The sequence below is a fragment of the Leuresthes tenuis genome, unplaced genomic scaffold (genome assembly GCF_036924035.1).
Source record: "Leuresthes tenuis unplaced genomic scaffold, fLeuTen1.0.hap1 SCAF_18, whole genome shotgun sequence".
Taxonomy (NCBI): domain Eukaryota; kingdom Metazoa; phylum Chordata; class Actinopteri; order Atheriniformes; family Atherinopsidae; genus Leuresthes; species Leuresthes tenuis.
The window spans coordinates 33,154,890-33,215,837 of NW_027325372.1; the positions used below are offsets into that span (position 1 = coordinate 33,154,890).

Sequence of the window (60,948 nt, forward strand, 5' to 3'; positions counted from 1 at the left end):
TCACGAGTCAACTCCTCGGGTTACGGCTCCTCGCACAGGAAACAGTTTTGATTCGTTCACGAGTCAACTCCTCGGGTTATGGCTCCTCGCACAGGAAACTGTTTTGATTCGTTCACGAGTCAACTCCTCGGGTTACGGCTCCTCGCACAGGAAACTGTTTTGATTCGTTCACGAGTCAACTCCTCGGGTGATGGATCCTTGCACAGGAAACAGTTTTGATTCGTTCACAACTCAACTGCTGGCGGCTGGCGGCTAAAAACACTGTGAGATCGGTATGTAGCCTATCGACAGGATGTCAATAAATGATGTGGAAAGGAAGCTCAAAGAAGGTCTTTACAGCACAAAGACAAAGCAAGGCAAGTGTGATATTTGGAGAAGTTTCTCAATTGTCCGTGAATCTCTTTATTAGTAGCCTATAAAATGACGTGTTTTCTCCTGCGGGACGGGAGAAGACACAAAATCAATGCATTTCTATTATTGTGCGGGCATAAATTCTCAAAGTTTTGCGGCTGCGGCCGGGAGTGTAACACACACATTGCGGGCGGTAATGGTCAGAAATTCAGCGGGAGCGGGGTAAAGAAAACAGTCCCGCACAGGACTCTACTGTGGACTGAGAAACGAAGGAGGAAATGAATGATGTATGATGTTCATTCATTTACCATGAAATCATAATTAATAAGTGGTCTTCGGTTATTGTAGATATGTATAGTGTTGTGTGTAAATAGATAAAAGATAATGTAATAATGTGAATAGATACTTTTGAAAATGATATCAACATATTGATTTTGTGTTATACTCTACCATAAAATAATATGATATAATAATAATAATAATAATAATAATAATAATAAGACACAATAAATGCACTATTTAACATACTTTTTTTCTCACTTAATTGTGTTACCAATTGTCAAAATGAATGTGAGTTTTACATTCACTTGTTCTCTACTAGCTGTCACGTGACAGGGCTGAACGGATCGTTCTCGTTCGTTAATTTGTCACGTGACAGCTACTGAGTCAGTGTCGGGCTTTAAACAACAATGGCAGGGAGGATACAGACACAAGTCACCTTATTGTGTATTTGCTTTCCCAGGTTTTCACATGGTTTGAATTGTTTGTGGCATTTTGTGTATTGTATTTTGTTAGCTCAGCTGAAGAAAACTATGTTTCCTTCAGTGTTAAGTGTTTAGAACCGTGGCCATTTTGTGCAACGCCCACAGTAGGGCTACAGCGCCACCTGCTGGAAAAATGAACGAAATGACTCGTTCAAAGATTCGTTCAATTTACTGTTCGAGAGTAAATGATCCGATTCAGCCAAAAGAGTCAAAGTTCCCAACACTATTGATGATACATCAGTTATAATAATTGGAAGGATTCCATTAATCTTCTCTCTGATAGAAACAATTTAATTGATAAAGAATCTCATGAAATCATCACTGCTGAGAGTTAAAGGAATACATGGCTCAACAGAGCTCGGACTCTTTGTCAGCCTGGCAACAGCGCTGAAAAGAAACCTGGGATTATTCTTATTCTCTTCTATCAATGATGAATAATAAGCAGTTCTAGCTTTATGAAGGGCTTTCTTATATGTTATTAAACTATCTTTCCAGACTAATTGAGACTCTTCTAAATTAGAGGAACGCCACTGTCTCTCCAGCTTTCTTGCAGCCTGCTTTAAAGCAGCTGTGAATTATACCAAGGAGCCAACCTCTTCTGACTGATTACCTTCCTTTTCAGAGGTCCAGTGTTGTAGCTCAGGAGGAAGAGCAGTCGCCCACCAATTGGAAGGTCGGTGGTTCGATTCTGGGTGAGTGGGGTGAACGTAGTGAATCGCTTTGAGTGGTCAGTTAGACTAGAAAAGCTTTATACAAGTACAAGTCCATTTACGCATTGAAGCAATAGTGCTGTCAACAAGAGAGTCAAGTTCTACTGGAGTAGAATTTAGTTAGCCGTCCTCTGTCATATCTGCACATGGCAGTGAAGAAAAGGATGATGAAATCAACTCTTTAAATCTGGTTACAGCATTCTCTGATAGACACCTTCTATATGTAAAAATCTTCTCAGAAGCTGTATAGTCAAGTAATGTAAATTCAAAAGTTATTAAAAAATGGTCAGACATGACAGAGTTATGAGGGAACACTGTTAACTGTTCACTCTCAATGCCATAAGTCAGCACAAGGTCAAGGGTATGATTAAGGCAGTGAGTAGGTCTGTGAACACTTTGAGAAAATCCATCCATCCATCCATCTTCTATACCGACAGTCCGTTAATCGGGTAGCGGGTGGGCTGGAGCCTATCCCAGCAGTCATCGGGCGAAAGGCGGGGTACACCCTGGACAGGTCGCCAGTCCATCACAGTGAGAAAACATCTGACACACGGAGCAGGTGAAAGCAGGAGATAGAGGAAGAGAACTGGTAGCCATGCTAAGCTAGAGAACCCGACACACTGCTAAAAAGTGAAAAATAAAGACTAAAGATCTGTAAGAGTGAGCGTTAGAATATAACAAGTATGGGATAGAGTTAACTATGCAAGATGTGTAAATTATAGGGCGAAATAAGGTGATTATTAGTAGTTCAAGAAGAGCGAGAACTGTCACAGTATACACACAAAGCAACAGGAAGTGATGCAATACGTCTTACCGCAAAGCCGCAAAGGTTTAGCTTATTGCTAGCTGACATGCATGCTTTAACGTATTTGCGACTTTTAATGTAAACTAGACTGTTTGTGGTCAACTAAGATCATGCCAGTGGTCATTTCTTATTGCAGCCTACCATTTATTCCGCTGGTCTACATCCTTTGGGATGGAATAAAACTGCATTTCTGGGTTTCTTTGTCGACTGCTATCACAGCCAACAGCACATCATATCCCTGGGGTGGCAACACCCATTCCGAAATCCCGCCATTCCGACATCCCACCATTCCGACATTCAAACGTCCCACCATTCCGACAAGGCTTTCCGTATAAGGAAATGTGAGTTACTCAACAGGTGAGTCCCTTCTTTCTGTTCATGCAATTTATATGTTTAACACATGTTTACAGATGAGCCTTATTAAAGACACAAAGTCTCGGCAACTGGAGGAGGAGAAGCAGACCGCGGTGGTTTTCAATCACATACTCCAATGCCACTTGTTTCAACTTCCGAAAATTTAATCCAGGAAAAAAACAAAAACGAAACGGCTCCATAACACGCACAAGAATCCAAAAGAAACGAAAGTTAACTAAAAGAAAGCAAATAAACAGCATGAAGTTGTTAAAATTGGTTTTACGCATGCCTATGTGCTTCTGGCACATGCGTCTTCGGGCTCTCCCACGTTGGTTTGTGGATGAAAGCTATATGTTCAGCTGTAATGTCATGTAAAAACAATCTCTACATGACATTTACTCCCAGGTGCGACCAGTTAGGTCCTTAAGATATCAACAGGCTGTATAAAGCCTTGCGCAACGGCTGTGTGTTTGTGCCAAATGCGCAAAGCCCATCCGCGCTTCCCATAATTGGAGCGAGTACTCATAAATCACGTGAATAATATGAATAAACGTTTTTACTGCATTTTGTTGTGTTTTATACGTTCTATGCTGTCATTTCTCTCCTCTCCTATTGGCAAGGCAAGGCAGAGTGCTCGCAACTGTGTCCTGTGCAGTAGCCGTGATATCTGTAATTGCAATTATTACTTTTGCATATGATGACAGCGTGCAAAAGACGCATGGGCTCTGTGGAGAGCTCCGCTCCAGCTGGCTGCTGTGACAGCTCACTGACACTGTATTTCTGCTTGATCAGTTTCAGTCTCGCCAGAGTTACATTAATATCTGTATTTTTATATTTAAAATTTCAGGGGTTTTTGATAATAGATTATTAAAGTTTGTTTGAGGGGCTGTGGCCCTGTATGTGCAGAGTTTGTGCGCCAAACTTTAGGGCGTATTTGCGCCGGCATATCATTAGTGCAAAATGTTTTGGGTAAAAAATAGGCTATTAAAAGGAACTGTTGGAATGGCGGTATGTTAAAAAAAAAAAAACATACCGCCATTCCGACCATAGGAGGAAAAAAGTGTCGGAATGACGGGACGTTTGATAGAAAATTAAGTGTTGTCGTTCCGACAATTGGAGACCCATGTCGGAATGGCGAGATGTCGGAATGGCAGCATGTAACCATATCCCTGGCATCTTTCAAATAACGTAAATGTTTGGTTTCTCGCTGATTTTCCTCCTACTCCACTTGTTCTGGTAACGTGACAACACTGTAACCTGTGACCTGAGTGCTGCAGACATACACAAATATGGCAGTGCGAAAATACAGTGACGTCATGTGGTCCTGATCATAGATATATACATGTAGATGCCGCATGCGGGCTTGTTAGGCCCATCAACACGGTCACCATCTTGGAACGGGGTTTCTGACAGCAGTTAGTGATAGTTCTAGATTCACAGCACTAACATTAACAGCTAAAATAGCTAAAAGAATAGCAATGGAAATAATGTCAGTATACACTTACCTGATATACTTGCCTGGTATAGCTGAGAAACGTCATATATGTGTTTGAAAAACAAACAAACACACGAGTAAGTTCTATCTCTTGTATGAATTTCAGATGGATGGAACAACAATCCAAGTGTGGTTCACTTCAAGAGTGTTTTTCGTCGGCTGATTCTCCAGGAAAAACGGGCAACGTCCGAGCACAGGACGACACTGTGTCTCTGGCAGCTGTAGACATGTCGTCTGTGGTACCAGCTGAGGACTCCGGCATTGCATCCTTTCCATATGAGAATGTCGCTAGTGTGATTTTGGACCATAGCTACCTGCCAATTATCTTTGGGCAACTAACCGAGAATGCGTTGGTTTACATTGCAGGTTTTGTTGTCAGGAAGGTCATGAGGCAGCTTTGTTGTGATGTATGTCTTAACAATTTGGTATGTGAGGCTGTGTAGCCAAAATGATATATAGCCGGCACATGAGGCACCAAATATATGTGTATATATATATATATATATATGTATATGTGTGTGTGTTTGTTACTACTTGAGTTTAAAGGCTAACAGCTTGGATTAGTTTATCATTTTAACCGTGAATTCTCTCGACGCCCACCGCATATCGTCTGAAATGTAAGAACAGGGCAGATCTTACGGTTAGGTCAGCTCCGAACCACAGGTAAAGCCAGCAGATCCAACCGGGTTTCTCTTGGTTCCACGTCTCGCGGCCTTCGTTGTGAGTGACTTTCGGGGACTTTAATTAAAGTGGCCTGGACCGGTCGCTCTCCTGCACCGGAGGGGCTTCTGGTGGCTCAGAAGACAAACGGGTGGTGTGTTGGAATTCACCGCAAATAATGATAAAACTGTCCAAGGGTGGAGTTGGTTTTGGTTGCTGACCAACTCTGATGAGGTGAACTTAAATTCACCAAAGATTGACAAAAAGGTTGACAAGCTGAACGCTGGCTCCTTTTGGTGATCAAAAATAGGTGAGGAGGCTGCAGCAGAGTTTAAAACGTGCTATAGAGAGGAGACAGGATGACGGACGAACAAAAACGCAAAATGTATCTTTCTACTACATTCTTCTCTTTCTGTCTTTGTTCGGACCTTCTTCTTCCATCTCATCTTCCCCTCCTGCCATTTTCAAAGACTCTCCGCCAGACTCTCATTCCATAAATCCTAAAACTCTCTGCTCTTCATCTTCTTCTTCTCCGACTTTCTTCTGACTTCCCCTCGTGGTTTCCGGAGTTTGATTAACGGAGGCGGGGCATGACGTACACTGTCAGCCTGAAACTTGTGACGTCTGCCTGGGCGTATTTTGTAAAACGACCCATTCTGGCTTACAAGCCTGCAACGAGGGTGCAACAAAGGAACTTGTTTCTTCATTTCTCCAGCTCATAAACATTTGTGCAGAAGATTCTAAAAACACCACAACTTGGAACTATATAAAGGTTAAAGATAGGAAGAGGAAGACAGAAGGAGGAGAAGGACAAGGAGGAAAGGAGAAGGAGGTGGAAGAAAAGAAGAAGAGGAGGAGAAGGACAAGGAGAGGAGGAAAAGAGAAGAAGAGAAGGATGAGGAGAGAAGGAGGAACAGAGATGTTTTTAACAGCACTTTATTTACAATTGGTATTAAACAAAACACACAATTCAATTAAAAAAAGAATCAATCAATTTAAAAAGGGTGCAAATTGCAGTTCTCCACCAGCCACTTGGCACAAAAGCCCCTCATGAGCCCATTGATGTGCAAAAACATCTATGTGGAAGCAAAACTGCAGCCTCAGTCTGGCTTTAACGCTGTACTTCCACAGTCACAACATCAGGAGGAAAAGAGAAGAAGTTAAGTACAGATTTTCGTGCATTATCCTACGAATATCCGATGACACGATCGACCAGTGAATGCACAGTTCCGTGCAGGGAAAAATGGCTTCCATTCATTTCAGATATTGAACACGGCCCTTTCCGTCGGTGAAACAGAGTGGCAGGAATCGTGTAAAACGTACATGTTAGGGTTACACCTTTTCAGTTGAAGAATGTGCAGATATGTGCTTTTAAACCCTAATTTCGGAAGCACGATATAAAACTACAATTTGTACTAAACTGCCGTACACAGTGGCAGGCAGCGCCATATGTTTTGTATTTCGAATGTGTTTCCTCCAGTACGTGAAACTGTGACCAGGAAACTTTCAGACTTATTACAGGTTTTGTGGTTTCGAACCACATCTGTTTGGTAAGATTTGATCTTGCTTATAGTTAAAGGGGTGAAATCACATTTTTTCTGGGTTTTGACCCTACTTAGTGGCGCCCCCTACAGGGGTCCCACAGGTGATGGTAGTATAGGTCCAGAGCTCCAAAACTGTTTACAACTGGTCTGTTGCCCATTGTGTTGCTGCTCTGTAAATCTTCAAAAGTGTCTCAGGTTCAAGGTTCAAAGGTCACCTCTGAGGAGCAGGAGCTGCCCACAATTTTCATACCGACATATGTTACTTCCTGGGTCAAGACCTTTCCAATGATGTCTTCCCTTCTGTCCTACACCAAACATTAATTTTCATCTTGCTCCAAGGCCCTTTGAGGTGTGCTTTCTCAGATCCTTATTAAGACCAAGCTGGATGAAATAATTCAAACATGTTTTAAGGGGTAGTTAGTGGCCACATGTGTTCAAAATACTGACGTCTGCTTAATACACTGTCAGACTTTTAAATTTGGACCAGTTTAGACCCAGTTTTCCCTATAATTTACAGTGAGTTTCATATTATATTTCTAATGACCTAATATGGCCAATTATACCTACCGTATCCCTTTCCCCAGGCTGACAGGATGGTCCTAGATGACCTTAATGAATAATTAGAATTTCCTGGTATTTGTTATATTATTTCTTATAAGTTTTCAAAATTTCTTCAAAAAGTTATTATTTTATGTCATCTTGTTTGACAATTCTATACATAAAAAGTTCAGTTTACAGTTAAATTAAGCCTTCTAACATTTGCTACATGAAGATGCAGCAGTTTCCTCCTATAATCCAGAAACGTGCTCTTTTGATTAGTGTTCCCAAATTGAGGTAGATGTGAGGAGTGTGCATGTTTCTTGGTTTTCTTGGTTTCCAGGATGTTCCCAGGATGTTCCCAACTGGTGTCCAGTGACAGCTGGGAGAGGCTCCTTTGACGAGCTCCAACTTTGGTGCCACTTTCAGTTTGTTAAGACACGGATGCTGCTCCTGTAGTGCTACGGTCTGTTTTACTGGACCGTTAACGATGGAAAGAGGACGCGAAACACTTCACATAAACAAGAAAAAAGGCAGAGAGACTTGGACCAGCGCTGGACACGAGCTACATTTAATACGGAATAAACTACTTACATTGCTTATAACAAATGAGAGAAGTTCTAGAATTAGTGGGGAGCTAAAGAAAACCAGAGTAAGGAGGATTTGAGCTCGGTGTGGTCGTGACAGGTGCAGTCTGAATGACGGGGGGGTGCCGTTAGCCTCACCGTATTGGTTGTAATATAATTACAGGGTTTCATTTTGAAAGTTGAAGCAATGAAACGGTCTTTTCCATTTTTTTAGTGACAGAAACACTAACAACTTAGAAACGTATCGATATTAAATGGATACTAAGCGACAGGCCGCAAATGGAGCCCGACACCTCGCGTGAAATTCAAGCTTTTGCGGGATGCTCTCAGCTGCGCTGTCGACGGGAGAAAAGCCCGGGTGAGGAGGCAGAAGGCGGGGAGGGGAGCAGCGGGATGTTGAAGCCCATAGTTGGGAGGGTGGACACCGCGGAGGACATAAAAACGCAGCGTGGGGATGATGGAGAGGCTGACAAACACAGCAACATCGGAGAAAATGAAGAAATAAGTAAATACGAGGATGAATTAGACCCAAGAATTCAGGTATGTCAGCAAACTGCATTTATTTCTCAAATTGTCAAACAGTTGATGTCGCATATTGTCGCGTGATCTTATTGAGCGAATGAGCCTTGACTAAACGCAGCTTCCACGCCGGTCCATCCCAGCCCGGTGCAGCCTGCATGTCCCCTGCTGAACACTGCTCTGTTTTACTGCCAGCCTCTTTGTTCTGCTTTGCACATATCCCATCTGTCCGGTGTGTTTGCAGGAGGAGCTGGAGCAGCTTAACCAGGCCAGCAACGACATCAACAAGCTGGAGCTGCAACTTAATGTGAGAAACTTGTTTGTGTTGTTTCAGGGTAACGTGGTGCCCCCGAGATTATATTTGACCATCATTATATATTACTGAATTATATACATTAAATGTATGTAAAGTGTCAACTGTTTAAATAGACTTGAAGTTTATTCAGCTGAGTGAGAAGCCGGTCAGAACCTTTACATATTCACCTTTCATCCTAGATGTTAACTGATCACATCATAGTTTGAATCTCACACTCTGGGTTCTCATTAAACCTAGTAAATGATAGAAACAAATAGTCTTTGTTTCTCCTTTTCTGCCTCTGACAAAATGAGTTATTTACAGTCATATAATTTGACAGAAAAATATTGACCATGTTTTATGATTTCTGGTGGATTTAATTTCTTTTTGGGAGAGTAAATCTGTGTTAAAACCAGATGGTTCACAGCTCTGCTTCATTTTCAGATACATTTTTTGTCCTACAGTATTTTCTGCCCATGAGCAACAGTTATTTTCTTTATCATCATAATGATTTACATTTTGTCCAAGAGGAGGACCTATAACTATGAACTATAAACTCAAAATGAGGACAACCAAACTCAGTACTAGAAACAAAAAAACCCTAAATGCACTCCTGAAAATTGGAAGCTCTACAAACTCTATGAAACGTGATCTAAAACAAAAAAAAATCACTCACAAGGAGGCAAAAGAATTCTGACTTAAGAACTTTGAACAAGCAAGGCAAGGACAACTATGGCTGTGGTGGCAGGTTTGGGTGATCGACAGAACGAAACACTCAGGCGCAAGACAACGAGACGCAGACTATAAGACACATGAGGGCAAAGGGTGGACCCATTCAGGAATCAGGGAAGACCATTCCACTGCTGACACATGAGGAAGGGCAAGTCACCTGAAACGAGAGGAGAGTTAATCTTTCAAAATAAAACAGGAAATGAGAAGAGAAGACATGGAGACAGGACAAAAACCCAGCTTGACTTCACTGCGGTGTGACAGCTTATTCCATCCATCCATTTTCTATACCGTCAATCCGTTAATCGGGTAGCGGGGGGGCTGGAGCCTATCCCAGCAGCCATCGGGCGAAAGGCGGGGTACACCCTGGACAGGTCCCAGTCCATCACAGGGCCACATAGAGACAAACGGGACAAACAACCATGCACGCTCACACTCACTCCTAAGGACAATTTAGAGTCACCAATTAACCTGACATGCATGTTTTTGGATGGTGGGAGGAAGCCAGAGTACCTGGAGAGAACCCACGCATACACAGGGAGAACATGCAAACTCCACACAGAAAGGCCCAGGCAGGGATCGAAACTGGAACCCTCTGCTGTGAGGTGACAAAAAGTTTGAAGCAACTACCATTTTTATTACATTACATTGCGTGTCAGATGCTGTTAATTTGTGTCTTGGGTGGTTTCGGTGCAATCTGTTAGTTTCCTTAGCTAGGCAACTTTTTAAAAAATTGTCTCTATGAATTGGACTCATTTGGAATTTTAATGAATTGGATTGTAATTGACTTGAATTGGACTGTATCTTTGAAGTGCCTTGAGGTGACATTTATTGTGATTTGGCGCTATATAAATAGAATTTAACTGAACTGAATTCAGCTTCACTGTAACATAGAATGGTGTTGCCAGCGACTATTTCAATTTGTTTAATATAATCTCAGTTACTCACTCTGTATGCAAACAATCATGTGGCCTGCATTACACAGTCAGCTGACAGCTGAATAAAAAACAGGTCCTCTGCAGGTGCACTGATGTCGCTGTAAGTTACGTTCTCCCTAAACCACCCAAACTATTCAATCTCTCAGACATTAACATGTTATATTAAGTTGTATTTATTGTGGAATTGTTTACAAAACATTCAGTAACTTCTGATATGTAACAGAGACAATGTGAAAGAAGTAAAGGAGCATGATTAAATGATTAATCATCTTTTAGAGCTCTGTCAGCGTACTCTTACTAACCCCTGACCTTCTGTGTGCTCACCAGCGGACCAGCAGCTATTTTCAACAAAACATTGCTGTGTATAAGTGGGTCCACATGTGACACACTGTTTGAAAACTGAGATTCATGTGATTTCATTGATGCACTTATTATTACAATACATTGACTGTAGTTGGTACAATAAACACCAATGAAAATCATAAAACATACAGGCTACTTACCCATAAAGCCTCCAGATAAACCACTTCCTTTTCTGAACAATCATTCAGTATTTTCATTGAGAGGTTCTAACAATCCTACTTCGGTAAAACCTTTTTTTATAATGGAAATACATGTTAGAACTGCTATATGTTCCCACAGATTTCTGTGCCTAATTTTCAACATAGGCTATTCTCTTGTAAGCCCAGTTTACATGTGAACATTGATCCATGGATTTTAAACTATGTCTAATGCTTTTGATTGACACGTCACTTAAGACAACAAGAGCTTGAATAGCCAGCAAGAGTTTGTGTCTCTACTATACAGTAAGCAGAACTTGTTCAGTTTGAGGCCCATTAAAAGGTGACTCCCAGAAACTGCACTCATTCACTGTCATTGAATGAGCAGGGTTTTCTATGAACAATTCACCCTTTAGGCATTGATTTGATATTGTAATGTTATATTAAACGATTAATGAGGAAATATTATGTATTTTTTAACTTTTATGACATTTTTTGTTATCTTTTTCAATGGTAATACCACAGGATATTTTCCGTTTCCTGTCTGTCTCATCTATGCTATCTAATAAATATCTTATGTATATATATATATATATACATATATATACATATACTGAGCTAATCTTTATGTTTTTTTAATAAAGTTTTAGTATAGCTTTTGATGTTTGAGGGTCAGTTTTGTCCTTGCAGATGCCACTGTCTAATAAAGAAAGGCAGAGACTTTTCAGGGCCAGGAAGAATGCTGACCCACAAGCTAGGGCTGAGTATCTTGAGAAAAAGAGAGAAAGGTATTGTGATTTAGTAATGAAGAGATTATGCAGATCAGTTAAAAATGATAATACGTTAGTTAAGCAATGTGATGTGATGTTTATGGTAGGGCATATTTCTTCTGGAGCATCGGCATCTTGGTAATTAATCAAACCTGTACACCATGTAATTTGTTTTATTTCTAGGTACTACAAAGATAAATCCAAATCTCAGCCCAAAACACCTATTCAGCTGATGACTCCTGCTGCTGCAAAAAAGAAAAGAGAACAATGGAGGAGTAATAAGAAGAGGGTTAGGGTTAGACTGAGACAGTCAAATAATTCAACCCAAATTTCATATTGTATTACAGTATTGTGTTTTTTGAGTTGAGGATACAATAACAACCCTTTTACTTACACTGTAAAAAAATAAGACATTTTCCATCTTTTTTTCTCTTTTTGGCACTAAATATTGTGTGACAAACAGGAACGAATGAAGCCATTTCACTATAAATGTCCAAATATATTACATAATTCTGATAAAAATGGGGTTTTCTGAGAAGTAATTATTTGTTGAGCTGTAAGAGTTGAACTGTAATTATACAAAAACCTTTGAATACCAACAATGATAGAAATTTTAATTAATTTTGAAAACCATTTACGTTACCCAGGAAGGACATTTTCCATGGGAGAAATCATATAATTCACTGAAAAATGTTTATTGCACTCTTAAAACAAATTCCTGTTGTTGAGTGATATACAAAACACCCTAATAATGATAGAAAGTGACTTAATGGGTATTTTTAGCCAATTTAATTTTTTTCCATTTGTAAAATCCTTATTCGTCTTTGACCCTAAAACATGCGCCAGAAACAAGCCATGGCTGACAGGCAACGTCCTTTCACTCCTGAAGACCCTGGCAATGCAGTAGGATACAGGGGGCAGGGAGGAACAACCTGAAAAGGGAGATCAGAGAAGCTAAGAAACAGTTTGGGAGGAATTTGGAGAAGAATTTTGAAGACATCAGAGACACAAGGCGCCTGTGGCAGGGATTTCAGACAGTAATGGGTTACAGACATCCAACCAAAACAGCTCTGTGCAACAATCCATTGCTCCCAGATGATCTGAACAGGTTTTATTCCCGGCTTGAGGTCACTAACACCAGGAATGCACAAAGACCGACACCACCATCCACTGACCAGGTTCTGCAGCTGTCTGCTGAGAATGTTAGGAGGACCTTTGCGAAGATAAATCCTTGAAAGGCCTCCGAACCAGACAATGTACCATAAACAATGTGTTCTAAACAGTTGTGCAGATGCATTAAACTGTCTCTCTAAGATTTAATCCTGGTTCACCTCGACAGTGATAAAGCTGAACTCCTTCTTGTTGGCACCAAATCCACCCTATCCAAAGTTGACAGTTTCTCCCTCACCATAGACAGCTCCACAGTGTCGTTCCCCCCCACTCCTCACACCACTGATATCCTGGTCCACAGCCTCGTCACCTCCCGCATCGATTATTGTAACGCACTCCTTTTTGGTGCCCCTCACAAATCCCTTCATAAGCTTCAACTGGTCCAAAACTCTGCAGCCTGCATCATCACCAGAACACCCTATTTTCACCATATCACCCCTGTCCTCCAGCAGCTTCACTTACTCCCAGTCAAATTTAGAATTACTTTTAAAACCCTTCTCTACACATTCAAGGCTATCCACAACCTCACCCCCCCAATCTCTATTCGGCGCCTGCTGTCTGAGGACGCTACTACATCTTCGTCATTATCTAGACAGGGTTCATTCTGACCTCAACAACATCTGATTTGAGCAGTGTCAGCACACAATATGTTGTTGAGCTGTGTCAAGGCACAATATGTGGAGCAGTGTCAAGGCTCTGCTCCCCCACATAATTCCCCCTGAAATAATTTATTAGTGATTTAAGAAAAAAAGAAGTCTCACAAAATTATTCTAATAATCAAAACTGATCAATTGAAACATATCTACCATAATAGAATAAATTAAAGTATTGTAAAAGGAAATATATGTGATATATATATATAAAACAAGGAAATCACAATAATTATGAATGAATAATAAAATGAGTCCTCTAAAAATTTAACTGAAAATGTATATAGTGTGAGTTTTACACTCTGGACCAACAAATTAAACATTGTAAAAATTCATCATCTTGTACAAATAATATTGAATCCACCACTCATCATTTAAATATTTAACATTACCATTAAAATTGTCCACTGTTCACAGTGCATAAGAGCAAAAGACCTGTCGGCTGCCACTTTTGTAACTCGTGTTCTTATTCACGAGAAAATTCTCCTATGGCCCCATCCCTACTTGATGACCGACCACTTAATTACTCACTCAGTATCAAAGGTTGTGCTCCGAACAGTTGACTGACACGAATGGCGATGGACATATATGATTAGTTATGACTAATAATAAACATAAAATGAATACACAAACAATATCCAATTAATAAATTACAGTTTTGTACCATGTACAACAGAAAATCAGAAATACTCAGCCAGTCCACTCCGGTCACCAGCACTCTGGAGTCGACTGCTTCTGGCTGAACATCAGTCCGGCTGGGTCTGGAACTGTTAAGCTATCTTGGAAGGAGAGGTTACTTTGGATCACGTTTACTCCAACCTAGCTGGAGCATACAAAGCAACACCTCTCCCCCACATAGGACAATCGGACCACCTCTCCCTTTTGTGTTTATGTTTTTGTTAATGCATTTAGCAGATGCTTTTATCCAAAGTGACTTTTCCTCACACCTCGGTACTCACCACTCATCCAGACGCTGTCCCCCTCTGATCACACTTTTATTGACACTCCAGGACCGGTTCAAAAACACTGACTGGAATATGTTCATTCACACAGACTTGGAACACTACGCTTCATCTGTATTGGACCACATCTTCACCACTATAGACAATGTCACCACCCAGAAATAGATCACCATGTACCCCAACCAGAAGTCTTGGATGAACCGTGATGTCCTTCTCTTGCTGAAGGGCCACAACATCGCCTTCAGGTCAGGGGATGCACAGGCCTGCAGTACAGCCAGGGCAGAGAGGAGCATCAAAAAGGCCAAACACTACAAGGGAAGGTAGAAGAACACTTTTTGAACTCCAACCCTTGACGTATGTGGCAAGGACTCCAGATCATCACAGATTACAGGACCATCAACCCCTCCCCCGCCTCTTCTGATGTCTCCTTCCTCAATGAGCTCAACAACTTCTATGCTCGTTTTGAGAGACTGCAACCAAGGCCACCAGTCACTGACTCTCCCCCACCGATGTAGGAGCGGTGCTGAGCAGGATTAAAATCCAAAAGGCCGCGGGTCCTATTGGCATCCCTGGACGTATTGTCAGAGCGTGCTCTGGGGAGCTGGCAGGAGTGCTGACGGACATTTTCAACCTGTCACTGGCCCGTGCTATGGTACCAACCTGCTTCAAAACCACCTCCATCGTCCAGATACCCAAAAACTCCAACCCATCAAGACTCAATGACTACCGCCCGGTAGCCCTCACTCCCATCATCACAAAGTCCATCATCACTTCCTGATCAGCCGACCCCATGTCCGGCTGGATAACCACTGCTCATCCACCATCACCATAAACACCGGTGTACCACAAGGTTGTGTGATGAGTCCCTTCCTCTACTCCCTCCTCAACACCATCATTAAGTTTGCAGACGGCACCACGGTGATCGGCCTCATCAAAGACAAAGATGAGACCGCCTACAGGGAGGAGGTGGATTGTCTGGCTGAGTGGTGTGACACCAACAACCTGCTGCTCAATGCTGAGAAGACCAAGGAGCTCATCGTGGGCTTCAGGAGGAATGCTGACCCACACCCACCCATCCACATCAAGGGGACGGCAGTGGAGCGTGTGAACAGCTTCAAGTTCCGGGGTGTCCACCTCTCCGAGGATCTCACCTGGACGACCGGCTGCTCCAAGCTGGTCAAGAAGGCTCACCAGTGCCTCTTCTTTCTGAGGACTCTGAGGAAGAACCACCTGTCCCCAGACATCCTGGTGAAATTTTACCGCTGCACCATTGAGAGCATCCTGACCAACTGCATCACAGTCTGGTACGGGAGCTGCTCTGCCTCGGACTGGAAGGCGCTGCAGAGGGTGGTGAAAGCTGCTCAGTGCATGAATCACTTCCTGCCATAGAGGACATTTATAGGAAGTGGTGTCTGAAACGGGCTGGGAAAATCATCAAAGACTCCAAGCACCCAGCACACAGACTCTTCACCCTCCTGCCCTCTGGGAGGCGCTACAGGAGCCTCCGGACCAAGACAACCAAGTACCGGAGCAGCTTCTGCTCCACAGCTGTCACGCTCCTGAACTCTGCCTCCTGACACATGAACAATAATGATGGACTGTATCCCTATATACACACCAATAACACATGGACTACTGTATATACTGTATAGATAATCTATTCCTGTTCATAAATACTCATAAATACTCTCCCATACTTATATTCTTTTTTTTATAGTCTGTTTATACCCCTTCATATTTATAACCTGTTTATAGTCTGTACATTCATAGCCTGTATATACTTTTACTTATAGTTCATATTCACAACAACTTTACTGTACATATATATATTTATATTTTTGCTAAAGCACTTCTGGATGAATGCAAACTGTATTTCGTTGCATGTGCAATGACAATTAAGTTGAATTCTATTCTGTTTTATTCAATTCTAATTCAGTGCTAGGCTAATTTTGCTTGTTGCTATTGTGATTTCTAGTTTGGAGTTAGGTTGATGATAGCTTTATTGCGAATGCTAATACTTGCTGACCTATTGTAAATTTACACTAGATTAATAGTAGCTTTATTGCTATTGCTAATAAATGCTAACTTTACTGCTAATTTAGAGCTAGGTTAATGCTCAACCTACTTTTACATGACTCAAGCTAAGGGCGTTGCCCTAACTTTTGCCCTACCCAGATCCTTCCAATGGGAACACTACACAATGACCTTTCACCAGTCCAAACGAGTCAAGAATGCACGTCACAGCTCTGTAAATTCAAATCCAATGAAACATGAACACACCTCTAAGCCTACCTCCCAGGATTTTGGTAACTCCCCTCATACTCTAATCTAATAACCAAAAGAAAACAACTGAACCGCACCCTATTCTTCAGCTCAAAATGGCGTTTGTAACACTCTTGTAACAAATTAAGAAAAAGGGCCCAAAATAAAAACTCACAAGCTGTAAACAGGGAGAAATACAGTTAAATCACAGCTTAATTATTGTACTCTAGAAACTGAAATACTACGACCATATGATAAAAGAAAGTGTGATTTTAACAAGAACATACAGCTGTATTGTTCACGGAATAAAAATGTCAAAGCATTCAAGGACATCCATGCAATGCAACTCAAACCAGCGACCTGAACCAGAAACAAGTCTAGCTAGACTGTTAAAAACAAAATTTAGATACACAATTCAAATCACAACAGCCCTGCAAAGATACAATTGTGATAGAACATACTCAATAGAACTTAACAGATGTTCAAAGAAATACGGCAAGCAATATGCAACAATTAAAACTCACAGATCAATACTGTAACCTATTCCAACAATTTATTCAAACTCTCTCACAAATCTCAAACCAATCTCTGTCTATGCAAACTCTTCTCTCTCCTCTCGCGCACAATACCCCAAACACACGTAGCCTAAACAACCTCTCCCTCTGACCTTTATTCAGTTACAACAGCTTTACTCTCAACATTCACTTCTCTTTCATTCAATTCAAGACTATATATGTAGAAGTTGTATGTTAACACTGTAATTACAAAATTTATGTGTGTGTTTTAATCAAATAATAGATATAAAAAATGAAGAGAGTCGGGGATGGGATGAGTTGGAACCTTGATTTTCACACAAAAGATCTTTTTTAGATTCACATAAAACAGCAGGATTTCACACACAGCAGCACAAATGAGCACAAACAAACCGGTTTACACACACACCAAGTCAGTGAGTTTGTCAGTCACCAGTCAATCCTTCACAATTTTAATTGTTTAGTTTCTTTTATTTAGACTTTTATTTTCAGGAGATATTGACATAGACAATATATGAGATTTAAAATATTTCTTCTTTATAAGCCTTGTGGTTTATTCATGAATCTGAAGAAGCTGACGTGTAGTTTATCAGCCTCACTTGTGACCTCTTATAATATCTCCTGTGGCCAATTCATGATCAAATTTGAATTTTCTTCTCAAAATGTTTTCTATAATGAGGTCAAAGATAACTCCAAAGAGTTTTAAAGATATATTAAATTATATAAACACATATATTATAACATGCCCCTATAGAACTGGAATGACTTTTTCAGAGTTTTCTTGAACCAGGAAGAAACCTCTGGCAGAACCAGAACCAGGAAGAAACCTCTGACATAACCAGGAAGAAACCATCTGTTTGCCTTGGGTGACCCTACCAGGGGCTTGAAGCCCCGGGCAACATAGCTCCCAGACTCATTGGGGCACGCAAACTCCCCCACCACGATAAGGTGACAGCTAAATAATTTTAGCAGCCCCCCTGCACAGAGGAAAAATAAGAAACTTACGAGGGCCAGCCCACCACTCTCTCCTGTGTTCCTTAATTTAAGGAAAACCCTGAGGGCTGTCACCCTGTACACCAACCAGCAAACATCTGCTGCCTTTAATGGTTAGGAAAAAGATATCCCACCTGCCGGCTTTGACGACTGATCTCGGCTGCCGGGGCACAGAGGACTCGCTCAGCGGGGCTCCAGACGCCTAATTCACGAAGTCGGGGTCACCATTATGTTGTGGAGAAAAGAGTAGTCGGACTCGCAGAGTCTCACTCTTGACCCAATGACCTCAGTTTGTGACATCCTCTTAATACCTTTCTATATCATTCAGTGTGTGAGTGGCCCAAACACAATCTCTATTCGGCGCCTGCTGTCTGAGGACGCTACTGCATCTTTGTCATTATCTGGACAGGGTTCATCCTGACCTCAACAACATCTGATTCGAGCAGTGTCAAGACATAATATGTGGCTCTGCTCTCCCACATAATGTTTTCTTTTTATTCACTTCCAGCAAAGGGATATCTTGGGATTACCTTCATTCTAGTTTTTTGCCTGGATGGACTGGGAATAAACAACCAGACTTGCATAAGTAGCATTCATCGTGTCTCATGCCACTTACCTGTTTAAAAGGCACTCTTCACTGCCGCCGCATCTACCTCAGGAGCAAAGCCATTCTAAGCCTGCAAAGATAACTGAACCCAGGAAAAGTCGCATGTGCCTCTCCTCTCTTCAGACTGAACTCTCCCTCCCATTTGAACCTGCTTACCTTTTTGGGGCATTCTTCAGTACAATTCCATTTTGTAAATAAATCCCTTTTAATCAATCTTGGCTTTGAAGTTTTGTCTCTGTATTTTGGGTTCTGCTATATTGGTATTTATAACGTGATCCTTATCTCCTTGCTTGTGAAGTCTTGGGGATGACATCCTGGACGGGGATGATTTGTGGCCCAACTTAAAATGTGAGAAGCAAATCACTAAGAGAGAAAAGTGTGGTCCTGCTTGTGTTTGTTCTGCATTTTGGTACCAGTGGCTGTCTTAGAAAAAAACATGTTGACATGGCTATATTATATTTGCATTCCAGTTACAGCAAAGAATGTAATTCACTTTCTTCGGATGTAAACATGAACCATTTGTAAAGGAACACACATCTTGCTTGTACTCTCCTGGCTTAAGTCACAACCTTACTATGTCTGTTCCATAGCATTCACTGCATACTTTTTACAGTTTTTTCCAGAAGCTGGTATATGTGCTGCTTGTGTGAAGTACATGGTCCATGTGTCCATGGACACATTCCATTTAAAAAATGTGCAAAACTGCCCCCTGTTATCATTTTTTTAAGTGAATTAAATCACATTTTTAAAAACACCCTAAATTTTCCCAGAGTGAATCGAGAAAGTATTCATATCTATCCTAAAGGAAAATTTTATTGTTGCAGTATACATTTTTCATTTTGCATTATTGCGATTGGCAGTGATGACCTATTGTTTTACGTTGCAGCAGAGCTGAAGAAGTCTGTTACTGAACACACTCCTTTATTTCAATGGAATTGCAGCATGCTGAGAGAATATATGCCATTCTGTTGTCCAACATATTTTATTGTAATTTAAACCCGGCCATGTGTTGAAATGCATAAGTTTGAATTTTACTTGATGAGCCAGTGGACCTAGGACTTCCATTATGTCAGAGCAAATGGTCTGTAGTCATCGAGGGCAGATGCATTAGGATTTTTTAAGAACTGGAACAACGCAGGATCTCTTCCACAGCTCTGGAACTTTCTCCTGACTCAGGCTAAAGTTAAAGAGGTGCTGTAGAATCCCACATAGCTGTTCCGCACAGGTCTTTGTGTGTCTGACACCATCTAGACCTGCAACGTTGTTTTTGGCTCAGCCTCTTAAGCTGCCTCTTCAACTTACTTTGAGGGAGATGCATTAGAGGTATCAGTTTGTATTGATGAAGGGTAATACTGTAGAGTTGTGACAACTGTGGGTCCAAGGAGAGTTTGAAAGTATGTGTTGCTGGGGGCAGGGGATGAATGTTGAGTATCATCCTGAGTAAAGCTTTTTAAAAAACATGTCCAATTCATTGATTTTCTCTAGACTTCCATTTGTCTGACACACCTTCTGATCTTTTGTATCATTGACCACATGTCTCTCATATTGTTCTGCTGGAGCTTGTTTCCCAGCTTTTTCTCTGATCACATCTTTACTCTCTTTTAGCTTCTTTTTCAGCTGTTTCTGAAAACGTCAGTCAGTAACTCCCTGCCCTCCTCTTTGAAGGTTATCTTTTTCATCTTCAACGGGTTTTTCAGCTCACTGGTGAACCCAGGCTTGTTATTGGGATAGCCCCTCATCCAGTGGGGATGATAGTCTCTGCACAGAAGTTGTCTGAACTCGACCAGGCTTTACACAGGAGTCAACTCAGTTCAACTTAGTCCTTTCTTGTATTTGACTTTTGTCACTTTTTTTGTTGAATCATAAGCAGGTTGATAACTTTAAAGAGAAAACAAACAGAAATTAGTTTCACCATGAATCCTAGTCATACATGCAATCATATGTTTAGTTCTCTATCTTAGCCTTAGTCCGAGCAAATTAAGCAGATTCAGATCTTTCATCAAACTCATAGTGTCATGCTTAAAGAGAACATAAGTGGAGAAGTGAAGTGAGATACATAACAATGCTGTGCTCCACTTACTCAAACCGCTCCCAGGGTTGACCAATTCAATTCAATTCAATACACTTCAATTCAGTTTTATTTATATAGCGCCAGATTACAACAATTGTCATCTCAAGGCACTTAAATAATATAGTCCAATTCAAGCCAATTGGAATTCAATTCATTGTAATCATAATACAATTAATTCATATAGAGCCAATTCAAAAAATAATATCCTAGCTAAGGAAACCAACAGATTGCACCGAAACTTGTCTTCAGTCCAATCTCCCGTCCTGAGCCTGAGGGACTGTGGAAAGGAACGACTCCCTTTAACAGGAAGAAACCTCTGGCAGAACCAGAACCAGGAAGAAACCTCTGGCAGAACCAGAACCAGGAAGAAACCTCTGGCAGAACCAGAACCAGGAAGGGTGGCCATCCGCCTCGACCAGCTGGGGTTTGAGAAGACAGAAAAGAGGGAAAAGAGGGGGGAAAAACACCATAACGCCATTCAAAGGATATCTGTTGGAACAGGGAAACATAGGTTAATAATCACAATAATGTCACATGTACATAAAATCAATTGTGAAATTAAACAGGGGGAAAAAGAGAGCAAAGTGAGGAAAGGTGTGACAGATGAGGTCCCTCAGCAGTCTAAGCCTATAGCAGCTTAACTATGGGATGTTTCAGGATTACCTGAGCCATCCCTAACTATTTTAAGCCGAATCTTAAAAATGGAAAGGGTGTCTGCTTCCTGGACATTTACTGGGAGCTTATTCCACAATAGAGGGGCCTGATAACTGAAGGCTCTGCCTCCCATTCTACTTTTAGAAACTCTGGGAACAACAAGTAAACCTGCAGTTTGGGAGCAAAGTGCTCTGTTAGGAAAATATCTTACAATGAGATCTTTAAGATATGATGGAGCTCGGTCATTAAGAGCTTTATATGTGAGGAGAAGAATCTTAAATTCTATTCTGAATTTAACAGGGAGCCAATGAGAAGAAGCTAAAACTGGAGAAACATGATCTCTCCTGTTAGTTCTCATCAGAACTCTGGCTGCAGCATTTTGGATCAGCTGGAGGCTTTTCAGAGAGTTTGTGGGGCAGCCGAATAATAAGGAATTACAGTAGTCCAATCTTGAAGTAACAAATGCATGAACTAGTTTCTCTGCATCACCCTGAGACAGGATGTTCCTGATTTTAACAATATTATCAGAATCAGAATCAGAATCAGAAGCATTTATTGTCAATCAAGCATTACAGCATTACATTGCACGCAGATTGAAATGGCGTTTATCCAACTCCAGTGTGTGAAGAAAAGGAGAGGAGAGGGGAAAAAAACACAGCCACAGACTATACTCCATGGAGAGTACACTGTGGGGCCGGGAAAAAAACCTCAAGAACAGTAACATAGGTCACCATCCAACATAAAAACTCAAAACATGAACAAACATTTGCTCGTTTCACACATAAAAAACGGGGGGAAAAGAAAGAAGGGAGGGGGAGAAGTAGTTCAGAGCGTCTCACAGTAGTGATTTCAGGAGAGTTGTTTCAGCAGCGGCCTTGGCCGAGGCCGTTGCAAGGAGAGCAGGAATGCAGATTAGATTATGATAGTTGGTTAGGGCGAGTAGTCGTATTTCAGTGGACACGACTCACTCTGTTTGTCCATTCTGGTCACAAAAACGATCCATACGACTTTGCAAAGCCACCAGCTTCACCAAGATGTTTTCCATATTGCGGTTAATGACCACAGTCTGAGCACCAATAGCTCTGCCCACCAATTCAAACATGCCGGACAGCTTGGGGCCTGTGACTGCTGTCTCCGAATTTTGCGATACACCAGGGCAATGCCTAATCCAATTAGCAGAAAGCCCGTTGTCATGGTTCCGAATATGTATAGATCCTCCACGTCTTCAATGGAGAGACTCGACAGGCACACGACTCTCCACGTCTCCCAGGAGTCCCTCGTATACCCAGTGGCAAACGTTCCGTCGGGACAGGCGGGTTCCCCTGGACCCGAGCTTCTTGTAGCAATGATTTTGTCAATTGCATTTAGAGACCAGCCGATCAATTCCATGATTTAGTTTGAAAGCAATGCATAGAGAGGCTGAAGTTGAGACAGGACCGGACAAGACAAGAGAAGCAGGAGAGATATGGGAGAGGGCAGAATCAGGAGAGAGTAGAAATTCGACCGCCTTTGTTGAGAGCCGGAAGTAGAAATACGAAGGTGAAAGAAGTTGAAACCTGTTTTTTATGTGCATCAAATTATAAATTCTGGTCAAAAATAACTCCAAGGTTCCTCACTGTAGAACTAGAAGCCAAGGAAATACCATCTAGAGTAACTATATAGCCAGACAATTTCTCCCTGAAGCACTTAGGTCCAAACAGAACAACTTCAGTTTTGTCTGAATTTAAAAGCAGACAGTTCTGAGTCATCCAGGTCTTTATGTCTTTAAGACAGGCATGTAGTCTGACCAACCTATTGGTTTCATCTGGTTTCATAGATAAGTACAGCTGAGTATCATCAGCATAACAATGGAAATTTATGCCATGCTGTCTGATAATGTTACCTAATGGAAGCATGTATAAAGTAAAAAGAATTGGTCCAAGCACAGAACCCTGAGGAACTCCATGACTTACTCCGATGTGTGAGGAATATTCTTCATTTACAAGAACAAATTGGAATCTATCAGATAAATATGACTTAAACCAGCCTAATGCAGTTCATTTAATCCCAATAACATGTTCAAGAAATTGCTTTTAAATTCAGACAAAACTGAAGTTGTTCTCTTTGGACCTGAGTGCTTCAGGGAGAAATTGTCTAGTTATATAGTTACTCTAGATGGTATTTCCTTGGCTTCTAGTTCTACAGTGAGGAACCTTGGAGTTATTTTTGACCAGAATTTATCATTTGACGCACATATAAAACTGGTTTCTAGGACTGCCTTCTTTCACCTTCGTAATATTGCTAAAATCAGGAACATCCTGTCTCAGGGTGATGCAGAGAAACTAGTTCATGCATTTGTTACTTCAAGATTGGACTACTGTAATTCCTTATTATTGGGCTGTTCCACATATTCTCTGAAAAGCCTCCAGCTGATCCAAAATGCTGCAGCCAGAGTTCTGATGAGAACTAACAGGAGAGATCATGTTTCTCCAGTTTTAGCTTCTCTTCATTGGCTTCCTGTTAAATTCAGAATAGAATTTAAGATTCTTCTCCTCACATATAAAGCTCTTAATGACCGAGCTCCATCATATCTTAGAGATCTCATTGTTAGATATTTTCCTAACAGAGCACTTCGCTCCCAAACTGCAGGTTTACTTGTTGTTCCCAGAGTTTCTAAAAGTAGAATGGGAGGTAGAGCCTTCAGTTATCAGGCCCCTCTCTTGTGGAATAAGCTGCCAGTAAATGTCCGGGAAGCAGACACCCTTTCCACTTTAAAGATTAGGCTTAAAACTTTCCTTTTTGATAAAGCTTATAGTTAGGGATGGCTCAGGTGATCCTGAAACATCCCATAGTTAAGCTGCTATAGGCTTAGACTGCTGGGGGACCTCATCTGTCACACCTTTCCTCACTTTGCTCTCTTTTTCCCCCTGTTTAATTTCTCAAATGATAATATGTACATGTGACATTATTGTGGTTATTAACTTGTGTTTCCCTGTTCCAACAGGTATCCTTTTAATGGTGTTATGGTGTTTTTCCCCCCTCTTTTCTGTCTTCTCAAACCCCAGCTGGTCAAGGCGGATGGCCACCCTCCCTGGTTCTGGTTCTGCCAGAGGTTTCTTCCTGGTTCTGGTTCTGTCAGAGGTTTCTTCCTGGTTCTGGTTCTGCCAGAGGTTTCTTCCTGGTTGTGGTTCTGCCAGAGGTTTCTTCCTGGTCCTGGTTCTGCCAGAGGTTTCTTCCTGTTAAAGGGAGTGGTTCCTTTCCACAGTCCCTCAGGCTCAGGACGGGAGATTGGACTGAAGACAAGTTTCGGTGCAATCTGTTGGTTTCCTTAGCTAGGATATTAATTTTTTAATTGGCTCAATATGAATTAATTGGATTATGATTACAATGAATTGAATTCCAATTGGCTTGAATTGGACTATATTATTTAAGTGCCTTGAGATGACAATTGTTGTAATTTGGCGCTATATAAATAAATTGAATTGAATTAAAATGAATTAAAATTCTTCTCAGAAGCCGTATAGTCAAGTAATGTAAATTCAAAAGTTATTAAAAAAAGGTCAGACAAGACAGAGTTATGAGGGAACACTGTTAACTGTTCACTCTCAATGCCATAAGTCAGCACAAGGTCAAGGGTATGATTAAGGCAGTGAGTAGGTCTGTGAACACTATGAGAAAATCCAATAGAGTCTAATATAGAATTAAAGTTAATATTTAGGCTGTCATTTTCAACATCTACATGAATATTAAAGTCACCCACTACAATGACTTTATCTGTACTCAGCACTAACTGGGATAAAAACTCTGAGAATTCAGACAGAAACTCAGAATAAGGGCCAGGTGGACGATACACAACAACAAACACAAGAGGTTTAGTAACAGATTAGTAACCCTGATCTGAAGATAGCTGCCACTCCTCCTCCTCTGCCTGTGGTTCTAGGAACATGAACATTTAAATAGTCAGAGGGAGTTGATTCATTAATGCTAACATGATCCTCCTGCTGCAGCCAGGTTTCTGTAAGACAAAATATATCAATATGATGATCACAAATCAAATCATTCACTAACAGAGACTTCCAAAGGAGAGATCTAATATTCAGCAAACCACATTTAATAGTTTGATGTTTTTGTTCAGTTTAAGTTTTTGTTTTAATTTTTTTTTTGCACAAGAGGATTTGCTCCTTTTGTGTTTTTTGATCGAGGGGGGGGCAGCATCAGGTGGGAAGCCACAGAGAAGTGTGTAAGACTACAACTCTGCATCCTGGTCTCAACCCTGGGTTGTCATGTTTCTGGATGACTAATAAATTCGTCCATATTTCTAGAAATGAGAGCCGCTCCTTCCAAAGTGGGATGGATGCCGTCTCTCCTCATCAGACCAGGTTTTCTCCAGAAAGATTGCCAATTATCTATGTAGCCCACGTTGTTTGCTGGACACCATCTAGACAACCAGCGATTGAATGAGGACATGCGGCTAAACATGTCATCACTGGTCAGATTTGGCAGGGGTCCAGAGAAAACTACGGAGTCCGACATTGTTTTGGCAAAATTACACACCAATGAAACATTAATTTTAGTGACCTCCGATTGACGTAACCGGGTGTCATTACCGCCGACGTGAATAACTATTTTACCGTATTTACGCTTATCTTTAGCCAGCAGTTTTAAATAGGATTCTATGTCACCTGCTCTGGCCCCTGGAATGCATTTGACTATGGTCGCTGGTGTCGCTAATGCCACATTTCTGACTATAGAGCTGCCAATTACCAGGGTTTTGTCCTCAGCGGGTGTGTCGCTGAGTGGGGAAAATCTATTAGAAACGTGGACAGGTTGATGGTGAACCACGGGCTTGACTTTAGGACTATGACTCCACTTCCTGACAGTCACCCATCCGCTCATAAGTCCCGGCTGCTCGGGATCTGCTCGGGGACGACTAACAGAGCTAGCTACGCTAGGTGGCTCCGCACTGACTAAAGGGGCCTGGCTCGCTATCGGGACCACACACCAAATGACACCCTGATGTTTTTTTCCATGTGTACGTACCAAAGTACGTATCAAAGCACCCCTTCAGCTTTCTGTGACCATGTTTTCACAGTTTTTTTGGTCACAGGCTTCCAGTGAACAATTGGGGGTTGGGTGGAGATGAGAAGAACCACATTATGACCTGACTTTCATGATGGAGGACAGGCAGAGGAGCCGTATGCATTTCCGACATTTGCAAAGAATAAGTCCAACTTTTATTCTCTGGTGGAGCAGTTTATAAACGGCAGTTAGAGATGTAGCAGAAAAGGAGATGTGGTTTGTATCTACAGAGAGAGCCATGAATGTGTTTTCTGTGTTGTGGTTGTAACCTGGAAACAACTGAGCTGATGTAATGACATGCAACATTTGCAGCACTTACAGGGCCTCCAGAATAACACTGGGGAATAATTTATAATTGTTTATAATTTGGATGGAAACTTACAGCTGACAGTCCAATGTCCTGGGCATAGATCCTCTCCTTTATAGTGACATTTGACAGTGAATACAATATGATCAGAGCTGCAGCAACAAACTGTCAACTAGCACAGTGTGTTCTAGAAGAGAAAGAAAAAAAGACTTTGGCACCTCCTTTACCTGGTGCCTTATCAGACAACTGTGTAACCCACCCATGCCTCAAAACAGACCACTGAGTCCTGTTATCACAGTCTCAGCTTTTACATAGTTTCATGGCTCACTTTATGAGATTTGCAATGTTTTTCCATGTCTGTTTTTCCCTTAGGATGCTAGATCCAGCTACAGGAAGATTCTCACTGACTCTGCGAGGAAGCTCAATGCTCAGGGCTCTCAGCTTGGTGCCTGCATTGAGAAAGCAAGGCCTTACTATGAAGCTCGCAGACTTGCAAAAGAAGTAAGTATTGTAGCCACTCTTGAATATCCACAAATCATTGACAAAGGAATACATTCACACAGTAGTTTATTGGGTATACCTAATATAATCTGTTGCAGTTATTCATCTTTGTTTAGCTTAATAAATGGACTTGTACTTGTATAGTGCTTTTCTAGTCTAACTGACCACTCAAAGCGCTTCACTACATGCCGCATTCACCCCACTCACACACACTGATACAGCACGTCTTAAGATTCTTAACTACGTGTTTTTTCTAATCATTCACACACATTCATACCCCCAATGATACACTGGGGGGGCAACGTGGGGTTCAGTGTCCCAAGGACGCTTCGACATGTATTCTGGGGAAGCCAGAGTCGAACCACCGACCTTCCGATTGGTGGGCGACTGCTCTTCCTCCTGAGCTACAGGATGAACAAAATATTGATGTTGATGAGCAGTACAGTGAGCGACTCTCACATTTGGGGAAGTTAAAGGGGCATATAATGCTGTTATTTTCTGTCACATACATCAGTGTTTGATAGTTTCTGAACTCTTTGGAATTTAGAGATACCAAGTATCATCGACACATACAATTATTTCAGAAAATAAGATCTCTAAGGACCTAAACAAATTATATGGCTGGAAAAGATTGCAGTTTTATCTGAAGTTTTTGACTCCACATGTGCACCAAACCAACAGAAGAAATCTCATTATTGTTACCCTTCCCTGGAGTGTTCCTCCAGCAAAGACTCGGACTCGTCCAGGAGCAAGGAGTGTCAGAGTCACAAAGGTAACAGATGAACCTTATAGTCATTTGATGGCCTCTCTCTCTTCAGCTAATGTTAATGAGACCACAATCAGAAAAACACTGAACAGCAATCTAATTTAGCAGTCTCCAGATATTTACTTTATGCACACACTTCTGACTAACTATACTTACTATAACAGTAAACTCTGACATACAAGCTCGAACATATTTTTTTCTGAAAAAAGAAAAAAAAAAAATTTTGGGTCAAAATCCAATCTCACGAAGTAGAGGATTTTATAGACCACATCTGCTTGGTGGACAACAACAAGTTCTTGAGGGAGGATGCAGAAGACAATAAGCTTCCTTTTTTTTGACTGTGCTGTACACAAATGGACCAATACCTGCTTTTTCACTCACACCACCCAATTAAACACAGACTGGTTGTCATCAGAACTCTGCACCACCAGGCTGTCCCTACTGAGGCTGATTTAAACAAAAGGAACACAAACACCTCAAGAAAGTACTTCAATTCTGTGGATATCCAAATTGGGCCTTTGAACAGAGCAGGTGGTCTCAGGTATCCCCTACTCTTACAATGCAGCCTTAACTCTACTCCCCAGACAGTTTCACAACCATTCACACATTGGAGCTTGAGCCCAAAAAATGTTTGGCCAGGCAGGTAACAACTGATAGATGACAATGACTTTAAAAACCCACACATTTGTCGGGTATGTCGGAGACTCACATGTGATCTTAATGACCCTCTAAGTGTGAACCGTTTTCCAATTACTTACCAGCTGAACTTCCCACCAATCAGGTAGAACTAAGGAAGCCTTTTGATGAAAGTTGAAACGTCTTCAAGAATGGAGAAAGGAAGTCCAGTTGTCCTTAGTCAAACTGCTTGGATAACATTTCATACTCGACGCGAAATGAAAGTGCACCGGTTCTTGCTTGAAAAGGCATATGGGAAAGAAGCTACAGAAGCAAGGTAGACAGCAATCTGCAGCAATATAGACAACGTTTAAATTGTAAGATTCTCTTGACTTACTGAATGTATAGATAGGATAAAAGCCTGAAGTTTGAAAGGCCACCATCACTGCTTGTTTTCTTCACATTGATCACAGTGGATCATTTTCATTGCTACTGTAGATTTTGTGATTGTTTGTTTCCACAGGCCCAACAGGAAACCCAGAAGGCAGCTCTTAGATATGAGAGGGCTGTGTCCATGCACTCTGCTGCCAGAGAGATGGTTTATGTGGCAGAGCAGGGCCTACTGGCTGACAAGAACACCATGGACCCAACCTGGCAGGAAATGCTTAACCATGCCACAGCCAAGGTATCACCCTGCCATGGGTTGTGGTGCAGTTCATATGGGCTAAATGAGCTCACGAGAGAATTAATCTGCCAGTTTAAATAAACAGAATATAATAGATATGCAGCATGTTTAACACCTTCATTATAGTAAGTGGAGTCTTTAAGTTGACGAGGAACCCGTGTAATCACCCTATGGATGGAGTAGTTGCTGGTTCACGTTAGTATGAATCTTTCATGGAGTCATACTCAGAATCACACCGACAATTAAATTGTTTAGATTTTTAACAATGCCGCATACACTACATACCATGCATTAAATCCTGTGTGTTTCACTTCTGTCAGTTTAGCTAAACAGCGATTAAACATTTTGGTGTTGACGTTTTACATTATCATTTTTGCTCACTCGTGTTTTAGGACCTTTGAGCAGCATCAACATTTTTATTATACACTAGTTGAATACAGAGCATGAGCACTGTCAATTTATACTGGGGTTTTCATAGAAGGAAAATAATGCAAACTATGATTTGCTGCTGTTCAATTCAATTCAGTTTTATTTATATAGCGCCAAATCACAACAAATGTCATCCCAAGGCACTTAAATAATATAATCCAATTCAAGCCAATTAGAGTCCAATTAATTGTAATTATAATCCAATGAAATTCAATTAATTAATTTCAAAATAATACAATTCATTCATACAGAGCCAATTCAAAAACAATATCCTAGCTAAGGAAACCAACAGATTGCACCGAAACTTGTCTTCAGTCCAATCTCCCGTCCTGAGCCTGAGGGACTGTGGAAAGGAACGACTCCCTTTAACAGGAAGAAACCTCTGGCAGAACCAGACTCAGAGGAAGAAACCTCTGGCAACGGCGGCACAAAGATCTTAAAGAACAAAACATAAAATCGCTCCACTTCACACGGGAGGAAGGACAAGGTACCTCAAACGAGAGGGAAGTTAATATTTCAAAATAAAACAGGAAATGACGAGACAAGACATGAATCAAAGCATAAATCGTGACAGGATTATGATTACAATGAACTGAACTCCAACTGGCTTGAATTGGACTATATTATTTAAGTGCCTTGAGATGACATTTGTTGTAGTTTGGCGCTATATAAATAAAACTGAAATGAATTGAATTATGGTCGCTAATGAAATGAATAGAACAGATATTTAGGGCCCTATGGTCACACAGGATGTCCTTTTAGAGAAACTGCACACAACATTTTGACATAATGCAGTAAAGCCAAGCAGAAATGTCTTAAAATGAAAAGATCTCCCAGACTTTAAGCTCATTGATTCTGCCTATGAGTGTGGCAGGACCCTAAAACTAGACTTCTTACTATGATGCTATTCTCAGACTATATAAACACACGTGGACAAAATTGTTGGTACCCCTCAGTTAAAGAAGGAAAAACCCACAATTCTCACTGAAAGCACTTGAAACCTACAAAAGTAACAATAAATAAAAATTCATTGAAAATTAAATAATCAAAATCAGCCATTACTTTTGAAATGTTGATTAACATAATTATTTAAAAAAACAAACTAATGAAATAGGGCTGGACAAAAATTATGGTACCTCTATAAAAGATTGAAAACTATTTGACCAGAGTGACATGATTAACTCAGGTGTGTCCTTTAATTGACATCACAGGTGTTTCCAAACTCATAATCAGTCAGTCTGCCTATTTAAAGGGAGACAAGTAGTCACTCTGCTGTTTGGTGAAAAGGTGTGTACCACACTGAACATGGACAACAGAAAGCGGAGGAGAGAATTGTCCCAGGACATCCGAAAAAAAATTATAGACAAACATCTTAAAGGTGCAGGCTATAAGACCATCTCTAAACAGCTTGAAGTTCCTGTGACAACAGTGGCTCATATTATTCAGAAGTTCAAGACCCACGGGACAGTAGCCAACCTCCCTGGACGTGGCCGCAAGAGGAAAATTGATGACAGATTGAAGAGACAGATCGTTCGAATTGTATCCAAAGAGCCCAGGACAACCTCCAAAGAAATTAAAGGCGAACTCCAAGGCCAAGGTACATCAGTGTCAGATCGCACCATTTGTCGTTGTTTGAGCCAAAGTGGACTTCATGGGAGACGACCAAGGAGGACACCACTGCTGAAAAAAAATCATAAAAAAGCAAGACTGGAATTTGCAAAAATGCATGTTGACAAGCCACAAAGCTTCTGGGAGAATGTCCTTCGGACAGATGAGACCAAACTGGAGCTTTTTGGTAAGGCACATCAACTCTATGTTCATAGACTCAAAGACCAAGCATACGAAGAAAAGAACACTGTCCCTACGGTGAAACATGGAGGAGGCTCAGCAATGTTTTGGGGCTGCTTTGCTGCATCTGGCACAGGGTGTCTTGAATGTGTGCAAGGTCAAATGAAATCTGACGACTATCAAGGCATTCTGGAGAGAAATGTGCTGCCTAGTGTTAGAAAGCTTGGTCTCAGTCGCAGGTCATGGGTCTTCCAACAGGACAACGATCCAAAACACACAGCCAAAAACACCCAAGAATGGCTGAGAGAAAAGCGTTAGACTATTCTAAAGTGGCCTTCCATGAGCCCAGATCTGAATCCCATTGAACATCTGTGGAAGGAGCTGAAACATGCCATTTGGAGAAGGCACCCATCAAACCTGAGACAACTGGAGCAGTTTGCTCATGAGGAGTGGGCCAGAATACCTGTTGACAGCTGCAGAACGCTCATTGACAAATACAGAAACCGTTTAATTGCAGTGATTGCCTCAAAAGGTTGTGCAACAAAATATTAAGTTATGGGTACCATCATTTTTGTCCAGCCCTATTTCATTAGTTTGTTTTTTTTAATAATTATGTTAATCAACAATTCAAAAGTAATGGCTGATTTTGATAATTTAATTTTCATTTATTGTTACTTTTGTAAGTTTCAAGTGATTTCAGTGAGAATTGTGGGTTTTTCCTTCTTTAACTGAGGGGTACCAACAATTTTGTCCACGTGTGTATATATATATGTATATATGTGTGTGTATCTATACATACATATGATTGGCTGTGGGTTTATATACCAACAAGAGAAAGATCCAAAGCATAATTCAAAGCAGAGACTATATGACCAAGGAGAACTCTGGAATACTGGAACTAATGGACTGGCCAAGTCAAGGTCCGTATTTGAATTCTATTGAACAAATGCAGGATTTAATAGATTCAAAGATTGATCGCACAAACGTTTTATCTAAAGCAAGTCTGTGGGAAGGCTAGAAAGTATTTGGAGCTCAATAACAAAAGAGACAGTTGAAAATTACATAGAAACAATGCCAGCAAGAATGCAAGCTGTTATCAAGGCCAAAAGAGGCAAAACAAGATATTAAGATTTTTGCTTATTATGTGTGAAAAAGGACTATTTATGATATAAATATATACACACATACATACACATATATACACAATATTGCCAAAAGTATTCACGCACCTATCCGAATAATCAAATTCAGGTGCTATATAGACATAGATATGTATGTGTAGAATAGAATAGAAGGATATAATAGAAAAATATACATATAAATATACATATGTCTCTTTATGCATATTTATAGGTCTATATGTGTACGTGTGTATGTGTAAAGATGTGTAAATATGTATGTATAATAAAACAACACCAAACAAGAGATACCGGCTATGGCAAAGAATAATCCCAAAATAAACACCAAGTCAATGACAACAATGATGGTATGTACATACATAGTCCTAAAACTTGAAATCTTACATTTAATTCAAAAGATCTAAGATAGATATCTAAGTAGAGATAGCATGTATGTAATTGTTTTGTTGGAAGGTGGGTTGTGGGAAGAGGGCTTCCTCATGGAAGCATCCACGAGGTTCATTTGGTCAAAAATTCAAATTGTTCAACCTGCTGTTTTTATGTGTTGTAATGAAAATAATCATTTTTATTGATGAGTTTATGTAAACTTCTAACCACAATTGTATGTCATCTTATATCATACTTCTTGGGGAATGGGTAGTTTTTAAATTATGTGATCATGTAGAATCCAGCTTTCATTCATAATTCCTGTCTGATCAGGTGAATGAGGCAGAGGAGGAGCGCCTTCACAGTGAACAGGAACATCAAAGAGTCACTCAGCTCTGCCAAGATGCTGAAGCTCGAGTCCAGACCCTCCAGAAAGCCCTAAGGAAGGTCATCATCAAGTCCAAACCTTACTTTGAACTGAAGGCTCAGTTCAATCATATTTTGGAGGTGTGTAAAATGAGTCTTGTTTTCTTAAACGAACACCACACCATGCTTTATGTACTTTTTATGCTGGAAGTTGCAGACTGTTTCAGATTTTCTAACAAAAACTAAGCAGTGTCACAGGCTATGGTTTGCATGGTAGTTTGTTTTCTCACTAAACTTTTGCAAGGGTCAGATTGAAACTTTTAAACCATGTTGAGCAGGCTAAATGGAAAACAGTTTATTTACAAAACCTTTGAGTGTTGTGATGTTCTGATGCAGACACACTGAATTCTTATTAGGAACACCAGTGGATTCAAATTCCAAAGCTTTGCCATAAATTGTACTTTTACATATCTTATGCATTTTTCAGTTTTGATTATGCAGTCAGAAAGGTAATCACTCATTTATAATTTAGGTTGTAGTGTATGTTGGTAATCAAGGGCGGTTTGTCCATAAGGGTGATCGGGCGACGCACCACTAAAGGGAAAAAAGAGGAATTTTTTTTTCTGTCATATTTTTCCGCACTGTTACGGTGGTTGTGACAGTTCTAGACAGTTTCAGCTGCTCTGTATGTCACTGTCCAATCAGCGTAAAGCCTAGTTTATGCTTCTGCGTCCTGTCGACGGCGTAAGACATGATGCTGTCATTGAGCATTTGAAGTTCTGCGTTGAGGGAACACGTTGCTGTGCAATTCACAATGCTGCTAGGGTGTTGCTGTGGGTTTGTGTGGTTCCAGGGGTTATAGCCGAATCCTTGATTTGTCTTCCGGTCACAGTCAACAACAGTAAACAATGGCAACGAGGTGGTGCAGCTGGATTTGCAGCTGGAGCTCATCAATATGAAGAATAAATGCTTCTATTGCAAATAGCAGGCGACAGAAGACATTTGTGGGGGTGGTCTGTATGACCGGCCGAGGCTGGGAATGGGTGAATTTACAACACTGGTTCACCCACTGAGGGACCTGGATGAACAAATGCACTTTCGATACTTCGAATGTCAACGGCCTGATTTGACGAGCTTCTTAGTCAAAGCAACTGCCGGAATTTACGTTCTGAGTGGACCAATCGCAGCCCTTACGATCCGCGTCAACTCGACGCATAGTTAGGAGTTTTTGGAGGTGCATGTTAGGCTACGGTGTAGGGGTCCACATTGATGCCGCAGCTACATGGACTTTACGCAGAAGCAAAAACTAGGCTTAAGGTACCGCCCATTTGGGGCAATTTTGGTCAGGTTAAAAATCGCCCCAACTGCTCCCATTGACTTTCAAATTTCTGGCGCTACAATACAACCTTTATGGGTTCCGGGAGGAACACTACATGCCACATTCACACACACGTCTTAAGTCTATGTGCTTTCTAAGCATTCATACACACATTCATACCCCAATACATCGGTAGGCAACGTGGAATTCAGTGTCTTGCCCAAGGACGCTTCGACATTTAGCCCGGGGAAGCTGGAGTGGAACTACCGACCTTCCAATTGTTCTTCCTCCTGAGCCGCTGTGAAACTTGAAGGAAGAAACACAACTTTAACGTTGTGATTTATGGATAAAGAGAAAACACAATGGCAAGTCAAAGAACAAAACAGAAAAGGAGAAACAACAATGGCAAAACCAAAAACTCGACGGCAAAAGAGAAACAACAACGGCAAATAAAAAAACACAACAGCAAAAGAGAAACAACAACGGCAAAACCAAGAACTCAACGGCAAAAGAGAAAACACAACGGCAAAAGAGAAACAACAACGGCAAAACCAAAAACTCAACGGCAAAAGAGAAACAACAACGGCAAAACCAAAAACTCAACGGCAAAAGAGAAAACACAACGGCAAAACCAAAAACTCAACGGCAAAAGAGAAACAACAACGGCAAAACCAAAAACTCAACGGCAAAAGAGAAACAACAACGGCAAAACCAAAAACTCAACAGCAAAAGAGAAAAAACAACAGCAAATAAAAAAACACAAAAGCAAAAGAGAAACAACAACGGCAAAACCAAAAACTCAACAGCAAAAGAGAAAACACAACGGCAAAACCAAAAACTCAACGGCAAAAGAGAAACAACGGCAAATAAAAAAACACAACGGCAAAAGAGAAACAACAACGGCAAAACCAAAAACTCAACAGCAAAAGAGAAAAAACAACAGCAAATAAAAAAACACAAAAGCAAAAGAGAAACAACAACGGCAAAACCAAAAACTCAACAGCAAAAGAGAAAACACAACGGCAAAACCAAAAACTCAACGGCAAAAGAGAAACAACAACGGCAAAACCAAAAACTCAACAGCAAAAGAGAAAACACAACGGCAAAACCAAAAACTCAACGGCAAAAGAGAAACAACAACGGCAAATAAAAAAATTCAACAGCAAAAGAGAAACAACAACAGCAAATAAAAAAAACAACGGGAAAAGAGAAACAACAACGGCAAAACAAAAAACACAACAGCAAAACAGAAACAACAACGGCAAAACAAACAACAAAACGACAAGAGAGAAACAACAACGGCAAATAAAAAAAATAAACAGCAAAAGAGAAAAAACAACAGCAAATAAAAAAAACACAAAAGCAAAAGAGAAACAACAACGGCAAAACCAAAAACTCAACAGCAAAAAAGAAAACACAACGGCAAAACAAACAACAAAACGACAAGAGAGAAACAACAACGGCAAATAAAAAAAATAAACAGCAAAAGAGAAAACACAACGGCAAAACCAAAAACTCAACGGCAAAAGAGAAACAACAACGGCAAATAAAAAAACACAACGGCAAAAGAGAAAAAACAACGGCAAAACCAAAAACTCAACAGCAAAAGAGAAAAAACAACAGCAAATAAAAAAAACACAAAAGCAAAAGAGAAACAACAACGGCAAAACCAAAAACTCAACAGCAAAAAAGAAAAAACAACGGCAAAACAAACAACAAAACGACAAGAGAGAAACAACAACGGCAAATAAATAAGCACAACAGCAAAAGAGAAATGACAACAGCAAATAAAAAAACACAACAGCAAAAGAGAAACAACAACGGCAAAAAAAAAACACAACAGCAAAACAGAAACAACAACGGCCAAAACAAACAACAAAACGACAAGAGAGAAACAACAACGGCAAATAAATAAGCACAACAGCAAAAGAGAAATGACAACAGCAAATAAAAAAACACAACAGCAAAAGAGAAACAACAACGGCAAAAAAAAAACACAACAGCAAAACAGAAACAACAACGGCCAAAACAAACAACAAAACGACAAGAGAGAAACAACAACGGCAAATAAATAAGCACAACAGCAAAAGAGAAATGACAACAGCAAATAAAAAACAAAACAGCAAAAGAGAAACAACAACGGCAAAAAAAAAACACAACGGCAAAAGAGACAACAACGGCAAATAAAAAAACAAAACAGCAAAAGAGAAACAACAATGGCAAATAAAAAACACAAAGGCAAAAGAGAAACAACAACGGCAAATAAAAAAACACAACAGCAAAAGAGAAACAACAACGGCAAAACAAACAACAAAACGACAAGAGAGAAACAACAACGGCAAATAAAAAAAATAAACAGCAAAAGAGAAACAACAACGGCAAAACCAAAAACTCAACGGCAAAAGAGAAACAACAACGGCAAATAAAAAAACTCAACAGCAAAAGAGAAACAACAACAGCAAATAAAAAAAACAACGGGAAAAGAGAAACAACAACGGCAAAACAAAAAACACAACAGCAAAACAGAAACAACAACGGCAAAACAATCAACAAAACGACAAGAGAGAAACAACAACGGCAAATAAATAAGCACAACAGCAAAAGAGAAATGACAACAGCAAATAAAAAAACACAACGGCAAAAGAGAAACAACAACGGCAAATAAAAAAACAAAACAGCAAAAGAGAAACAACAATGGCAAATAAATAAGCACAACAGCAAAAGAGAAATGACAACAGCAAATAAAAAAACACAACAGCAAAAGAGAAACAACAACGGCAAAAAAAAAACACAACAGCAAAACAGAAACAACAACGGCCAAAACAAACAACAAAACGACAAGAGAGAAACAACAACGGCAAATAAATAAGCACAACAGCAAAAGAGAAATGACAACAGCAAATAAAAAACAAAACAGCAAAAGAGAAACAACAACGGCAAATAAAAAAACATAACAGCAAAAGAGAAACAACAACGACAAATAAGAAACAACAACGGCAAATAAATAAGCACAACAGCAAAAGAAAAATGACAACAGCAAATAAAAAAACACAACAGCAAAAGAGAAATGACAACAGCAAATAAAAAAACACAACAGCAAAAGAGAAACAACAACGGCAAAAAAAAAACACAACAGCAAAACAGAAACAACAACGGCCAAAACAAACAACAAAACGACAAGAGAGAAACAACAACGGCAAATAAATAAGCACAACAGCAAAAGAGACAACAACGGCAAATAAAAAAACAAAACAGCAAAAGAGAAACAACAATGGCAAATAAAAAACACAACGGCAAAAGAGAAACAACAACGGCAAAACCAAAAACTCAACGGCAAAAGAGAAACAACAACGGCAAAACAAAAAACACAACAGCAAAACAGAAACAACAACGGCAAAACAATCAACAAAACGACAAGAGAGAAACAACAACGGCAAATAAATAAGCACAACAGCAAAAGAGAAATGACAACAGCAAATAAAAAAACACAACGGCAAAAGAGAAACAACAACGGCAAATAAAAAAACAAAACAGCAAAAGAGAAACAACAATGGCAAATAAATAAGCACAACAGCAAAAGAGAAATGACAACAGCAAATAAAAAAACACAACAGCAAAAGAGAAACAACAACGGCAAAAAAAAAACACAACAGCAAAACAGAAACAACAACGGCCAAAACAAACAACAAAACGACAAGAGAGAAACAACAACGGCAAATAAATAAGCACAACAGCAAAAGAGAAATGACAACAGCAAATAAAAAACAAAACAGCAAAAGAGAAACAACAACGGCAAATAAAAAAACATAACAGCAAAAGAGAAACAACAACGACAAATAAGAAACAACAACGGCAAATAAATAAGCACAACAGCAAAAGAAAAATGACAACAGCAAATAAAAAAACACAACAGCAAAAGAGAAATGACAACAGCAAATAAAAAAACACAACAGCAAAAGAGAAACAACAACGGCAAAAAAAAAACACAACAGCAAAACAGAAACAACAACGGCCAAAACAAACAACAAAACGACAAGAGAGAAACAACAACGGCAAATAAATAAGCACAACAGCAAAAGAGACAACAACGGCAAATAAAAAAACAAAACAGCAAAAGAGAAACAACAATGGCAAATAAAAAACACAACGGCAAAAGAGAAACAACAACGGCAAAACCAAAAACTCAACGGCAAAAGAGAAACAACAACGGCAAATAAAAAAAAAAAAACAGCAAAAGAGAAACAACAACGGCAAAACAAACAACAAAACGACAAGAGAGAAACAACAACGGCAAATAAAAAAAATAAACAGCAAAAGAGAAACAACTACGGCAAAACCAAAAACTCAACGGCAAAAGAGAAACAACAACGGCAAATAAAAAAACTCAACAGCAAAAGAGAAACAACAACAGCAAATAAAAAAAACAACGGGAAAAGAGAAACAACAACGGCAAAACAAAAAACACAACAGCAAAACAGAAACAACAACGGCAAAACAATCAACAAAACGACAAGAGAGAAACAACAACGGCAAATAAAAAAGCACAAGAGCAAAAGAGAAATGACAACAGCAAATAAAAAAACACAACGGCAAAAGAGACAACAACGGCAAATAAAAAAACAAAACAGCAAAACAGAAACAACAATGGCAAATAAAAAAAACAACGGCAAAAAAAAAACACAACGGCAAAAGAGACAACAACGGCAAATAAAAAAACAAAACAGCAAAAGAGAAACAACAATGGCAAATAAAAAACACAAAGGCAAAAGAGAAACAACAACGGCAAAACCAAAAACTCAACGGCAAAAGAGAAACAACAACGGCAAATAAAAAAACACAACAGCAAAAGAGAAACAACAACGGCAAAACAAACAACAAAACGACAAGAGAGAAACAACAACGGCAAATAAATAAGCACAACAGCAAAAGAGAAATGACAACAGCAAATAAAAAACAAAACAGCAAAAGAGAAACAACAACGGCAAATAAAAAAACATAACAGCAAAAGATAAACAACAACGACAAATAAGAAACAACAACGGCAAATAAATAAGCACAACAGCAAAAGAGAAATGACAACAGCAAATAAAAAAACACAACAGCAAAAGAGAAACAACAACGGCAAAAAAAAAACACAACAGCAAAACAGAAACAACAACGGCCAAAACAAACAACAAAACGACAAGAGAGAAACAACAACGGCAAAAAAAAAACACAACGGCAAAAGAGACAACAACGGCAAATAAAAAAACAAAACAGCAAAAGAGAAACAACAATGGCAAATAAAAAAAACAACGGCAAAAGAGACAACAACGGCAAATAAAAAAACAAAACAGCAAAACAGAAACAACAATGGCAAATAAAAAAAACAACGGCAAAAAAAAAACACAACGGCAAAAGAGACAACAACGGCAAATAAAAAAACAAAACAGCAAAAGAGAAACAACAATGGCAAATAAAAAACACAAAGGCAAAAGAGAAACAACAACGGCAAAACCAAAAACTCAACGGCAAAAGAGAAACAACAACGGCAAATAAAAAAACACAACAGCAAAAGAGAAACAACAACGGCAAAACAAACAACAAAACGACAAGAGAGAAACAACAACGGCAAATAAAAAAAATAAACAGCAAAAGAGAAACAACAACGGCAAAACCAAAAACTCAACGGCAAAAGAGAAACAACAACGGCAAATAAAAAAATTCAACAGCAAAAGAGAAACAACAACAGCAAATAAAAAAAACAACGGGAAAAGAGAAACAACAACGGCAAAACAAAAAACACAACAGCAAAACAGAAACAACAACGGCAAAACAATCAACAAAACGACAAGAGAGAAACAACAACAGCAAATAAAAAAGCACAACAGCAAAAGAGAAATGACAACAGCAAATAAAAAAACACAACGGCAAAAGAGACAACAACGGCAAATAAAAAAACAAAACAGCAAAACAGAAACAACAACGGCAAAACAAACAACAAAACGACAAGAGAGAAACAACAACGGCAAATAAATAAGCACAACAGCAAAAGAGAAATGACAACAGCAAATAAAAAAACACAACAGCAAAAGAGAAACAACAACGGCAAAAAAAAAACACAACAGCAAAACAGAAACAACAACGGCCAAAACAAACAACAAAACGACAAGAGAGAAACAACAACGGCAAATAAATAAGCACAACAGCAAAAGAGAAATGACAACAGCAAATAAAAAACAAAACAGCAAAAGAGAAACAACAACGGCAAATAAAAAAACATAACAGCAAAAGAGAAACAACAACGACAAATAAGAAACAACAACGGCAAATAAATAAGCACAATAGCAAAAGAGAAATGACAACAGCAAATAAAAAAACACAACAGCAAAAGAGAAATGACAACAGCAAATAAAAAAACACAACAGCAAAAGAGAAACAACAACGGCAAAAAAAAAACACAACAGCAAAACAGAAACAACAACGGCCAAAACAAACAACAAAACGACAAGAGAGAAACAACAACGGCAAATAAATAAGCACAACAGCAAAAGAGGAATGACAACAGCAAATAAAAAAACACAACGGCAAAAGAGAAACAACAATGGCAAATAAAAAACACAACGGCAAAAGAGAAACAACAACGGCAAAACCAAAAACTCAACGGCAAAAGAGAAACAACAACGGCAAATAAAAAAACACAACAGCAAAAGAGAAACAACAACGGCAAAACAAACAACAAAACGACAAGAGAGAAACAACAACGGCAAATAAAAAAAATAAACAGCAAAAGAGAAACAACTACGGCAAAACCAAAAACTCAACGGCAAAAGAGAAACAACAACGGCAAATAAAAAAACTCAACAGCAAAAGAGAAACAACAACAGCAAATAAAAAAAAACAACGGGAAAAGAGAAACAACAACGGCAAAACAAAAAACACAACAGCAAAACAGAAACAACAACGGCAAAACAATCAACAAAACGACAAGAGAGAAACAACAACAGCAAATAAAAAAAGACAACGGCAAAAGAGACAACAACGGCAAATAAAAAAACAAAACAGCAAAACAGAAACAACAATGGCAAATAAAAAAAACAACGGCAAAAGAGAAACAACAACGGCAAAAAAAAATTCAACGGCAAAAGAGAAACAACAACGGCAAAACAAACAACAAAACGACAAGAGAGAAACAACAACGGCAAAACCAAAAACTCAACAGCAAAAGAGAAAACACAACAGCAAATAAAAAAACCCAACAGCAAAAGAGAAACAACAACGACAAATAAGAAACAACAACGGCAAAACCAAAAACTCAACAGCAAAAAAGAAAACACAACGGCAAAACAAACAACAAAACGACAAGAGAGAAACAACAACGGCAAATAAAAAAAATAAACAGCAAAAGAGAAACAACGGCAAAACCAAAAACTCAACGGCAAAAGAGAAACAACAACAGCAAATAAAAAAAACAACGGGAAAAGAGAAACAACAACGGCAAAACCAAAAACAAAAAGGCAAAAGAGAAACAACAACGGCAAATAAAAAAAACACAACAGCAAAACAGAAACAACAACGGCAAAACAAACAACAAAACGACAAGAGAGAAATAACAACGGCAAATAAATAAGCACAACAGCAAAAGAGAAATGACAACAGCAAATAAAAAAACACAACAGCAAAAGAGAAACAACAACGGCAAAAAAAAACACAACAGCAAAACAGAAACAACAACGGCCAAAACAAACAACAAAACGACAAGAGAGAAACAACAACGGCAAATAAATAAGCACAACAGCAAAAGAGAAATGACAACAGCAAATAAAAAACAAAACAGCAAAAGAGAAACAACAACGGCAAATAAAAAAACATAACAGCAAAAGAGAAACAACAACGACAAATAAGAAACAACAACGGCAAATAAATAAGCACAACAGCAAAAGAGAAATGACAACAGCAAATAAAAAAACACAACAGCAAAAGAGAAATGACAACAGCAAATAAAAAAACACAACAGCAAAAGAGAAACAACAACGGCAAAAAAAAAACACAACAGCAAAACAGAAACAACAACGGCCAAAACAAACAACAAAACGACAAGAGAGAAACAACAACGGCAAATAAATAAGCACAACAGCAAAAGAGAAATGACAACAGCAAATAAAAAACAAAACAGCAAAAGAGAAACAACAACGGCAAATAAAAAACACAACGGCAAAAGAGACAACAACGGCAAATAAAAAAACACAACGGCAAAAGAGACAACAACGGCAAATAAAAAAACAAAACAGCAAAAGAGAAACAACAATGGCAAATAAAAAACACAACGGCAAAAGAGAAACAACAACGGCAAAACCAAAAACTCAACGGCAAAAGAGAAACAACAACGGCAAATAAAAAAACACAACAGCAAAAGAGAAACAACAACGGCAAAACAAACAACAAAACGACAAGAGAGAAACAACAACGGCAAATAAAAAAAATAAACAGCAAAAGAGAAACAACTACGGCAAAACCAAAAACTCAACGGCAAAAGAGAAACAACAACGGCAAATAAAAAAACTCAACAGCAAAAGAGAAACAACAACAGCAAATAAAAAAAACAACGGGAAAAGAGAAACAACAACGGCAAAACAAAAAACACAACAGCAAAACAGAAACAACAACGGCAAAACAATCAACAAAACGACAAGAGAGAAACAACAACGGCAAATAAAAAAACAAAACAGCAAAACAGAAACAACAATGGCAAATAAAAAAAACAACGGCAAAAGAGAAACAACAACGGCAAAAAAAAATTCAACGGCAAAAGAGAAACAACAACGGCAAAACAAACAACAAAACGACAAGAGAGAAACAACAACGGCAAAACCAAAAACTCAACAGCAAAAGAGAAAACACAACGGCAAATAAAAAAACCCAACAGCAAAAGAGAAACAACAACGGCAAATAAAAAAACATAACAGCAAAAGAGAAACAACAACGACAAATAAGAAACAACAACGGCAAATAAATAAGCACAACAGCAAAAGAGAAATGACAACAGCAAAAAAGAAAACACAACGGCAAAACAAACAACAAAACGACAAGAGAGAAACAACAACGGCAAATAAAAAAAATAAACAGCAAAAGAGAAACAACGGCAAAACCAAAAACTCAACGGCAAAAGAGAAACAACAACAGCAAATAAAAAAAACAACGGGAAAAGAGAAACAACAACGGCAAAACCAAAAACAAAAAGGCAAAAGAGAAACAACAACGGCAAATAAAAAAAACACAACAGCAAAACAGAAACAACAACGGCAAAACAAACAACAAAACGACAAGAGAGAAACAACAACAGCAAATAAAAAAAGACAACGGCAAAAGAGACAACAACGGCAAATAAAAAACAAAACAGCAAAACAGAAACAACAAGGGCAAAACAAACAACAAAACGACAAGAGAGAAACAACAACGGCAAAACCAAAAACTCAACAGCAAAAGAGAAATGACAACAGCAAATAAAAAAACAAAACAGCAAAAGAGAAACAACAACGGCAAATAAATAAGCACAACAGCAAAAGAGAAATGACAACAGCAAAAAAAAAAACACAACGGCAAAAGAGACAACAACGGCAAATAAAAAAACAAAACAGCAAAAGAGAAACAACAACGGCAAAAGAGAAAACACAACGGCAAAAGAGAACCAACAACGGCTAAACAAACAACAAAACGACAAGAGAGAAACAACAACGACAAAACCAAAAACTCAACAGCAAAAGAGAAATGACAACAGCAAATAAAAAAACAAAACAGCAAAAGAGAAACAACAACGGCAAATAAATAAGCACAACAGCAAAAGAGAAATGACAACAGCAAATAAAAAAACACAACGGCAAAAGAGACAACAATGGCAAATAAAAAAACAAAACAGCAAAAGAGAAACAACAATGGCAAATAAAACTAGAAAATTTCTGAAGAAATTTTGATGGGTGCCCAGCTGCTGCCCGTCTTCTGCCCGTCCACACACACACACAGAGAAGCTGGTAGTTGCCAGTCAAGCATTATATGATCATAATCCAGTCTTAAATATGAGATTCAGGCTTGTTCTGGTGAAATCTGCCTGCTTTAGACACATAAGGCCCGGTTGATCTGTTCAGAATAATGGAGAACATATGAGTTAGTGCGCGCTATCGCGCGCATTTGTGTCGTCAGGGGCTGGCATGAACCTATTAATCTGTTCAGATTAATGAAAAACATGAGTTAGTGCGTGCTATCGCACGCATTTGTCTCCTCAGCAGCTGGCATGAACCTGTTAATCTGTTCTGAATAATGGAAATTTATGAGTTAGTGCGTGCTATCGCACGCATTTCTCTCATCAGGGGCTGGCATGAACCTATTAATCTGTTCAGATTAATGAAAAACATGAGTTAGTGCGTGCTATCGCACGCATTTGTCTCCTCAGCAGCTGGCATGAACCTATTAATCTGTTCAGATTAATGAAAAACATGAGTTAGTGCGTGCTATCGCACGCATTTGTCTCCTCAGCAGCTGGCATGAACCTGTTAATCTGTTCTGAATAATGGAAATTTATGAGTTAGTGCGTGCTATCGCACGCATTTGTCTCATCAGGGGCTGGCATGAACCTGTTAATCTGTTCTGAATAATGGAAATTTATGAGTTAGTGCGTGCTATCGCACGCATTTGTCTCCTCAGCAGCTGGCATGAACCTGTTAATCTGTTCTGAATAATGGAAATTTATGAGTTAGTGCGTGCTATCGCACGCATTTGTCTCATCAGGGGCTGGCATGAACCTATTAATCTGTTCAGATAAATGAAAAACATGAGTTAGTGCGTGCTATCGCACGCATTTGTCTCCTCAGCAGCTGGCATGAACCTGTTAATCTGTTCTGAATAATGGAAACTTATGAGTTAATGCGTGCTATCGCACGCACTTCTCTCACGAGCGGCTGGCATGAATCTGTTTAACCATGTTGGCTGCCCTGCTGTTGCCCCGCTTCTGCCCTGCTGCTGCCCTGCTCCTGCACTGCTGCTGCCCTGCTCCTGCACTGCTGCTGCCCTGCTCCTGCCCTGCTTACTCTGACCTCATCAGCCATCTTGGCTCTGCCCTCATCAGCTGTGATAGAACAGGGCAGCCTTCTTGGGTGTGGTCAGCATTAGTTGCTATGGGCAACAGCTGTGCCTGCCAACTGCCAACTGAAAATTCTGCACCTCACTTTGTCCCCTTAAAATCATGGGGTTTTCATATTGAGGCAGAAATCTGGATACAAACGCTCGCTGTTCGAAAAGTAGAAGTCGTATCCGAATAATTCTTTCACCGTGAGCGCCAGAAGGGACGGGGGAAGCCAGCGGTGTCATTTTTATTCTTCTAACCCCCGTGGCTCCTTTATTATGGCAGTTTTAAAATGATTTTTCCGACTGATTTCAGGCCTCGCCCGTTTTATAATGGGATTTAATGTTCCCTCTTTGCGCTCACAGGTGATTTGTGAGAAACCTGTGAGGCCCAGCTCAATGAAAGTCACATTGGGTGAAAGACAACTAAAATACCTACGTTTTGATGTATAATGTATCCAGATCAGGCAGATATTTTGGAGGTGAGAGGCATTTGTTTGAAAAATAATTTTTTAAAGATTTTTAGAGTGAGAGGTAGAGTGGAGGAGGCACAAAATGAGCTCCTCTGGACACCTAAAACGTAAACTGCCGTTGTGTCAAAGCCGTATAAGCTATTAACAAGCCCTTTACACCAGTTAAAGCTGAATCTTTCCTGTCACACACAAACTTTGAATGATGTGTGTGTGACCTTGTATGGCTGAGTTCAGAGGCCTCCAAGGGGAGGCAGTTTTGGGCTCTTCGAGCCCAAAACTGCCTCGTTAAGGCCTTCTCCATTCATTTTCCCATTGACAATTTGCCCGCTTTTTCCCATTTATCCGCTATTCCGGTCGAGTAATGAGAGAGAAAAGTAATAGCACACTTCTGCCCATCGGCGCGCACGCAGCCATGTATTTTTTATTTTAGTCGGACCAACGCTGTGGGACGAGTAGCGCGCCGAAAAACGTGACGGAAGCGGAAAAATAATAAGTATGAGCAATAGTAATATGTGTGCCCTGCCTATGGCATGGGGCACCCATAAAAAACAACGGCAAAAGAGAAACAACAACGGCAAAACAAAAAACAAAAAGGCAAAAGAGAAACAACAACGGCAAAACAAAAAACAAAGGCAAAAGAGAAACAACAACGGCAAAACCAAAAACTCAACAGCAAAAGAGAAACAACAACAGCAAATAAAAAAACAACGGCAAAAGAGAAACAACAACGGCAAATAAAAAAACAACGGCAAAAGAGAAACAACAACAGCAAATAAAAAAAACAATGGGAAAAGAGAAACAACAACGGCAAAACAAAAAACAAAAAGGCAAAAGAGAAACAACAACGGCAAATAAAAAAACAAAACGGCAAAAGAGAAACCACAACGGCAAAACCAAAAACTCAACAGCAAAAAAGAAAACACAACGGCAAAACAAACAACAAAACGACAAGAGAGAAACAACAACGGCAAATAAAAAAAATAAACAGCAAAAGAGAAACAACGGCAAAACCAAAAACTCAACGGCAAAAGAGAAACAACAACAGCAAATAAAAAAAACAACGGGAAAAGAGAAACAACAACGGCAAAACCAAAAACAAAAAGGCAAAAGAGAAACAACAACGGCAAATAAAAAAAGCACAACAGCAAAACAGAAACAACAACGGCAAAACAAACAACAAAACGACAAGAGAGAAACAACAACGGCAAAACCAAAAACTCAACAGCAAAAGAGAAATGACAACAGCAAATAAAAAAACAAAACAGCAAAAGAGAAACAACAACGGCAAATAAAAAAACAAAACAGCAAAAGAGAAACAACAACGGCAAAACAAAAAACACAACGGCAAAAGAGAACCAACAACGGCTAAACAAACAACAAAACGACAAGAGAGAAACAACAACGACAAAACCAAAAACTCAACAGCAAAAGAGAAATGACAACAGCAAATAAAAAAACAAAACAGCAAAAGAGAAACAACAACGGCAAATAAATAAGCACAACAGCAAAAGAGAAATGACAACAGCAAATAAAAAAACACAACGGCAAAAGAGACAACAACGGCAAATAAAAAAACAAAACAGCAAAAGAGAAACAACAATGGCAAATAAAACAAACAACGGCAAAAGAGAAACAACAACGGCAAAACAAAAAACAAAAAGGCAAAAGAGAAACAACAACGGCAAAACAAAAAACAAAGGCAAAAGAGAAACAACAACGGCAAAACCAAAAACTCAACAGCAAAAGAGAAACAACAACAGCAAATAAAAAAACAACGGCAAAAGAGAAACAACAACGGCAAATAAAAAAAACAATGGGAAAAGAGAAACAACAACGGCAAATAAAAAAACAACGGCAAAAGAGAAACAACAACAGCAAATAAAAAAAACAATGGGAAAAGAGAAACAACAACGGCAAAACAAAAAACACAACAGCAAAAGAGAAACAACAACGGCAGATAAAAAAACACAACAGCATAACAGAAACAACAAAACAAACAACAAAACGACAAGAGAGAAACAACAACAGCAAATAAAAAAAGACAACGGCAAAAGAGACAACAACGGCAAATAAAAAACAAAACAGCAAAACAGAAACAACTACGGCAAAACAAACAACAAAACGACAAGAGAGAAACAACAACGGCAAAACCAAAAACTCAACAGCAAAAGAGAAATGACAACAGCAAATAAAAAAACAAAACAGCAAAAGAGAAACAACAACGGCAAAACAAAAAACACAACGGCAAAAGAGAACCAACAACGGCTAAACAAACAACAAAACGACAAGAGAGAAACAACAACGACAAAACCAAAAACTCAACAGCAAAAGAGAAATGACAACAGCAAATAAAAAAACAAAACAGCAAAAGAGAAACAACAACGGCAAATATATAAGCACAACAGCAAAAGAGAAATGACAACAGCAAATAAAAAAACACAACGGCAAAAGAGACTACAACGGCAAATAAAAAAACAAAACAGCAAAAGAGAAACAACAATGGCAAATAAAAAAAACAACGGCAAAAGAGAAACAACAACGGCAAAACAAAAAACAAAAAGGCAAAAGAGAAACAACAACGGCAAAACAAAAAACAAAGGCAAAAGAGAAACAACAACGGCAAAACCAAAAACTCAACAGCAAAAGAGAAACAACAACAGCAAATAAAAAAACAACGGCAAAAGAGAAACAACAACGGCAAATAAAAAAAACAATGGGAAAAGAGAAACAACAACGGCAAAACAAAAAACAAAAAGGCAAAAGAGAAACAACAACGGCAAATAAAAAAACACAACGGCAAAAGAGAAACCACAACGGCAAAACCAAAAACTCAACAGCAAAAAAGAAAACACAACGGCAAAACAAACAACAAAACGACAAGAGAGAAACAACAACGGCAAATAAAAAAAATAAACAGCAAAAGAGAAACAACGGCAAAACCAAAAACTCAACGGCAAAAGAGAAACAACAACAGCAAATAAAAAAAACAACGGGAAAAGAGAAACAACAACGGCAAAACCAAAAACAAAAAGGCAAAAGAGAAACAACAACGGCAAATAAAAAAAACACAACAGCAAAACAGAAACAACAACGGCAAAACAAACAACAAAACGACAAGAGAGAAACAACAACAGCAAATAAAAAAAGACAACGGCAAAAGAGACAACAACGGCAAATAAAAAACAAAACAGCAAAACAGAAACAACAACGGCAAAACAAACAACAAAACGACAAGAGAGAAACAACAACGGCAAAACCAAAAACTCAACAGCAAAAGAGAAATGACAACAGCAAATAAAAAAACAAAACAGCAAAAGAGAAACAACAACGGCAAAACAAAAAACACAACGGCAAAAGAGAACCAACAACGGCTAAACAAACAACAAAACGACAAGAGAGAAACAACAACGACAAAACCAAAAACTCAACAGCAAAAGAGAAATGACAACAGCAAATAAAAAAACAAAACAGCAAAAGAGAAACAACAACGGCAAATAAATAAGCACAACAGCAAAAGAGAAATGACAACAGCAAATAAAAAAACACAACGGCAAAAGAGACAACAACGGCAAATAAAAAAACAAAACAGCAAAAGAGAAACAACAATGGCAAATAAAAAAAACAACGGCAAAAGAGAAACAACAACGGCAAAACAAAAAACAAAAAGGCAAAAGAGAAACAACAACGGCAAAACAAAAAACAAAGGCAAAAGAGAAACAACAACGGCAAAACCAAAAACTCAACAGCAAAAGAGAAACAACAACAGCAAATAAAAAAACAACGGCAAAAGAGAAACAACAACAGCAAATAAAAAAAACAATGGGAAAAGAGAAACAACAACGGCAAAACAAAAAACACAACAGCAAAAGAGAAACAACAACGGCAGATAAAAAAACACAACAGCAAAACAGAAACAACAACGGCAAAACAAACAACAAAACGACAAGAGAGAAACAACAACAGCAAATAAAAAAAGACAACGGCAAAAGAGACAACAACGGCAAATAAAAAACAAAACAGCAAAACAGAAACAACAACGGCAAAACAAACAACAAAACGACAAGAGAGAAACAACAACGGCAAAACCAAAAACTCAACAGCAAAAGAGAAATGACAACAGCAAATAAAAAAACAAAACGACAAGAGAGAAACAACAACGGCAAAACAAAAAACACAACGGCAAAAGAGAACCAACAACGGCTAAACAAACAACAAAACGACAAGAGAGAAACAACAACGACAAAACCAAAAACTCAACAGCAAAAGAGAAATGACAACAGCAAATAAAAAAACACAACGGCAAAAGAGACAACAACGGCAAATAAAAAAACAAAACAGCAAAAGAGAAACAACAATGGCAAATAAAAAACACAAAGGCAAAAGAGAAACAACAACGGCAAAACCAAAAACTCAACGGCAAAAGAGAAACAACAACGGCAAATAAAAAAACACAACAGCAAAAGAGAAACAACAACGGCAAAACAAAAAACAAAACAGCAAAAGAGAAACAACAACGGCAAAACAAAAAACAAAAAGGCAAAAGAGAAACAACAACGGCAAAACAAAAAACAAAGGCAAAAGAGAAACAACAACGGCAAAACCAAAAACTCAACAGCAAAAGAGAAACAACAACAGCAAATAAAAAAACAACGGCAAAAGAGAAACAACAACGGCAAATAAAAAAACAACGGCAAAAGAGAAACAACAACAGCAAATAAAAAAAACAATGGGAAAAGAGAAACAACAACGGCAAAACAAAAAACAAAAAGGCAAAAGAGAAACAACAACGGCAAATAAAAAAACACAACGGCAAAAGAGAAACCACAACGGCAAAACCAAAAACTCAACAGCAAAAAAGAAAACACAACGGCAAAACAAACAACAAAACGACAAGAGAGAAACAACAACGGCAAATAAAAAAAATAAACAGCAAAAGAGAAACAACGGCAAAACCAAAAACTCAACGGCAAAAGAGAAACAACAACAGCAAATAAAAAAAACAACGGGAAAAGAGAAACAACAACGGCAAAACCAAAAACAAAAAGGCAAAAGAGAAACAACAACGGCAAATAAAAAAAACACAACAGCAAAACAGAAACAACAACGGCAAAACAAACAACAAAACGACAAGAGAGAAACAACAACAGCAAATAAAAAAAGACAACGGCAAAAGAGACAACAACGGCAAATAAAAAACAAAACAGCAAAACAGAAACAACAACGGCAAAACAAACAACAAAACGACAAGAGAGAAACAACAACGGCAAAACCAAAAACTCAACAGCAAAAGAGAAATGACAACAGCAAATAAAAAAACAAAACAGCAAAAGAGAAACAACAACGGCAAAACAAAAAACACAACGGCAAAAGAGAACCAACAACGGCTAAACAAACAACAAAACGACAAGAGAGAAACAACAACGACAAAACCAAAAACTCAACAGCAAAAGAGAAATGACAACAGCAAATAAAAAAACACAACGGCAAAAGAGACAACAACGGCAAATAAAAAAACAAAACAGCAAAAGAGAAACAACAATGGCAAATAAAAAAAACAACGGCAAAAGAGAAACAACAACGGCAAAACAAAAAACAAAAAGGCAAAAGAGAAACAACAACGGCAAAACAAAAAACAAAGGCAAAAGAGAAACAACAACGGCAAAACCAAAAACTCAACAGCAAAAGAGAAACAACAACAGCAAATAAAAAAACAACGGCAAAAGAGAAACAACAACGGCAGATAAAAAAACACAACAGCAAAACAGAAACAACAACGGCAAAACAAACAACAAAACGACAAGAGAGAAACAACAACGGCAAATAAAAAGCAAAAGAGAAATGACAACAGCAAATAAAAAAACACAACGGCAAAAGAGAAACACCAACGGCAAAAAAAAATTCAACGGCAAAAGAGAAACAACAACGGCAAAACAAACAACAAAACGGAAAAAGAGAAACAACAACAGCAAATAAAAAAACACAACAGCAAAAGAGAAACAACAACGGCAAAACAAACAACAAAACGGAAAAAGAGAAACAACAACAGCAAATAAAAAAACACAACAGCAAAAGAGAAACAACAACGGCAAATAAAAAAACACAACGGCAAAAAGAGAAACAACAATGGAAAAAGAGAAACAACAACGGCAAATAAAAAAACACAACGGCACAAGAGAAAGGACAACAACAAAAGGCGGCTGTAGCTCAGGAGGAAGAGCAGTCGCCCACCAATCGGAAGGTCGGCCCCATTGTATCCATTGGGGGTATGAATGTGTATGAATGATTAGAAAAGTACGTAGTTATGTGTATCATAAGACGTGCTGTATGAGTGTGTGTGAGTGGGGTGAATGCAGCATGTAGTGAAGCGCTTTGAGTGGTCAGTTAGACCACTCAGAAAAGCGCTATACAAGTACAAGTCCATTTACCATATTTACACAAAGTTGCTCATGAAAGTTTAAATGAGCTAAAAGCCCTGAAAGAGGACTTTTTTGCAGAGCTTCTTTCTCCTGCTCCCTTTCTGCAGGTCAACAGAGGTGAGTTTGGCAATGTGGTGCAGCCTTACAGTGAATCCTTCCTTCCTCAGAGCAACTTCCCACTTCTTCCTCATATCTTTGTCTTTGGGAAACAAATATAAATAAAAATGGGAGATTCGAGAAAGTCACCACAAAAACATTTTAAAAAGGAGGTCGAGCTTATTTTCTTCCTTCTTCTTCCTATTTTCTTCCTTCAAATTTCTTCAGAGGGTTCGGGTCAACAAAACTCCCATTTTGACGCATATCTGTTGATAATAAACCAAAACTGCTGAGATTGTAAGTAAGCTTGTTTGCAAACTATTCTACAGTCCGATGTCCTGTTGTCTGTATTTTTAAGTGAGCGGGGTGGGTATGAGACATGAGAGGTATATTACTTTTGTTAGGATGAAAGAATTACTTGTGAATAATACAGCCTGTATCACCTGTGTAAAATTTCCTGGTCAAAGTTGTATCAGCAATATTTGCATTATTTCTACAATAGCACTCTTGTGTCAGTTGTAATCTAAGCCTGTGTTATGGAATGTATGATTTATAAAGTCTCAATTGGCCTATTAGCCGAGTGAGACTGGCTATAAACATAGCCTAGCTTAACGTTTGCTGACTACGATTTAGATGGCGGACATCAATACAGTACAATAATATTCTATTCACAAAATACAACCAATAAATCATTGAATCTTACTTGTGAAAAGTAATCTCCCGACCCCTGTTCGCAATCGTCCGCCGATTTGCTCAGGAATAAAGTGCTCTGGCATCTTAAATACTGTGCTGTCTATGGGTAAGATGACCAGTCCAAGATGGCGGCCATATTTCTCGCGCCCTAGCGGCCGATGCAGCGTCTACTCTTTATAATGTATATGTATGAAACAGCCAACGCTTTATTCTACTACCCCTACACACTGTTTCACCCTGATGGCAGCGCGGCAGATGCCACAGCAACATGCACCATCTGTCGGAAAAGGTCAAGAAACATCAGTCATCTAAGACTCACATGGACAGTTGTCTATAGTTTTCTGTGTTTGGGAGGGTGAACACCACAACGCAGCTGGATGAGAGCTACAGGCTAGCAGTTCGTTGTCACAACGATGGCACAATGACAGCACAACAACAGCACATCCTAGCCTGTTCTGTTCTGCAGCATGTTCGAGCTAGCTCTGCCAGGAAAAGATGAAAGTGAAGGTTATAACAACCCTGGGGTTTTCCGTGGCCTTGTCGACTTTGCATCGCTAGATGAGGCGTTTGAGGAGTACCTAAAAATTGCCACTTTTTTTAAGGGCATGTCTAAAACGGTGCAAAATGAGCTCCTGGAAAGCATGCTAGTCCGGTGTACATCTTAGCCACATAAACAGTCACATAAAAAAAATTCATCGGCCCAAAAGGCATCATAAAAAAACTTTTCACAATAAATGACCTCATAAAAAAAATGTCAGACTGAACAGCATCAAGAAAGAAAATATCAGACTCAACGGCTTCAGTAAAAACTTGTCACACGGAACGGCATCAGCTAAAAAGTCTTCACTCTCAACGGCATCAGCTAAAAAGTCTTCACTCTCAACGGCATCAGTAAAAAAGTCGTCACTCTCAACGGTATCAGTAAAAAAGTCGTCACTCTCAACGGCATCAGTAAAAAAGTCGTCACTCTCAACAGCATCGGTTAAAAAGTCGTCACTCTCAACGGCATCGGTAAAAAAGTCGTCACTCTCAACGGCATCGGTAAAAAAGTCGTCACTCTCAACGGCATCAGTAAAAAAGTCGTCACTCTCAACGGCATCAGTAAAAAAGTCGTCACTCTCAACGGCATCGGTGAAAAAGTCGTCACTCTCAACAGCATCGGTTAAAAGGTCGTCACTCTCAAAGGCATCAGTACAAAACTCGTCACTCTCAACGGCATCGGTAAAAAAGTCGTCACTCTCAACAGCATCGGTAAAAAAGTCGTCACTCTCAACGGCATCGGTAAAAAAGTCGTCACTCTCAACGGCATCAGTAAAAAAGTCGTCACTCTCAACGGCATCAGTAAAAAAGTCGTCACTCTCAACGGCATCAGTGAAAAAGTCGTCACTCTCAACGGCATCAGTGAAAAAGTCGTCACTCTCAACAGCATCGGTTAAAAGGTCGTCACTCTCAACGGCATCAGTACAAAACTCGTCACTCTCAACGGCATCGGTTAAAAAGTCGTCACTCTCAACGGCCGTCAGTAAAAAAGTTGTCACACTAAATGGCATACATACGTATGTATATATGTCTATGAGTGTACCCATCTGCAGGCAAGATGGCCGACAAGAGCGTCGCCATATATCCAATCCATACCGGAAGTCCCAAGGGACTTTCAAAATAAAACAAAATAAAAGCTTAAAAATGGACTGTATGCTTTACACAACATAATTCTATGCATTTTGTAAAGTTACATGTTTATCATAACAGTATAATTGACTTACAACGTTAACATTTCATGGATTTACGTTCAATATAAACGTTATGAATACAAATGTGAATAATCTTTGTGTGGTGATGGTATGATCTCAAATTAAATAGATACTAGCACATTAGTAGCCTATATGGTAAATATTAATTTATGTTCATGTTTAATCGATTTACAAACATTGAATCAATATCAACGTTATGAATACAAATGTGAATATTAATAGGACTGAAGAATAACCAAAATTAAATAAACTGAATTCTCAAATTACATAGAGAATTAATAAAACAGTCACAACAAATGTCATACTTACTATCATTATTTTATGGTAAAAATTAATTAATTCATTCATTCATTCATTCATCTTCTACCCCTTATCCTGCAGGAGGGTTAGGGTGAGCTGAGCCTATCTTAGCAGACTTTGGGCAAGATATGGTAAATATTATTTTATGTAAATAAAGTCGCCTTACAATTAATGTTGATTGTAAATATTAATATTACAGTTATGAGGCTAAACGTAAATACAATGTTTCTGAGTGTTTGTGTGTATGTGGGGGATACTCCTTGGTATGATCTCTCTGTCTTTCCTGTATATGGCCCAGCCTGCCCACCAGAGGATGCCTTCATTAAACACAGTAAAAATGTTTTTATAATAAAACATTTTATTATGTATATTTTATTAAGTAGAAACAAAGAAATACAACAAAGTAAATACACTAAACACGCAGAAATAATAAAATAAAACTGAATCACACTTTTGGCCTTGATGATCTGTAGGGGGTTCTAAAATAGGGTCCCACTGGCCATCATGATTTCTGCCAGCAGTGTCTGGAAAAGGTAACAAGATGCACATGCCTTAGCACAGGGACAATGCCAGGTGTTTTTCTTGTTACAAACACTCTCCCTAAAGTGCTGTAATGGTGTAATTTCAGTTCGTGGATGGAAAGGCAGATGATTATTCAAACCAGTAAAGTCAATGAGGACCGACAAGGGGACAAGTGAAGTGCTTCTTGTTGCCTTGCTTTGCACACTGCTATTTTAGAGTCAGCAAAAACACGGTTTTCCACAATTTCCTGGAGGACTTGGTGGTCCAGTTTTTCCTCATTGGCAGTCGTGTTACAGTAATCTAATGATCTGATGTGATGGCACAAGCTGTGTGAAAGGTCACTTCGCTGTACCAGCAGATGGTTTTGCCGGCAATCTTCCATCTCACATCTGGTTACCTGTTGTTGTCTCCATTCAATTCAATTCAATTGAGTTTTATTTATATCCCGCCAAATTACAACAATTGTCATCTTAAGGCACTTAAATAATATAGTCCAATTCAACCAATTGGAGTTCAATTCATTGTAATCATAATCCAATGAAATCCAGTTATATCATTTCAAAATAATCCAATTAATTCATATAGAGCCAATTCAAAAAATAATATCCTAGCTAAGGAAACCAACAGATTGCACCGAAACTTGTCTTCAGTCCAATCTCCCGTCCTGAGCCTGAGGGACTGTGGAAAGGAACGACTCCCTTTTAACAGGAAGAAACCTCTGGCAGAACCAGAACCAGGAAGAAACCTCTGGCAGAACCAGAACCAGGAAGGGTGGCCATCCGCCTCGACCAGCTGGGGTTTGAGAAGACTGAAAAGAGGGAAAAGAGGGGGGAAAAACACCATAACACCATTCAAAGGATACCTGTTGGAACAGGGAAACACAAGTTAATAACCACAATGATGTCACATGTACATAATATCCATCCATTTTCTATACCGTCAATCCGTTAATCGGGTAGCGGGTGGGCTGGAGCCTATCCTAGCAGTCATCGGGCGAAAGGCGGGGTACACCCTGGACAGGTCGCCAGTCCATCACAGGGCATGTACATAATATCATTTGAGAAATTAAAGTTGGCCCATGTCTTGCACTGCACATGCACTGGAATACTGAATCCTCTCGATGTTTTCTGGACGGCTAAGAGACTGTTACTTTTGTCAACGGATGTATTTTGTAGGTGTGATTGGGCTGTTATATCTTGGCCATGGATGTGAATGTCAAATCTATAGTTAAATTTCAATGATAACCATTTTTCACAGGCGAACAACAATAACAATAGTATTTTTTGTGAACAGATATTCTGCTTCCCACCTGTCTAGAAAGCTCCTTTTTTTCCACCTTTCGTTTGGTCAGTTTTGGGAGGGGTGGCCCAATGCAACTGGTGGCATGATGTCGATCATGAATGTCAACAGAGGAGGGGGCATTTGTGGGTCCTGATTGATAGAGTAGAGCAGTCTGGGATTTGTAGTATTAAAGGTGCATGCGCTGTCTACCGGCAGGCCAGCTCTAGTAGACATTTGGTATAATCTTGAGGGCAAAATATAATTACAGTGCGGGCCAGATCTATGGCTTACAAGTTCACAACTACAACTTTATTTGATGTCTTCAGTGTGCTTTTGTTCTGGTTGCCCCATGTGGTCATGCAATTGGTTACAGGATCAGTAAATAACAGTGTGACATAACCCTCAGTGGATGGTGCAATTAGTTTTACATGAACAAAATAATAAAGTCAGTAATCAATGACAGGGCATGGTATTTTTGTCAAGCTTTTTGTTCATGGAACTAATTGCTTAAACTTTGATATAATGAAATGAACTGACCAACATGAAATAAGACAATGGAATATTTTGCTGTCAAATGTTTTTCAGGATCATAAGGCTAAAGTAATGCAACTTGAGGAGCAGGTGGCCAAAGTGAAAAGACGTTACTCTGTGGCCCTGCGGAACCTGGAGCAGATCAGTGAGCAGATCCATGCACAGAGGAGACAAAGCATGGCTAACAGAGGATGTCCAGCAGTCTGCGGGGGGCGGAGCTCCCCTGTAGGCGCTGAGGCTGAGGTCAGAGGTGCCACTGGGATTCCTGTTGGTAACTGTGTGGAGTTCAGCGGGATAGAAAGTGACTGGGCTGACGGGGAGAAGACCAGGCTGTGGGTGGAAAGGCACCGAGAGAGTGGCTGGGGCCAGAGAGAGCGTCTGGAAGCAGAGCAGGCCAGCTCAGACTGCATGTCAATCATCAGCCTGCAAACCATCGCCTCAGACCTGGAAAAGTGTGACTCGGTGGAACACTTGGGTGAACTGAGTGATGCTGGGAGTGTGCGGGCAGAGGAGTGGGACAGTGAAAGAAAGGGTAATATGAGCTCAATCAGCAGGGAGGTGGTACCTGAGGTGCCTCAGAAGGAGAAGGGAGTAGTCTGCAAAGTGAAGCAGGAGAGTTTTATTAAACAGCATCATAGAAGTGTTAGTCTGTGACAGTCAGCAGGAGGAGTGAGGGTGAATGAGGATAATTGTGAGTATAAAATAAGGATTGATAGAAGAGAGTGGACAGACAAAGTGACCTTGTAGAGAGGGCGCACATGAGCCAGCAGGAATGTAAAATACAGAGGCTAACAGTGATGTTAGGAATAGCAGAAAGATTTAGCAATAACAGTAAGCTGCTCCATCATCGCGGAAAACAAATCCCTGGAACGTGCAACCAAGCAGTGTTTAATCCATGTATCTGATTTGGTCATATCCTCTGCTGATTTGATATATCAACTTTAAATGTTTTTTAAGTTCAGTTCAGTTTCTCTAAGTTCAGTTTAACAATGCTTTAGTTTCTTTTTTTTAGCAATACTAACATTGAGTTTACTAAATGAACTATGGTCTGACCAGGGAGCATGGAGCATTGTTAATAAGAAGTTCAACATGACAAGAAACATGAGCAGTCTGATGTGTCTTACAAGCCAATGAAGTGAATGTAAAAGAAGTGTCTAGATTCGCTCTGTACACAGAGAGATGGCCTAACAGGACTATAATGTCTGTGGTAGTTTGAGTTAAGCCTGCTACTCACTGTTTACTGTGATGGACATTTTCTGTACGAAAAGGGAGTCATTTTCAAACTCCCTACTTTAATATGGCATCTGTGTGGATCTTGCAGGGTCCATGCTCTGCCTGTAGCAAACTGCAGGACCCTGCTTAACTGAACATTTACAAACTCAAAACCCACTTTCAGTTGCTACCACTCAAGATGTTTCATTGGCATCAGCTCAATTGAAGGACAGTATTTTGACCAATTGTTAGGATGTCCGTTCTTTGAAAACTTTCTCTGTCTGTAAACCATCAGCCTTCAGACAGTGTGACTGCTTGAGCTTCTTTATATGTAAAAATATAATATATATAGAAATCCCATCAGTTTGAAATATTCTATTACTATACCAGTATATGTATTTCAAACACTTGTGCCCGAATAAATGCATTATAATGTGACTGTAGACCTTTGGCCTTCTGAGTATGTCTCGATATTAAGATTTGTAAAAAAGATCTCTTCAGCTAAGTGCAGTTTAAAAGAGGTATTGTTGTGAAGTGGAGAAAGTGACCTGTTCTTCCTGTAGTTGTAACACACGGAATTTCATTCACTGGTTGTTTGTTGTCTTAAAATTTCCACAAAGCATCTTTTTCCATGATCTGGTTGAATAACAGCAAAAATGACTATTCAGTTTAACAGAGGATAATCATAATTAGTAAATTCTCCAAGCGTTAAATTTCATGCAAAATTTTTATAGGAACAATTTACCAAACAGTTGGACATGACATACAATGTGACAGTGACAATGACAGTTTGACGCAGCAGTCAGAGTTGTCATGTAGGAAAAGGTGCACCAGCAACAGGAGTAACCGCAGCCTTGAGAGGTTTGTCAAGCAAAATCCATTCAGGAATTTGGGGAGCTTCACAAGGAGTGGACTGAGTGAACTAGTTTCTCTGCATCACCCTGAGACAGGATGTTCCTGATTTTAGCAATATTACGAAGGTGAAAGAAGGCAGTCCTAGAAACCAGTTTCTTTCCAGGTCTTTATGTCTTTAAGACAGGCCTATAGTCTGACCAACCTATTGGTTTCATCTGGTTTCATAGATAAGTACAGCTGAGTATCATCAGCATAACAATGGAAGTTTATGCCATGCTGTCTGATAATGTTACCTAATGGAAGCATGTATAAAGTAAAAAGAATCGGTCCAAGCACAGAACCCTGAGGAACTCCATGACTTACTCCAATGTGTGAGGAAGATTCTTCATTTACAAGAACAAACTGGAATCTATCAGATAAATATGACTTAAACCAGCCTAATGCAGTTCCTTTAATCCCAATAACATGTTCAAGTCTCTGTAACAGAATGCTGTGATCGATCGTATCAAATGCAGCACTGAGATCCAACAGGACAAGCACAGAAACAAGTCCGCTATCAGAGGCTAAGAGGAGATCATTGGTAACTTTCACCAGTGCTGTTTCTGTGCTATGATGCACTCTGAATCCTGACTGAAACTCTTCAAACAGATTATTTCTATGTAAATGATCACAAAGTTGAGCTGAAACTATTTTTTCAAGAACTTTAGACAAAAAAGGGAGATTGGATATAGGTCGATAATTAGCCAACACTTTTGAATCAAGAGTAGGTTTTTTAAGTAAAGGTTTAATTACAGCAACCTTAAAAGTCTGAGGTACATATCCTGTCAACAAAGACCGATTGATCAAATCCAATATGGAAGTGAAATCATCACTGCATTGGATATAGTTTTATATGTGCATCAAATGATAAATTCTGGTCAAAAATA

General features: G+C 39.3%; 1 protein-coding gene across 1 annotated transcript; it reads left to right on the forward strand.

The window, feature by feature from the left end:
* The first annotated feature begins 7,675 nt into the window (after window positions 1–7,675).
* Window positions 7,676–60,214, forward strand: sh3bp5lb (SH3-binding domain protein 5-like, b). The gene is made up of 6 exons (XM_072370829.1): window positions 7,676–8,347; window positions 8,571–8,633; window positions 27,198–27,326; window positions 29,231–29,392; window positions 33,448–33,621; window positions 58,010–60,214. The coding sequence occupies exons 1-6, from the start codon at window positions 8,087–8,089 to the stop codon at window positions 58,607–58,609; spliced, it is 1,389 nt and encodes a 462-aa protein (XP_072226930.1). The 5' UTR covers window positions 7,676–8,086; the 3' UTR covers window positions 58,610–60,214.
* The last annotated feature ends 734 nt before the right edge of the window (window positions 60,215–60,948 follow it).

Bases quoted from the DNA above. Each gene is read 5' to 3' on its own strand.
- sh3bp5lb (XM_072370829.1), top strand. From the start codon at position 8,087: ATGGAGCCCGACACCTCGCGTGAAATTCAAGCTTTTGCGGGATGCTCT. The intron at 8,634-27,197 runs GTGAGAAACTTG...TTTTTCCCTTAG, and splicing joins AGCTGGAGCTGCAACTTAAT to GATGCTAGATCCAGCTACAG. The intron at 29,393-33,447 runs GTATCACCCTGC...CTGTCTGATCAG, and splicing joins TTAACCATGCCACAGCCAAG to GTGAATGAGGCAGAGGAGGA.